Genomic DNA, 72,089 nt, shown 5'->3' on the forward strand with positions numbered 1-72,089 from the left:
GTGAGTACCGGATGACTTAGCAGCTGACAGAATTCCACCTATGAGTCATCCATCGCGTCAAGGTCTCAGGTTTACACAATGTTCTGTTTTCTATTGATAAAGGAACCGCTGCTCAGAGAACAAGTTAAATAGTTGATTACAGCCAAATGTGGCACGGAAAGATTAATAAATGCATAGCTAAGTTTAAATTCGTGCTCCGATTTGTTATTTTGTCTTTGATAAGAGCTGCCCCCCTCCCTCGCCCGCCTCTCCCCCCCCCCCCTCGGCCACACCATCGGTCCGGCCCACTCATCATACATGCGAATGAAATACTTTAATTGCTTGCAAGGTTGGTAAGGCGCAAGTATTTGCAGAAGAAACGCCGGAGAGAATTCATATACTTAGTCGCGGATGTTATCCAGAGACCACCTCACTTCACGGATGTTTCGCCACTGCTCCGGTCGGTTTCTTAATCCGCGATGCGTGTGTGTTACACCACCCGGGACAGTGATTACAGCGGCTTTGGAAATCAGATGCGTCGCGGCTTTAATTACGGCGACGGGGGACGTGTTATTAGTCAGCTCGCCCGCTAATTGCAGAGCGAGACCTGGTCGGCCGCAGGTCGGTGGCGAGGAAACCCATGTCGGCGCTCGTTATTTTAATTCGACGGTAATTGCGTAAACGAGGCTCGCCGCCTGTCATAATTACCGGCGGCGCCTGCGCGCGCAGGGGCAGAACGCAGCCTGCCCCGCGGCCGTCCCGACCAATCAGCTCGCAATTAGCCGTAATGGCGCCGTGCTGGCAGAGGACCGCGGCCGGCAACCGGACAAGCCAAGCCGACGCGCGTTCCGCTAATGAGGATTGCGTAATCCGCCGCCGCTGTCCACGGGGTGCCCCCCCTCCCCCCGGATCTGAACTCACTCCCGTTACAATTCGTTCACACATTACAACAAGAAAGTCGTATGACACGTTTGTCATATTTGAAGTCTAGTGTGTCCGGCTTAAACATATAATAATATATTCTACTGGCCATTAAAACTGGTACACCAAGAAGAAATGCAGATGATAAACAGGTATTCATTGGACAAATATATTATACTAGAGCTGACATGTGATTTCATTTTCACGCAATTTGGGTGCATAGATCCTGAGAAATCAGTACCCAGAACAACCACCTCTGGCCGTAATAACGGCTTTCATACGCCTGGGCATTACGTCAAACAGAGTTCGGATGGCGTGTACAGGTACAGATGCCCATGCAGCTGCAGCACGATACCACAGTTCATCAAGAGTAGTAACTGGCGTATTGTGACGAGCCAGCTGCTCGGCCACCAGTGACCAGACGTTTGCAGTTAGCGAGAGATCTGGAGAATGTGCTATCCAGGGCAGCAGTCGAACATTTTCTGTATCCAGAAAGGCCCGTAAAGGACCTGCAACATGCGGTCGTGCATTATCCTGCTGAAATGTAGGGATTCGCAGGGATCGAATGAGGGGCTGAGCCACGGGTCGTAACACATCTCAAATGTAAAGTCCACTGTTCAACGTGCCGTCAATGCGAACAAGAGGTGACCGAGATGTGTAACCAATGGCACCCCAAACCATCACGCCGGGTGATACGCCACTATGGCGATGAAGAATACACACTTTCAATTTGCGTTCACCGCGACGTCACCAAACACGGATGCGACATTCATGATGCTGTAAACAGAACCTGGATTCATCCGAAAAAATTACGTTTTGCCATTCGTGCACCCACGTTCGTCGTTGAGTACACCATCGCAGGCGCTCCTGTCTGTGATGCACCGTCAAGGGTCTCCGAGCTGATAGTCCATGCTGCTGCAAACGTCGTCGAACTGTTCGTACAGATGGTTGTTGTTTTGCAAACGTCCCCATCTGTTGACTCAGGGATCGAGATGTGGCTGCACGATCCGTTACAGCCATGCGGATAAGATGCCTGTCATCTCGACTGCTAGTGATACGAGGCCGTTGGGATCCAGCACGGCGTTCCGTATTACCCTCCTGAACCCACCGATTCCATAATATGCTAACAGTCATTGGATCTCGACCAACGCGAGCAGCAATGTCGCGATACGATAAACCGCAATCGCGATAGGCTATAATCCGACCTTTATCAAAGTCGGAAACGAGATGGTACGCATTTCTCCTCCTTACACGAGGCATCACAACAACGTTTCACCAGGCAACACCGGTCATTTGCTGTTTGTGTATGAGAAAGCGGTTGCAATCTTTTCTCATGTCAGCACGTCGTAGGTGTCACCACCGGCGCGAACCTTGTGTGAATGCTCTGAAAAGCTAATCATTTGCATATCACAGCGTCTTCTTCTTGTCGGTTAAATTTCTCGTCTGTAGCATGTGATCTTCGTCCTGTAGCAATTTTAATGGCCAGTACTGTAATATGTAATAACTTGAGACGTAATGAAGATATTTATTGCCAGTTTGCTTCTACAAGTGTGGTAATTAAAAATGTTTTCTGCGTTTGCTTGCAGCAATTGGTACCACTTGTGGAGGCATCGTAACTGCTTTGTTCATCTAAGTGTGCGCCAGTAGCCTTTTGGACGTGGCCTACGATGCATACAGAGCAGAGCCACGTCTGTGTGACGTAAGCATTTTAGTGTTCGCGGCTAACGATAAAAACTTATCAAAGACTTTATACCAAATCTTCGACAGTGAAGTAGGGAAGCTTTAGCAAAGATCTTTGACAAAAGTTAGAACGGACGCCGTTGTTAACGTATCACTTCGCCCGCGTTAGTGCATTTCAGCTGTAAGATGCCGAAATACGAGCCCTGTTCGGAAAGTAACGATAGGTCACAAAATAGAAACCACAGTGAAAGTCAAAACTCTTTTATCTACAACAGTTAGCTACAACTTCCAGCTACTTATCTCCATAGTCGCCGATCCGATTTTGTCGTATCGTTGTACCACCTTCCTTATACCCTTGTTATAGAAGCCGTCAGTGCTTTTCGTCACTTCTCTACGCCGGCCTACAGCTCCTTGTCTGTGCCAAAATGTTGTCTTCATAACCAGCGGTTCATGTGAGCAAAGATGAAACTCAGAGGGGGACAATTACGGGGTGTACGCCGGGTAATCAAACATTTCCAATTGAAAACGATGCAGGAGCAACTTCATTGTCCCTACAGAATGCGGCTGAGAATTGTCTCGAAGATGAAAACGCACAACAGTTATGTAATGTTGGCTGCATAGCATCAGGAAAAATTTCTCACCAGGCCCTCGTACTTGGTGGGAGACACGATTGTTCTAGATATCATTATGTGCTCCCTGTGTGCTCAAAAGTAAAACGAACGACGTAACGCTATCGACGTAAAATGACACACTGTGGCATTAGAGTACTATAGTCTCCGTTGCGAACAAACTTAACCTAATCGTGAGATATACCTTTAGCAGAAATACCATTCACGATTAAAATAATGAAACACTGCACCAATTACGTATTTTGTAAGTTTTCCGCTACGTTTCACGAGAATTTATTCTCATTATCAAGTACAAATACTTATGTAAGCATTTATGTCCTGTTTCAGAAAATTTAACAAAAGAAAACTCTTGGATTGCAGCTAAGCATAAATACACAACTATACGACAAGAAGGAGTACAGCGTACAAAAACCACATAAACTATGTATGTAAAAATTTTCTCTTGATAATGAGAATAAATTCTTGAAATGCGTCTTGTTAAACCTGAAAAAATACGTACCAGTAATTAGTGTAGAGTTTCATTATTTAATTCATAAATGAGTCACTTGAATGCTTTCCAAAATACGATTATGATGAATGAAATTAAGAAATGGCATTTCTGAAATGAGTATATTGTATGCAGATGTGAGGGATCACTTTCATGAGGGCAAACTGAAATGTTTGTTTGCCCATTCTCAAATAATTTTCGTTTTTCTTTATATCATAGCACTGTAGCAAATTCTAGGGAACACTTCGAGATTCTCTTCTCGCTGTCCACGCTTTCACCCACAATTCTTTCCATTTCTCTTTCTTTTCAAGCAATGCACTAGCCACCAACACACACTGTTGTACGGGTGATTAACTGTTTACTGTCCATTCCCAAACAACTACGGGATGACGAAAAAGTTACTATCGAGTAATACATTCAGTGAAGTAGTTTGATCAAAGTAGTTTGATCATAGTAGTTTCACGAAGTCTTTGACAAAGATCTTTTTCAAATACACACATAAAAAAGTGTTGCGTCACCTCGGTTACGAGACTTCCGGAACCTGTGCAGAAAATTGGAATAGAGATCAACATAAACATCATTTCCGCCTATTTACTGCTCATGAAAATCACACATTGGTTGTTGTACCACCATACATCGGGACCTTCAGAGGTACAGATTCCCGTACACACTAGTACCCTTAATCCCAATAGCACGTTCTCTTGCATTGATGCATGCCTGTATTCGTCGTGGCATACCATCCATAAATTCATCAAGGCACTGTTGGTCCAGATTGTCCCACTCCTGCACAGAAAGATCAGATCTCACGAATATCAGCACTGTGGGACTTAAAACCTCCTAGTTCCACTGAGCGGAGATAAAGGAAGAATGTTTTTTCCCAGCCAGTGTATTTAGGGCGTCCTGCATGACAGGCATGTTGTGTGGGAACGGTATTGGTCTGCCAAATAAAGCTGATTTACGGGACAGCCTACATCTTAGGCCCAAGAAATGGCTTTTTGGGCCCTAATATGCGACCTGCTTTGTGTGGCATCCTTTACACTAGGGGCAAATAAACAATTTTCTAGCCCCTGGTGTGTAGCCTGTCCACATGACAGGTGTATTGTGGGAGTAGTATCAGCCTGCTTTATTGAACTCTATTGTGGAGGTGATATGTGCTAATAAGTGTAGCTGGTGACAGATTGAGATGGATAGAGGAGAGGATGGATGTAGAGAGTGGATGAGAGGGAGATGCATGAGGCAGGTGGATGCGTAGATGAGTGGTGGGCAGATGGAAAAGGAAGAGAGGGAGGTAGAGATGGAAGGAGAGAGAGGTAAAATGGTATGGTCAAAGGGAGGCGGAAGGAAGTTACAGTAAGTGGGAGAGGTTGGAGAAAACGGATAAAGAGAGGATAGGAGGAGATGAAGAGATAGAGAGAATGAGGAGGAGGTGATAGACAGAGGTGGGAGGATAAAGTGGACACACTAGAAGAGGAGGACGCAGAGAGGGGAGGGAGGAGATTTGTTCAATATATGTGTCAAATGCATACACAGGCCAAGCCTAGGAGAAAAGCCACTTACACACATATACTGAAGTTCTCTGTCATGGTTCTGTCTGTATGTGCAGCCCAGTTTCTGGAATTAATGTAGGGGTTTTGTTACAGTTGTCACTAACAATGAATGTCTATATTGTCACTAACAATGAATGTCTATATAATTCATAAATATTTTATGCAAATTGGCTGAACTCAGACTAACGAAATTCCCTTCCGCTGTGGATACGATGCCATTACCATGTAGCCGCAAATCGCTGAAATCAGAATTGCGGTAGCTAATGCTTCTTGGTGCTTCAATCAGATGGCCTTAATGGCATATCTCCTGTGCCCATAAAGCGTCCCAGCCAGTGCCAGCTATATTTCACTGCCAACACTATTTCACCAGTGTCACACGGAAGAGGGTGCGTCCTACTGATGTTGTGTAACAGAGGGTACTGAGTACCTATGTAGCGTGGCAGAAGTTACTTGTTTGGCAGAGGGTATGTATCGCTGATTGTATATGAATGAGGGTTATCGTACCGCTGTTGCTTGGCTGAGGGTGCTCTGCGGCGATGTTGCATGACACAGTGCCTCATACCGATGTAGGAAAGCAGCGGACGTTATTTACCATGTTGTGTAGCAGAGGTTACTTTGTACCAATGTTGTGTAACAGAGGGTTCTCAATACCGGTGTTACATAGCAGAAGGTACTTCATACCGTCCTGCATGACGGAGGGTGCTCTGTGCTAATGTTGTGTAGCTGAGGGTGAATCCTACTGATACTGTTTTGCGGAGGTTGCTTCGTACTGATGTAGCGTAACAGACAGTACTTTGTACCACTGTTGTATATAAGAGGTTGCTTCATATTAATGTTGTGTAGGATAGAGTGCTTTGTACCATGTTGTGGGGCAGGGGTGCTCTGTACCAACTGTCCATGACAGAGGGTACTTTGTACCCGCTCAGTACCGACAATGCGTGGCAAAAGGTGCTATGTATCATTGTTGTGTAGCAGAGTGTGCTTTATACCAAAATAGTGTGGTAGAGAGTGCTCCATGCCACTTTCATGTGCCAAAAGTTGCTTTGTATCAAAGTTGGATAGCAGAGGGTACTTCAGTCTGATGTGTGACAGAGGGTGCTTCACACTAACGATATGTTACAGAGGGTGGGTACTCCATACTAATGTTGCATGGTAGAGTGTCCTTCATACTAATATTATGTGGCAGATAGTGGATTGTACTGAATATACTTGGCCGAGGATCTATCCTACCAGTTTGGAGTGGTAGAAGCCTCTTTGTAATGATTTTACGTTTGGAATTGTGGGAAAGAGTAACAGACAAAATGTAGCTTGCAATGGACTGTCACAGGAGTCAGTTGGCCAGCAGATGACTGTAGCTCTCGCCAGACCCCATTGCAGTAGGATGGACCATGCCGTATTGTCACTACTATCAGGCATCTGGCAAGCTGCTGTAGCTTGCTCCAAAATGACGCTGCATTCCGTTCAAAATAGTTCAAATGGCTCTGAGCACTATGGGACTTAACATCATAGGTCATCAGTCCCCTACAAATTAGAACTACATAAACCAAACTAACCTAAGGACATCACACACATCCATGTCCGAGGCAGGATTCGAACCTGCGATCGTAGCAGTCCCGCGGTTCCGGACTGCAGCGCCTAGAACCGCTCGGTCACCGCGGCCGGCGCTGCAATGTCAGAACAGGGAGCACAGTACCTCAGATCTCCTACTATTGGCGCAATATGTCACTCCAAAGCACAATTAATGATGGAACAAATAATTTTTATACCCCCTGAGAACTCTCCTGGCGTGCACCACTTACGTTGTTTAAGATACATGAAAGCTGGTGGTATTCGGTTACCTACAATTGTTCACTGAATTTTAATCCGAATTCTATGAGTAGCTCATACAGAAACATACACTATGCCAAACAAGTCGTCTAGCCATAGGCATTTCGTGCTACTAGTGTGAAACTGGACTGAATCGCTAGTATAATCATAAAATGAAATACTATGAGACTGGTATCGTAGGGCAAACGCCAAGCTTCTGCGACAGAGTAATTAAGGAGTGTGTCGAAATAAAGCAATCGGAAAAACTAATAAACAGGAACAGAGATTTCAGTTCAAACAGTGCTCAGTGCTCAACACTCAATCAATTAAGATCTTGCCGGCAATCATATTCACCAGAGCGCGACAGCGCTGAGAGAATGTGAATTCCATGGTATACCAGTGCAGGCTGCGAAAAACGAAAGTGCATCAAAGGAGGTAATGGGCATCAGGAGTTACACTCACAATCAGCTTCAAATACCGGTGCGAGGCTAACAATAAGTCACAATGTGATTGGACTCCAGACAGCGAGGACACATAACTGCACTACTCGCAGCGCCTGCAGAACGCAAACGTGTCCGTCGTAGAAGTATCGCGTATTAAAATGAAGCAAAGGCTCAGCCGTATAGCCGCAAATTCAGCATTAATGAAATTCATGTTTGGAGCTGGCAGAATGTAGTGTCTGCTCATCGGAACAATAGTAAATAGAAAGGTTTCACCATAAGCGTCATCCTAGTTGGAAGAAATTTTTCGTAGAGGATGAAAGCTTGCGGTAAACTAGGACTTTCCATTTCCAGAGACCCTAATGTTCTTGAGGAAGATATTGCCCTCTTCTGAGGAGACAGTGCTACAACAAGGGCAAGAAGATCAATTAATACACACTCATCCACTCGTCAGTCAAATGTACACGTCGACATCGCAAAACAATATACAGGATGTCTCAGAATGAATAGTCAGTATTCAGGGTTATGACAGGAACGATTATCTGAAGAAAAAACTTTCAAACGGACGTATGCTCTATTCCGAATGTTTTACGAGGCAGAAGACTTTTAATGTTCATTATATTTATTTACTGCATTATTCGACACATGGTCAACTTTACACAAGTACAACAGTTAGTAAACATTACAAGATGCGTTTTACAAAGTATCTGTTGAAAAATGCGCCTTTTTTAACATATTCATCTCTAAGCATTATCGTACAACTAATATTACAGCTGTTATACTGTCCACTATAAATGTTCTGCTATCCCATGCTCAACTTCATTCCATTTGTGCACTCTTGGGAGGACATATTCCGTTGCTTGTCCGAGTGCCAGCAGTATCCATGATGAGACCCAGCACTTCATCTCAAGTATTGACCTTTCGTTGGTATACCTCAGAATTCATCCAGCCTCGTAAATTTAATGGCGTAACGTCCAGCGATATTGGTAGCCAGTTAATTGTACTACCACGACTAATCCAGCGATTAGGGTAAGTGCGGTTGACACGTTTGGTAAAATGTAGAAGTGCTCCGTCAACCTGGAAGAAAGTAAGAGTACGCGTGGCCATAGGAACGTCCTCAAAAATGTGTCCAACAAACGGATTTTCCACGATATACATGTAACTCTTCTAAAATGACTGGATCTATCAACATGTTACCGATTATACCCCACCAAACACTAATTGGAAAACGAACTTGGAAATTAGTTCCCATTGTAGCGTGTAGATTGTCTTACGACCATCGATGGTTATGACATGTGTTGTTGAATTCATGTGGAGTAAAAATCACTTCATCAGTTGAACGGTATTAGTGGAAGCAAATGGCGATTGTCATTTAACCAAATCGTGGACACGCATTATGTGGAATGGATACAAGATTTCCGCAAGTAGTGTATGCCATACAAGTGTTCGGCGGACATATACGTGCAGAAAGTCGCCGTGTGCTGGCATTAGGACCACGCTGCACCACCTCAGTAATGAGTTGCTATTCCTGTTGTTGAACAACACGTTCAGAAGAAAAATGGGAATTTGGAAGAATACCTGTTTCAAACAATGTGCTTGAAACTCTAGTAAGCACTCCACAATCAAAAATTAGGCGCGCTCAACGACGAGGTTATTACTGCTCACACGAAATTAGGAGAAACTAATGTGGTTGAAACGGAGAAAATACTAGAAAACAGATAAAATCGACGGTATTCACTGACAGCAGCAGGTGCACTAGCGTCGCAGAAGCCGTAAACATAGATCATGTCTGCATATTCATCACATCTGCGTGATCATATGATAAAAGAACAGTGTACTAAAGTGTGTCAACCAAAGTAAGTTCTTTCGTTAAGTCATCGCCAGTAGATACTTGGGGCGAAATTTCTGACATGGTATCAACATCAGGTAGCAGTCGGTTGTTGTGAGCCGTACCATTGTGAATCAGACAACAGCGACAGATAACATGCAAATTACGCACTAATCTACAGTAATTGTAGCATACAAATTTCCAGTACAGTGTAGTAAAGCCTTCCGTTTTTGAAGGATTGAAGTTACGTATACGTGCATCTGTGTGTAAAGAAAGCTCGTTTATTGTTTTGAAAATGTATTGTGACTTTAGTTTGTTTAATCCTATTTTTCATTATAGTGATAACACTGCATTAATTGCTTTTAAATTATATATACTGTATAATTTTTCGCGTAATACTACAATTCATATAGCTTTTATTTTACCATTACTTAATTGTATGTTGTATTCCTATTTTGAGAAAGTTTCTATAATTCGGACTTTCAATGTTTCCTGCTGGTATTCGCCCCATTTAGTCCGAATTAGTGAGATTTCTTTACTCTCATTGTAGGCTTCCACTCCTTCAAGAGCTTTGTCAGTACCTCTCACAACAGCAATTGTTAAATATGCATTGCCACTAACTACTTCTGTTGTAGTACAAGAAAATTGTTGTAGTAAGACTCGTATTCCAGGACTATATGTCCTTGAAATCACTGAGAAAGATTAACTGATTTTCATCTAATATTTTGTCTGGTATTTTGTAGAGGTGTGGTCTTTTAGCCAGCACGTCGACAAACAGTTAACCGATGCTTCTTTGTGATACTCTGAATCCCTCGCACTAGGTTAAGATTCGAACAAAGAGGTTGAAAATAATGAAGTAGGTTGGGCTAGAATAAAACATCGAAAAGGTTGGATGGGTAAGAAACGTAAGTCTACGCCACTAGCTCACCAAATGTACATTACAAACCATTCAGAATAGGGCATTTAATAAAGTGACGTTTTATGCTTCAAATGAGGGTTCCTGTCATATCCTTGAATACTGATCAATCCTCTTGGGACACTATGTAGAAAGTACTAGTAGAACAAGAAGTACTTCTCTGTCACAAACAACTTGGGGAAGGGAGGAGCCAAATGATATTGTACTACAACTTCAATTCTGTCAGTAGGTCATCCGGCCCAGTAAGACAGTGACGAACCATTTACAGTTCGTAGGGTTTCCGAAAGAATCTACTTTCAACCAGCTATGACCGAGTGATGTGGTGTAGTGATTAGCACACAGGACTCGCATTCGGGAGGACGACAGTTCAAACCCGCGTCACGCCATCCAGACTAAGGTTTCCCGGGATTTCCCTAAATCGCTCCAGGCGAACACCGGGATGGTTCCTTTGAAAGGGCACGACCAATTTCTTTCCCTATCCTTGACAAAATCAGATCTTGTGCCCCATCTCTAAAGATGTCGATGTCGACGATACGATAAACCCAGTCATCCTTCCTTTCTTCCCAGTTATCGACTGATGAATATCCGCCCTGCCAACCTTGTCATGAGACCCAGAAAATATTAGATACAGGCTCCCAGGTAGATGCTATTTTCCTTGACTTCCGGAAGGCGTTCGATACAGTTCCGCACTGTCGCCTGATAAACAAAGTAAGAGCCTACGGAATATCAGACCAGCTGTGTGGCTGGATTGAAGAGTTTTTAGCAAACAGAACACAGCATGTTGTTATCAATGGAGAGACGTCTACAGACGTTAAAGTAACCTCTGGCGTGCCACAGGGGAGTGTTATGGGACCATTGCTTTTCACAATATATATAAATGACCTAGTAGATAGTGTCGGAAGTTCCATGCGGCTTTTCGCGGATGATGCTGTAGTATACAGAGAAGTTGCAGCGTTAGAAAATTGTAGCGAAATGCAGGAAGATCTGCAGCGGATAGGCACTTGGTGCAGTGAGTGGCAACTGACCCTTAACATAGACAAATGTAATGTATTGCGAATACATAGAAAGAAGGATCCTTTATTGTATGATTATATGATAGCGGAACAAGCACTGGTAGCAGTTACTTCTGTAAAATATCTGGGAGTATGCGTGCGGAACGATTTGAAGTGGAATGATCATATAAAATTAATTGTTGGTAAGGCGGGTACCAGGTTGAGATTCATTGGGAGAGTGCTTAGAAAATGTAGTCCATCAACAAAGGAGGTGGCTTACAAAACACTCGTTCGACCTATACTTGAGTATTGCTCTTCAGTGTGGGATCCGTACCAGATCGGTTTGACGGAGGAGATAGAGAAGATCCAAAGAAGAGCGGCGCGTTTCGTCACAGGGTTATTTGGTAACTGTGATAGCGTTACGGAGATGTTTAATAAACTCAAGTGGCAGACTCTGCAAGAGAGGCGCTCTGCATTGCGGTGTAGATTGCTCGCCAGGTTTCGAGAGGGTGCGTTTCTGGATGAGGTATCGAATATATTGCTTCCCTCTACTTATACCTCCCGAGGAGATCACGAATGTAAAATTAGAGAGATTAGAGCGCGCACGGAGGCTTTCAGACAGTCGTTCTTCCCGCGAACCATACGCGACTGGAACAGGAAAGGGAGGTAATGACAGTGGCACGTAAAGTGCCCTCCGCCACACATCGTTGGGTGGCTTGCGGAGTATAAATGTAGATGTAGAATGTAGATGTAGATACCAGCAATTGCAGTGTCAAGCCAAAAAATTATGACCACTGCCCAACGCGACGTTGTATGTTGCCTGTTGGTGTTGCGGGTACGTGACGCGGTAAGAAAAGTATGTAAGTGGAGCAGACGGAGATGGGAGGTCACGGAGCTCTATCAAAGATATGGGCTGCAAATGTGGAAATCAGTTCAGATAAGCGACTTTGGCAAAGGGCAGATTATTGTTAAGCAGAGCTTATGAACGCATATCTCGAAAACGGCGAAGTTGGTCGAATGTTCACGTGCTGCTGTCGTGAGCATCTACAGAGATGGGTGGAAGGACAATGAAACTACCACTAGGTGCAGAATGGTTGGACGTCAACGACTCTTCGCAGGACAAGGGTTTCGAAGGTTTGTCTGCTCTGTAAAATAGGGTAGATGGTGATCTGTTGCATCTCCACCGAAAGAGGACAAAGCTGGGGCACACACAAGTGTTTTGGAGCACAGCGTTCATCCTACATTGTTGAAGATGGAACTTTGTAGCAGACGACCTCTACCTGTTCACATATTGACCCTAGATTATCGTTAGTGACGATTGCAATGGACACAGGACCCTCAGTATTCGGCCGTCGATCAATGTAAACGTGTTATCTCTTCGCGTGAATCACATTTTTGCCATACTAGGTCGATGGTCGTCTCCTCAAACGCCGTCATCGAGGTGAACGGCGACTCGAAATGTGGAGCGCGCCACGGACGCAGGCCGGTGGGAGCAGTACTATGCTGTCTGAGATATTTTCGTGCGCTTACATGGGGCCTGTGGTAGTAATCGAAGACACGCTGATAGCTGCAGCCACCCGAATCCCTTCATGCCTGCTGTATTCCCAGACGGCGATGTCATTATTTAGCAGTATAACTGTCCGTGTCTCGAAGACAGAACTGTGCTACAGTGGTCAGAGGAGCGTTATAGTAATCTCACGCTGATGTCTTGGCGACCAAGTTCGCCTAACGTAAATCCTATGGAATCCATGTGGGGCACTATCGGGTGCCTTCATCGCATACGCTAATCAGGGCCCGTTATTTACGCGATTTACATGACCTGTGCGTATAGACATCTAGTGCCACATGCCTCCAAAACCCTACCGACGCAGAATCAGTGATATATTTCGTTCCAGAGATGGACAAACACGCTATGGAACAGTTGGTTCAAATGGCTCTGAGCTCTATGAGACTTAACTTCTGATGTCATCAGTCCCCTAGAACTTAGAACTACTTAAACCTAACCAACCTAAAGGCATCACACACATCCATGCCCGAGGCAGGATTTGAACCTGCGACCGTAGCGATAGCGCGGTTCCAAACTGTAGCGCCTAGAACCGCTCGGCCACCCGGGGAATCAGTGTATTCTCTCTCAATAACCCAGAAGAAGGAACTTTCGTTCAGCACCGGAGTGAGCGCTGATAAGAAACTTCTGGAAAAATTAGAAACTGTGTGTTCGACCGGGACTCGAACCTGGAACTTTAGCCTTTTTCTGGCAACTGCTGTGCTAGTTGAACTCCCCAAGCACAGCTCACGAAGCGTCCTCACAGCCGTACTTGCGCCAGCACCTTATACCCTACCTTCCAGATTTCGCAGAAGTTCTCCTGCGAAACGTACGGGAGTAGCACTCTTGGAAGAAAGGATGTAGCGGAGACATAGCTTAGCCACAGCCTGGGCGACTGTTTCCAGCATGAATTGTCACTCTGCAGCGGAGCATGATCCGATATGAGACTTCCTGCCAGATTGAGTTTCTCTCTCAATTTGTTGGCAGGTTTTTAACTAATACGATTTTATAACATACTGCCACTCCGTTTGAATGCTGAATAGTACCTGTATATCTCTCACGATTTGCTACCATAGTTTAGGGGACTATAACTTAATGTTTAGTGCTCCGTTATTACTGTGTTGTGATGTATTTGCAGAGCTGTAGTTTACAATAGTGTGATGCCAGAAACAGGGTCAATGAAATAGCTCTTAACAGAAGTGCTGGATGAAATGACATTTTCCCAGTCAACCTGCAAATAATAAGAAAAATCAAATTTAGATGTACAAGCGTGAGGTTTAAAGTCATTTCTCGCGATGCGCGTCCAACGCCTCACCTACTACACGAGATCATTCGGCGCTGTATGCTTCAGTCACGAACTGCGCATGTTTCTAAATAACACTTACAACGAAAGCATGACGCAAAACAAATGTCACAGTTTCCTGAACATCTCATAAGTTCATTAACATGGCGATGGATAATGTGATAAAATATGAAAATCCACGAAAAATTAACGAACAAAACTCACATTGACATGTTTATACACTTGCTGAAGTTCTTGGTCAGACAACTGCAGAAGCTAACAGCAGATGCGCTTTTGTCAATGTTCGTTAGCGAAGTAAGTAAAATTCCGAAATATCGGGAATAAATTATTTGATGGCCACTAAATTCCAACAGAGATAAAGTAGAACAACTTCTCTAAATACCGAACCTGTTGCCTCTTCCGTTTGTCTTTAGCACCAATCTTTTATTAACTCGGCAATCAGAAAATAATTGAGTGAACCACTTTACGCTACGTTTCATCTTGACGGAATGAAGAACTGGAGAAAAGCGGAGCTGGCAAGTGTGAGTTCCCAGGCTTAGCAATGAATTTGACATTTAAAGACTCTTTGAACGGAGTGAGAATAAATGAGAGCACTGTTGTTACACGAAATCAATAATGCAGCCTGTCCCAATCACGGCGCTTTTATAAAGATTCCGCACGCGAAATTGAATGGTCATAGTTGTCGACAAATAGTTTCCTTTTACCGTATATTTAATTGCGAATTTAAATTTCTTCGTAAATTCAAGAAGCAGTAAGCGCAGTTATGTGGCAAACCATACTTGGATCGCCGGCCGGGCTGGCCGAGCGGTTCTAGGCGCTACAGTCTGGAACCGCGCGACCGCTACTGTCGCAGGTTCATGGATGTGTGTGATGTCCTTAGGTTAGTTATGTTTAAGTAGTTCTAAGTTATAGGGGACTGATGACCTCAGAAGTTAAGTCCCATAGCGCTCAGAGCCATTTGAACCATACTTGGATCATTTTACGTTTATCAACATATCATATTAATGGATTCTTAAGGCCCTCTTGGCTACAACAATTTTGTTAGGAGATTATCGATGACATTTCGCTCCTTCTTACTTCTTTGCAAGAGCAGAACTTATGTGCATCAGTATTACATATTTTTTACTGGTTCCTCACTATCGTACTCTAATAATAGTTCAGCACTTCATAAACAGGTAGTTCATCGTTCTGTACTATACGTTACGTTTTCTTCTAGGTTATAATTGCTCAGTTATAATAATAATAATATGACCCCAGCCCCAAGAGCTTCTAACATTTTATTGAGTCGCTATAACTACGTTATTAAAGAGCTACGGCAGCATCGTTATAACGTTCAACAGTTATCTACGATAATGATCGAAGCAGAAGAAATGAGTTAAAAGTTGTTCTGCGCCCGGGATTTGAACCCGCGTTTTCCTGCTTGTTAGGCAGAAATGCTAACCATTTCACCACCATAATACAATTTTCAACAGAGCTGCACGAGCTACACAAGTTGAGTGCCCTCCCCAACACAAACCTCAAATCACATCCTCAACTTATTCTCCCTTACATTGTCACCATTGTATAATGATTAGCATTTCTGCCTGGCAAGCAAAAACATCCGGGTTAGAGTCCCGGCCGCAGTCCAAATTTTAATTCATTTCTTCTGCTTCTATCATCATCGTAGATAACGAAGATACGTAAATGTCTCAGGGAAACATTTAATTATAAGGTCTATCAGTTCAACAGTTAGATAAAAAGGGTTGCTCATTTTAAGGAAGTGTACAGTTACTAAACTTTATATTTATTACTTGCTCCTAGTCACAGTGTGTGTATCGCCTGCATCGGTGAAAAAAAATCTATAATTTGTTGATAACGTCGTGAATGAAGATTCCTAAGTTCTGTATAGGCTGAAGTCGGTAGAGGTCGGTCGACTTCAGGCCACGAAGAGTGTTACGTCTGGTTGCTGCCAACAATTGCCATCTAACAGTATACGACCTGTGTGCACCGTAGGCGTTGTGACGTGAAGTTATTGTCGTAGAGACCCGTATACCGCCAGAACTGCGTGAGAAAAGCTCAGCACGATTCCCACGCACTACCACACTCACCGTCGTCGTCTCTATGTGTTGGGTTTCGGTTAGGCGGAGCTTGCTTCCTCCGCTCCACTGAAAACACCCTTAGGCCGTTGTGAACGAACAATAATACCACACTCACACTTCAAGAAATTTGTTCACTAATGCATTTCATCACTAGAATACAAACTTACCTACAGCCTATTGTTTCTGAATGCACATGCTCTAACAGGGATTCTACACTGAAGAGCCAAAGAAAGTGGTACACCTGCCTAATATCCTGTAGGGCCCCCGAGAGCACGCAGAAGTGTTTCAATACGACGTGGAATGGACTCAACTAATCTCTGAAGTAGAGCTGGAAGGAACTGAAACCATGAATCCTACAGGGTTGTCCATAAACGCGTGAGAGTACGAGGGGATGGACATCTCTTTTGAACAGCACGTTGCAAGACATCCCACATATGCTCAATAACGTTCACGTCTGGGGAGTTTGGTGACCAGCTGAAGTGTTTAAACTCAGAAGAATGTTCCTCGAGCCACTCTGTAGCAATTGTGGACGTGAGAAGTGTCGCATTGTCCTACTGGAATTACCCAAGTCAGTTGAAATGCACGATTGACATGAATGGACGCAGGAGATCAGACAGGATGCTTACGTACGTGTCACTTGGCAGAGTCGTATCTAGACGTATCAGAGGCTTCATATCACTCCAACTGCACACGCCCCACACCATTACAGAGCCACCGCCAGCACCACCAGATTTAACAGTCCCTTGTTGACATGCAGGGTCCATGAATTGATGAGGTTGTTTCCATACCCGAACACGTCCATCCGCTCGATACAATTTGAAACGTGACTCATCCGACCTGGCGACGTGTTTCCAGTCATAAACAGTCCAATGTCGGTGTTGACAGACCCAGGCGAGGCGTAAAGCTTCGTGTCGTGCAGTCATAAAGGGTACACGACTGAGCCTTCGGCTCCGAAATCCCATATCGGTGATGTTTCGTTGAATGGTTCGAACGCTGACACTTGTTGGTGGCCCAGCATTGAAATTTGCAATAATTTTCCGAAGCGTGGCACTTGTGTCACGTTCAACGATTCTCTTCAGTCGTCGTTGGTCCCGTTCTTGCAGGATCTTCTTCCGGCCGCAGCGATGTGGGAGATTTGATGTTTTACCGGATTCCTGATATTCACGGTACACTCGTGATATAGTCGTCCGGGAAAATCCCCAGTTCATCGCGAGATGCTGTGTCCCATCGCTCGTGCGCCGACTGTAATACCACGTCTAAATTCACGTAAAGCTTGAAAATCTGACACTGTCGCAACAGTAACCGATCTAATGACACTTTCTGTCTTATATAGGCGTTGCCGACCCAGCGCCGTATTTTCCCTGTTTACATATTCCTGTCTTTGAATACGCATGCCTATACCAGTTTCTTTGGCGCTTCGGTGTAGGAATGAAAGTTGTCGTATGTACTAATAGAATCTAAGAGCTTCTGAACATGTCCCTCCTCCCATCTCACCCCCCCACCATCAGTGCTTCTCCTCAGCCTCTTCCCTTCCGTAGGATCTGCCACACCCCTGCAGCAACAGTAATTTGTTCTTTTACAAACTGTAATTTATGTTAGTGCATCTGTTTGCGTAAGATTATATACATGATTATTTCAGAATTTTCTTACACATATATCTTAAGTATGAAAAACTGGGAACAGTTTGTCGGTACATAACAATGACAAATTTCTTGAAATATGAATACAATTGAGAAAGTTTTTCATGTTCGACGAAGATATACATTTTGTGACACAGCAGTCACAGCAGAAACCAATTTGCATGTAAAATGTCATCTGATACTTAATCTTATAAAATCAACAACGTCTTTGTTTCTACACTACTGGATGATAAACTGAAACAGCTGAAGCTATCAAACGCATCAGTGAGGTCTTCAAAAAGATGTAGTTATAAGCGCGAAACGGGCTGGACTAACGTGGATGAACAAAACACGGTGATGCAATAGAGATTATAATTATTAATACATATCTAACCTTCGGTCACCTGTGGTTTGGAACGGACAAGTCACTTGTATAAAGAAGCAACTACAGTTTTGGTTTGTTAGAAGCACTTTTACGCGATATCTTGCACATTTAACTAACCTTTCTGAGAAACCATATGTAATCTCCTAACCTCATTTTCAAGACGATAGGGGGAGTACTTGAGTTAGAATCGTACACGCATATGCTTGTAGCTGCACTTACGGAAGTTTTCTGTGATTTCTTGAAAGCACATCATCACACTGGTAAACCATTTTTTGGTCTTTTTACATCTATATCTGTTCAAATAAAGTTGTGTTATATTTGAATGAGGATACATGTTGTTCTGGTTCCATATTCATCCTTCAAATTCACATGATGCCCTAGGGGAACGACTCTTACGTGAGTCTCTAGAAGTCCGAATTTTCCCAGTTTTATTATTGCGGCCATTACGTGAAGTATTACTAGGGAGAAACAATACACTCCTTAATGAGATTTTCACTCTGCAGCGGAGTATGCGCTGATATGAAACTTCCTGGCAGATTAAAACTGTGTGCCCGACCGAGACTCGAACTCGGGACCTTTGCCTTTCGCGGGCAAGTGCTCTACCACTCTAGCACTTGCCCGCGAAAGGCAAAGGTCCCGAGTTCGAGTCTCGGTCTGGCACACAGTTTTAATCTCCCAGGAAGTTTCATATCAGCGCACACTCCGCTGCAGAGTGAAAATCTCATTCTGGAAACATCCCCCAGGCTGTGGCTAAGCCATGTCTCCGCGATATCCTTTCTTTCAGGAGTGCTAGATCTGCAAGGTTCGCAGGAGAGCTTCTGTAAAGTTTGGAAGGTAGGAGATGAGGTACTGGCAGAAGTAAAGCTGTGAGTACCGGGCGTGAGTCGTGCTTCGGTAGCTCAGTTCAGTCTGCCTTCGGCAGGGCAACGGAGCGGACGCGTACGTGTTGACTTCGTGCGGCGCGCGAGCTCGCCTTGTTTACTTTCTGACGGCCGTTGCTTAAGTGCCGGCTTACCTTGTACGATCCATGGCGAACCGTTACCGTAAATCAACACTCCGATTTACTTTCTGCAACGATTATGCCCGACCCAAAGCTCTTGAGGTGGAGCGTTTTCTGCGAGAGGAAGTGAAGATCCCGGCGACCGATATTATCGGCATACATTTGTCCATCGTGAGCAGCACGGTCTATGTGAAAATCATTAACGACGCGGCGTGCGAACGCATACTACGTGAGACCAGACAGGGGCTCCGCTTCTGTCACGCTGATGGCAATGTGGGGGAGGTAACCGTCGACCACGTAGGCTTAGGTATGCGAACGATACGCATTTTCGAATTGCCATTCGAACTTCCAGCTGAGGAAGTCGTCGCGGCACTACGCCCATACGGCACAGTCCACGGCCACACTGCGGAGAAGTGGACACAGTTTCGGACGTATCCTGTCCTAAACGGGGTCCGAAAGGTCACCATTGATCTCCGAAGCCACGTCCCGTCCTACTTACAGATCGGCGGATGCCGTGCAATAATTATATAAGACGGCCAGCCTCGGACCTGTTCCGGGTGCGGCAAAGAAGGGTACCTTAGATCCGAATGCCTACAACGGCGTATTACGCAACTTCCAGCTGCCGAAAAACCACCCACGTCGCAACCTACAGTGCTACCGGTGACCTATGCCGCTGCTCTGGCTTCTCCTACCACTTTGCAACGTCGCCCGGTCACCACAAACGACGCCACCAACGAGCCCGACCAGACACTGACGGAGAGCGCCTCGGACGACCCGCCGCCTCGGCCGGCCTTTGACGCCGCTCCGAAGATGCCGACGCAACCAGACGCTGACCCTGATCTCGGAAACACGATGGAGATCGACTCGCTCATCGTTCCTACAGCGGCCTTTCTGCCAGAACGACGCGACTCCCTTCCGTCGTCGGACACGGAGGGTCGCACAAGGAAACAACGTTCCCCGAAACGTCGGAACCGAAGACGTCGCACCGTTTCCGGCCAAGAGGAGACGTTACAAGTCGAGGAGGACGTACCCGTCGACCAGCACGAGGCCTCAGAACCCGCTACTGCTGACGAAGACGTAATGAGCGCGGAGACATCTATCGGTGTGCCTGTGCCCCGTGCTGACGCTGAACTACATCATGAACGTCTCACAGGCGACACTACACCACGCACAATTACGACATCTTCTGCAGACAAAATGGACGATACACCAGTTTCCGCTTCCACGGCGTGGCACGAGGAGGAGGTCACGGAGCAGGAACCGTTACGGGACCCTGCGCCGTCACGGCCGCTCCACTAATCATACTCTCCCCAGACTCCCCTGCGGGCCAGCGGGATAACGTTCCGCTGCGACGCCCACACCCTTGCGCGGACGGCGGAGTGGACCAGCCTCCAGCAATCCGACGCCAGGCCTACCGGATAGCAACCATCAACACCAACAACATCCGTTCCAGGGTGAAAATCCGCCTTATGCAGGAGATGTTCTGGGCTTCGGATATTGATTTCGCCCTTCTGCAGGAAGTTCACTTGGCTAGTCTCCCGGATATCAATGGCTATACCGCCCACGCCTCCGCGAGTGATCCTATGGGCCGCGGGGTGGCCATCTACGTCCGCCACGGGATTTCTGTGACCGATGTCGCCTTCCTTCCATCAGCTCGGGGCATGGCACTCACTGCCATGGGGACACGCATCATTAATGTCTACGCTCCCTCAGGCACCGACCGACGGCATGAAAGAGCCCAGTTTTATTCCGAGGAAATCGCTCCCCTGTTTTTAGGGCGTTATGACCATTGCCTACTAGGAGGTGTCTTTAACAGCGTTCTGCATCCTAAAGATCAGATTCCCCACTACACTACATGCCAGGAGCTACGTATAGTGGTGCGAGACCTCCTGCTTCACGGTACCTGGGAAGTACAACACGGCGACCTTTCTGGCCATACCTTTCTTACAAGTCATTCCGCAAGCTGACTAGACAGGATATATGTCTCACAAACTCTTAGATCTGCGATACGGGGCGCCGAACGCTGGCCGCTGGCCTTTTCCGACCATTGCGCTTACATCTGTACGGTCCTCCTTCCGCCGCAATCAGTATGGCGCAGCCGTGCGCCATGGAAACTCAATACCTCACACTTGCATGACCTGGCGTGTCGCCAACAAGTCACTGAAACGTGGACAGCCTGCGAACGACGCCTTCCCCGCTACCACTCGACATTGACATGGTGGTTGGACTGCGCCAAGCCGGCGATCCGGAGGACACTGATGAGATACGGGAAGGACATGGCCGACTGGCATCGCACCACTGTTGACTTCTATTACGCGATTCTCCGAGATCTGGATGCTCAACCGCCAACCCCGGACAACCAGTTGGAACGGCAAAGAACTAAGGCGAAGATAATTGCGCTGGCACGCCGGAAATTGCAAGGGGTCGTGATACGGACGCGGCGCCACGATCACGCGGATTTAGAAATTCCATCCATGCATGATATAGTGTCCGACAAACGAAGGCGTCGTCGGCAGATCATCAGCACTCTGACCACGCCTCATGGAACGCAGGTGACCACTCAGAATGACATCGTCCGCGCATTCGTCGAGCACTACCGTCGTACTTATAGTGATGACGACGCTCTAACTGCAGCAGACGACTCCATTTTGAATTACGTCACGCGTACCCTCCCCCACACGGAGGCGGATGCTTTGACAGTGGCGGTCACGCTAGACGAAGTCAACAACGCAATCGCCAAGGGTGCAGTCAACAGATCGCCCGGCATTGACGGCTTACCGATTGAGTTTTATCGTACCTTTCGAGACCTCATGGCCCCACGGTGGACGACTATGTATCAAGAACTGATAACATCTGACCAAGCAATCCCACCCGCCTTTGCTGAGGGCATCATTATACCAGTCCACAAACCAGCCCGTGGTTCGATGGTCACGAGTTACAGACCGCTCACCCTCCTGAATGCCGATTACAAGATTTTCGCGCGCTTACTGGCAACGCGGCTCCGAACTACACTCCCTCACATCCTCTCGCCAGAACAAACGACGCCTGGCGGACAGATTAACATACAGACTGCCACAGGGGAATGCCGCGACTTAATTGCGATAGCGGCGGCCTGCAGGCTCCGGGCGGCGGTCGTCGCTATAGACTTCGACAGCGCCTTCGATAAAGTGCGTCATCGTTTCCTGTTTTCGGTGGCAGCCCGAATGGGCATCCCTCCTCCGTTTCTCGACGTCATCCGGCGTCTTTACGACAGTGCCAGTTCACGTGTCCAAGTCAATGGACGTATAGCAGGGCCGGTACCTATCTGCCGTTCGATACGGCAGGGGTGCCCCCTCTCTACCCTCCTGTATGCTATTGCCCTTGAGCCCCTTATTGGGGGCTTGACGACCAAGCTCTCTGGCCTCACCCTACGCCAACACACTTTTCGCTGTCGGGCATATGCTGATGACCTCCTCCTCCTCATTCGCTCCGGCTCTGAGATTCGGGATGTCCTCGAATTGATTACCCGTTATGGGGCTGCCGCTGGCAGTGCCATGAATGTCGCCAAATCTTCTGCAATGCACATTGGACGAGGCCTCCAGGAGGGTGAAGTGGCACCACTGTCGCTTGTGCGGATTTTCCGGTACCTGGGCATTACCTTTACCCCCACGGTCACACGCTCGGCGGCAACGAATTTCCGTCGCCTGTTACACGTCATCCGCAACGACGTCCGCCAGAACCTCTTCCGCCGCCAGGACACACTTCAACGGGTTGCGTTTATTAATCTTTATGTGGCATCCAAATTGGTTCACATCGCGCAAGTTCTCCCTCTGCCAACTGCAATTGGGTGCAACCTTCAGGCGGCTTTTGGCTATTATCTCACGGCTGGTTCAATGTTTTAAAGTCCGTTATGAGACACTTACCCTGCCCCCACGGTGTGGTGGCGTCGGGCTCGTCAATGTCCGTATGCGAGCTGCAGCCTTGTACATGAGTACCATGAGAAAACAGTGGATGGGCCAGGGTACATCTCTAACAGGCAGCTCGCTTGAGGTCCTCCTACCTGCTTCCACCTCACCACCAGTGTCTGTCGGCCATATCGTGCCGCATTTGTCCCATATTTCGACCTTTTTCGTCGACTACAGTTACATACATACCAGTCTCCCAGATACACGCCCACCTAGGACTAAGGATTTTTACAGCCTGTTGCTGCGCTGTGTTCCCCGGAATGTGATGGAGACCAAACACCCCTCCATCCAGTGGCCCATAGTGTGGACTACCGTCCACCAGCCCTTTCTCCCTACGAACGTCCGGGCACTGTGATATCACATAGTCAACAGGAAATTTGACACGAAGCAGCGCCTGCACAACATTGGCTTGTCAGAATCCCCTCTTTGTCTCCTTTGCCAGCAACTGGACACTGATGAACACCGTCTGACATGCGCCTCATCGCAAGATGTATGGCGCTTCGTGCAGCAAATCATTTCCTGCTATCTCCGGGTGCCACCAGACACAGTCGAGCCTCGAATGTTTCTATACCCGGAGGACCGACATTTTCCCGCCGCCAAATGTCATGCTATTACGTGGGTCAAAGGGTGGGCGGTCGCTTATCTCTTTAATGAGGGACCTAAATCCCGCCTCGACTTCTGGACCTATTTACGAACAGCCCATGCAGCTCTCGAAAACACGCCACGTTACCGAACACTATTTGTTAACTATCTTCGAGCGGTCTTTGTTAGACCTCCACTGAGTTGGGGGGTGCCTGGCACAGAGGGCACCCACCCCTCCTCCCCCGGCGGTGTCTGAGTTTCAACCGCCTACGATCTATTCTACTTCTGACCTCCGCGGATGGGAGAGCGCGTCACAGATTGCGCGGATTTTATTTCTTTTTGCTTTTCCTTTTTCCTTTCTTTTTCTTTACCTAGAATTTATATTTCTTTTCTCTTTCGCATATGTGTTCCCATAATTTCATGCTATTAGTGAATATTACAAAAACACATGCAAATAACTAACTAACAATGCCTTCCACTACTGTTGATTCCTGTTTCTCCCACTCCCCTAAGTACCACAGGCTCGGTGGTGGTGAGAGGGACACTGTGGCCAGGCCTCAGGTTTCGACCCCTGCCCACTTTGCCCCCCGAGCCCCCACTGGTCCAATTATATATATATATATATATATATATATATACAAAAAAAAGCGGTCTAAGGCGCTGCGTTCAGGTCGCAGACCACTTCTGTGGGCGTGGGTTCGAATCCCACTTCTGACAATAAATTTTTCTTTCATGTATCGGTAACCACTTTTGGGTCCATTCTGAAATGCTTCCTTCATGTCACACAATGTATGGGAACAGGGATATACGATTTTCTGTGATTTTCCTAGCTCGTTTCAGGTGAATGTTGACCACGATAGATGGTATAATCAGGTCTTGGCTGATACCTTTCCCCTTACTGTAAATCGAACAAGAGTTTCATTCTTAATGTCGATTCGCCGTTAAACTTTAACCTCCTTCAGTTGTAATAAGTCTCTTTCTTAGACAGTTATGTGAGTGGAAGCTGAAGAACTTCCGTGTTCATTACCAGGAGCTACCCACCAGGTTCAAAGTGACTGAACTCAACCTTTTTTTATACGTCAGAAACAAATGGGAATATACAATACGTTTGAATATGCTGTCACAGACAAACGACATGATTTTTCAGTATGTATTTACCCCCGAATGAGTCATCTGACAAAGAAGTCACAGGGAAGTGATTGTTAAGAAATTTTGCACAGGGTGTCCCAGGAGAAATGGCGAGTATTCAGGGGACAGAAACAATCATTCAAAGTTAAAAGGTCTAGTAAACATTGACCCTGGGGTGCATACCGTGGGCGCTATGAGCACATGTTCATCTTTGGTGCAATGAAACACATCTATTCTACTGAACAAGTGCTGATAGCTCTTAGGGTGCGCACTTTGGAGCCCACGTTTACTGTACAATCACCGACTGATCGTTCCTGTCGTATCCCTGTGTGCTCGCCGTTCCTCCTGGGACATCCTGTATTCTTTATCTTTGTTCTGAGTGCTTTTCACCGGTAATTGAAAAAAGAAAAAAGAAAAAAAAAGTTGGTAGAGCACTTGCCCGCGAAAGGCAAAGGTCCCGAGTTCGAGTCTCGGTCGGGCACACAGTTTTAATCTGCCAGGAAGTTTCAATACGCTCCTTGATTCGATGTCGAACGTCCAAATTAATTTTTTTTAGATTGTCACATTCTATGACGCCATTCTTATAGTTTCTCCCATGTGAGTTTTCCATTAGTTTCTGTGACGCTCTTGTGTTGATGAATCGACAGGTCTCTAAATTTTCTCGAGCTTTTCCGTTACACCAAACTGGTAATATTTATTCGGCCTTTTCATATAATTCATCCGTGCTAGGTAACAAGTAACTACGGTAAACCTTCGTCAATACCGGACTCTCGTTAATTCGGACTGGCTCTTTACTGCAAATAGAAACGCTGCCCTAGTGCACCGGGAATCCACTTATTGCGATCATTTGAACGCATACCCTCCATTGCTATTCGTGTCAATCATGGCCCTTAACGAGTTAAAAATGGTTCAAATGGCTCTGAGCACTATGGGACTCAACTGCTGAGGTCATTAGTCCCCTAGAACTTAGAACTAGTTAAACCTATCTAACCTAAGGACATCACAAACATCCATGCCCGAGGCAGGATTCGAACCTGCGACCGTAGCGGTCTTGCGGTTCCAGACTGCAGCGCCTTTAACCGCACGGCCACTTCGGCCGGCCTTAACGAGTTACGTATGTGATCTCAAAAATATTATTCACCGTATTCAAGTCATATATAAAGCTAACTAAATCACTTGGGTTTTCTCATGGCTATTCTCCGGCAGGCTCAAGAACAGTTTCGTATCTGAATTCGAATTATTCCAGAGTGAAACATAAAATTGAAAGCCGAGAAGCCGAGAAAGCGAAGTGTAATTAACATAATTAACATTCCGTTGATCTATATAGTGACGGTGGACTGATTGAGTGTATGTGTCCCCCCCCCCCCCCCCTCCAAAGACAAATTCGCTTATCCGTCCGCTGGATCAAGAAGAGATCCTTACTTGAAACCGCCTTTATAGATGCAAGTAAGTAGATACTTTTCCGGTGTTCAGCAATGCTGAATAAAATGGAAAAGACGATACAGGCGAACAGACTCTAGTGATACTGAAAACTATTTTCAGCGGACTCAGCAGCTGAAGTGAAGTTAAACAGACGGTTCTTCAAAGCGCAAGGACTAATCTTCTGTGCAACAGAAAAACAGAATTAGGTTTCTATGGAACAGAAAACTCAGATTCTAAGGTGCATTTTGAGTCACAATCAAACAGGACGTTCATGACTGACCGTATGAAGGCGAAGAAGATTTTGACACCTAAATCCTGACTGAGGAGTAACTAATGGCTAGGCACAAAAAGTTTCCAGAGAGGAAGAGGAAGGCTCAGATGTCGATGATCGTACAGACTGCAAATCATTATTTAAGCTGTCAAACGTAAGGGAAAGAACGGTGCACTAAAGAGTCTGAAACAGAGTCAGTTTCTTCTTTAAGCCGTGGTATCAACACAGATAGTAGTTGCTTGTTTTCGGCCGTACCACTGAGGATAGGCGACAGCAGCAAATAACTTGCAAATTAGGTATCGTTCTACAGTACGTGTGGCACGTAAATTTTCGTTTTCGAAGGATAGAAGTTACGTATGGGCGCATGTGTGTATAAATAAAGTTTGTTTACTGTAACCATTGAATAAGTAATGTCACTTTAATTTGTTTAATGTATTTTTCCTTATAATGATACTATTACATTAGTAGCTCCCCGATTAGATTTACTGTATAATTTTTCACATAATATTACAGTACATCTTTCTGCTATTTTACCATTTCTTAACTCATATTCATATTTTAGAGAACTTTTCTACAACTCGGACTTTCAATAATTCAGACTGGAACTCGCCCCAAGTTAATACGAATTAGTGAGGTTTCATTGTACATATGGAATTCCAGGACGATATGTCCTTGAAAACACTGAGAATGATTAACACATTTTCGTTCAACGTTTTGTCTTAGCTTTTTATCAAGTTGACTTCAGTCGTTGATGTCACAGTATAAGTAATTAAAATTGACGTTTTCCAAAAAAAAACAAAAAAAAAGATCTCTTTTCTATTTTGCCAGATATTTTCTTATTCCACTAGCCAGACTGCATCCGATTCTTAGTTTCCATTCGCCTACTTCATTCACAGAAAAATAATTGTTGTTCAATGAACTTTAACTGTTACGCAGCAAATCTTTTTACATCAGTACTAAGAGTTCATTCTGGTAGCGTTTCATCTCCCTCTTCTCTCCAAGTCATGGGATATGAAAACAAAAATAGATTAATTATGAGGCTGTTTGGCGATAATTATGTCGTTCGCGCTGTATGAAAATTACTTTCCTCGTTACCTGTGTTGGAAATCTAGAAGAAAATGAATGTTTTTTGAGGAATCGTTTACTTGCGCTTAAAAGACGCGACAATATTTACTTTTATCTCATTAAGATTTTTCTCTTTGAATAAAATGACTGGCAACTGCCCTGACATTCATAAAAATTTTAAGTGTCCTTAAACTATTTTAGATTAAACCGTTTTAGATGACCGAAATACAAAATCGCAACTGAAAAATCGCATAAAAAAATAGGATGGGAATAGAATTGAATAGGGAGGGACCGAAATGATGGTCTTTTATTTGTTTGGTCTTTATCGAAAAAGCTAAACGTCACGTACACTGGAAGGAAAGGGTTTGGCACATAGTTTGTAACTACTTATTAAACTAAACGTCTAGAAGAATTTGCGGCTGTATCTGAAATACAGTACGATAAATATCTTTCTAATTCGTATTATGTTTCGTGACGTCTACCTCAGCTGTAAAGTTTTTTTATACGGTATTCGGCTAGTTTTCGTTACGATAAACAGTTATAGTTCTTCTTGTGAAAATCATTGTGATACATTACTGATACATACATACATTTGTGAATGCGTATCGCGGTCTTCGCTTGAGCTCTATGATCAGTGTACACTTTGCAATATTAACTTCAGTTTTTGTGTGTGTACACCTGTGTAAAGGTGTTCATTCGCACGGTTTGAAATCCGATTGTTAACTTAAGGGGTCGATGTTTTCATTTTAGTACTATTCTAAGACGTTGTGTGTATGGTTTTTTATACTATTCAACATGCAATTGAAGGCTTTTTTACTTTATAAAACGTTGTATGTTTGGACTAGCTGTATGCGTGCAACCGAAAGCGGATATACAAACGTTAGTTCCTTTGTGCTTTTTTGTGTTTCATTATGCGTATCGCGGTCTCCACTAGGACTCTAAAGAGATTTTTTTTTTGTACACTTAGCGCGTTTCCTTTGCGATAAATATTTATCCTATCAGTCTGCTGCTGAGAATCGTAGTTGTAACTCAAAATATTTCTTTCCCAGATGCATAAAATTTTCATAATCAAAACTGACTGCTTTATTCGCGGTTCAAAACATGGCCAAGGATGTGGCATTACAGTCGTCATGTTGTTTATAACGTATGTTTATTACGTCACTAGTCAAAGCCGACCATTCGTATCGCGATTTGCACTTTATCTGAAGTTTCAGTCAATAATTCTCATGATGAAATGTGTAGGATTATTTGGGGTATCGCTTGTGCAGTGTATGGCAAACCAAATGCAATAAAGGTGGAAATTGGATTCACACACAAATACAGGGAAGCGGCAAGCGATTGTGTTTCCCTTCGTTCGTATGTAGGTTTCACATCGTAACACTGATGAGATAGTGTCCAGTTTCGACTACCACAAACTATGGGATGATTTTGAGTATACATACAACGAGAAATACGAGTATATCTATCATCTGCAGATATAAGGAATCGCGCTGCAGATCTGGAATTGAAGCCGACTTACCTGTCAGTGACAGTCCTTGATCGCCCGAGGGACGCGGCGCGGCAGATGCGATAATTTGCACTCACTCGGTAACCGCTGGAGGGAACGGATTTCGCGCGTGCTTCGCCAGCCCGTGAGCAGAGAACGCACCTCTCTGGTACACCCACGTGACGGCTGCTCGGCAACGACACACAATCCCAGCGACAATGATCCGTGGCGCCCGGCCAATGGCAGACGTGTGCATAGATGACGTCACCCTTGAATAAGTAACGAGGCGCGCTGCGGCCGCAACTCGGTGATGAGTGCAGAGGCAAATCCCACATTGGAATCAGATCGATCAAATGGCTCTGAGCACTATGGGGCTTAACATCTGAGGTCATCAGTCCCCTAGAGCCTAGAACTACTTAAACCTAACTAACCTAAGGACATCACACACATCCATGCCCGAGGCAGGATTCGAACCTGCGACCGTAGCGGTCGCGCGGTTGCAGACTGAACCGCCAAGAACCGCTCGGGCACAGCGGCCGGCTGGCGGTGTTCTTTCCGGGAAATACTATTAAGAAAATTTAGAGAACCGACATTTGTAACTGATTGCCGAACAATTATCCTCCCGCCAACATACTTGGTGCTTAAGGACCACGAATATAAGATACGAGAAATTAGGGGTCATACGGAAGCGTACAGACAGTCGTTTTTCCCTCGCTCTATCTGCGAGTAGAACAGGAGGGAAAATGAGAAGTAGTGGTACAGAATACCCTCCGCCACGCAACTTGGTGGCTTTCGGAGTATCTATGTAGATGTAGATGTAAATAGTGTAATGACCCAGAGACCACATTTACCTCCGGTAAACACGTGTACCTCGTCCAGGGCCCTGAAGTACGATTGTGCTAGAGTGCTCGATTAGAAAGATGCGATGTCTAATTTTGGTGCTACAATGCAATTACATCTGCATAACAGAAATCAAGAGATGCTAGCCCATGAGACTACAAATGCCCAGTAATTAAATGTGACACTCGTGAGATGATAAGATAACCGTATGAAGACATTACACTCGGCGATGTAGTGACGTTACATTCCGCAGTCCCGTTAACATTATTTGTGAGAAATATGGGCACTTAGCTGTAATAGGTTTTCCTATCTTATTTCTCTCTCTCCGCCCCGAGTATCACAATGGTGACAGTACAACCGCACTGTGAAGATATCTGAGAGTGTCATTGTTCCATCAAAAATGCGTGTTTTTCTCACCAGACGCGTTTCGCTTTACTGAAGTAAAGGATTATCAGTGTTAGTAATTTCTGCTTGGCTTTTCGCCTACATCGGGAAATTCCGTCTGCTAGCATGTTTTGGTTTCTTTCTTCGGCAGACAGTGATAATTGTGTTCTAATTTTACGCTGGTTTGAAGAACTGTGCATTTTTGATGTTTAGCACAGCACAATTTCGTACACTACTGTTAACTATTTATTTGTATACTTTTAAGACTTAGACGTTCTGCAAAGCAACGTGAAACTAGACCACAATTATCAGTGCCTAACGAAGGAAAACACGAAAAGCTTGCAAGCACTCGGCATTTCCTGAAGTACGCGAAATACCAAGCAGAATTACCACCACTGATGATGCTTTACTTCAATAACGCGAAACGCTTCTGGTGAGCAAAACACGCATTTTCTTATAGCTGCAACGTCGGAACAAAAATACCCTCAGATATTCCAAACACTCGAGCAGTGCTCTAGAATGGCTCGCACCAGACTTCAGATGTTTCAAATGGGTCTAAGCACTATGGGACTTAACATCTGAGGTCATCGGTCCCCTAGACTTAGAAGTACTTAAACCTAACTAACCTAAGGACATCGCACACATCCATTCCCGAGGCAGGATTAGAACCTGCGACCGTAGCAGCCGCGTGGTTCCGGACCGAAGTGCCTAGAAGCGCTCGGTCACAGCGGCCGGCGCACCAGAGTTCCACACGTCGTTTCGTTCATACACAGTCCAGTCACATTAACGTGACCACCACCTAGGTTCGACATCAACGTGCAATAAACACTAACAGACGACAGGTGGCAGCACTGTAGTAGAAGCGCATCGTGGGGACATCGAGGGGACGTGCGAAGAAGAGCAGTCGTTGTCGCAGTGCTGAAACAGAGTGATTTATCTGACGTCTAAAACGGTATGATTATTGGCTTTCGGGACAAGGATGGAAGCATTTACAAAACGGCAGATTTTGTAAACTGTCATGTGTCATCGCAGTTAAAGTATTCCGAGCATGGGAAGATGGCGCAGTCCAGAACACCCACCGAGTCAACTGCGGTGCACCATGGGGCATAGATGACAGGGGTGGACGACGGCTACGGAGATGTGTACAGGAGAATAGACCTTCAAATACCGACTGAATGACCACCCAGACGAACTGAGAGGCTACCAACAGTGTCTCCTCAACGACCGTTCAGCGAACGATGCTGCGCATAGGCCTCCACAGCAGGTGCCTGGTTAATGCACCTGTGTCAACTGCTCTTCGTCAGCGACCAAGGCTGGAATCTGCACGCCAGTACTGCAACTGAATGTCCACTGAGTGGCACCAGGTGCTCTTTTCGTATGAATCACGTTTTATGCTACACTACTGGCCATTAAAACTCCTACACTAAGAAAACTGGAGATGATAAACGGGTATTCATTGGACAAATATATTATACTAGAACTGACATGTGATTACATTTTCACGCAATTTGGCTGTAATAACGGCCTTGATACGCCTGGGCATTGAGTCAAAGAGAGCTTGGATGGCGTGTACAGGTACAGCTGCCCATGCAGCTTCAACACGATACCACAGTTCATCAAGAGTAGTGACTGGCGTATTGTGACGAGCCAGTTGCTCGGCCACCATTGACCAGACGTTTTCAGCTGGTGAGAGATCTGGAGAATGTGCTGGCCAGGGCAGCAGTCGAACATTTTCTGTATCCACGAAGGCCCGTACAGGACCTACAAAATGCGGTCGTGCATTATACTGCTGAAATGTAGGGTTTCGAAGGGATCGAATGAAGGGTAGAGACACGGGTCGTAACACATCTGAAATGTAACGTCCACTGTTCACAGTGCTGTCAATGTGAACAAGAGGTGACCGAGACGTGTAACCAATGGCACCCCATGCAATCACGCTGGGTGATACGCCAGCATGGTGATGACGAATACACGCTTCCAATGTGCGTTCTCCGCGATGTCGCCAAGTACGGATGCGATCATCATGATGCTGTAAACAGAACCTAGGTTCATCCGAAAAAATGACGTTTTGCCATTGGTGCACCCAGATTCGTCGATGACTACACCATCGCAAACGCTCCTGTCTGTGATGCAGCGTCATGGGTAACCGCAGCCGTGGCCTCCGAACTGATAGTCCATGCTGCTGTAAACCTCTTCGAACTGTTCGTGAAGATGGTTGTTGTCTTGCAAACGTCCCCATCTGTTCACTCAGGGATCGAGACGTGACTGCACGATCCGTTACAGCCATGCGGATAAGATGCCTGTCATCTCGACTGCTAGTGATACGAGATCGTTGGGATCCAGCACGGCTTTCTGTATTACCCTCCTGAACCCACCGATTCCATATTCTTGTAATAGTCATTGGATGTCGACCAACGCGAGCAGCAATGTCGCGATACGATAAACTGCAACCGCGATAGGCTACAATCCGACCTTTATCAAAGTCGGAAGCGTGATGGTACGCATTTCTCCTCCTTACACGAGGCATCACAACAACGTTTCACCAGGCAACGCCGGTCAACTGCTGTTTGTGTATGAGAAATCGATTGGAAACTTGCCTCATGTCAGCACGTTGTAGGTGTCGCCACCGGCGCCAACCTTGTGTGAATGCTCTGAAATGCTAATCATTTGCATATCACAGCATCTTCTTCCTGTCGATTAAATTTTGCGTCTGTAGCACGTCATCTTCGTGGTGTAGCAGTTTTAATGGCCAGTAGTGTACATTGAATCGTCTGAAATCGAAGAAGAAGCGAGCGTTATGGCCTGGGGAATATCTTCGTGGCATTCCCTGGGTGATCTCGTCGTTCTGGTAGGCAAAATGGATCCACAGAAGCATGCATCTATCCTTGCGGACCATGTTCACACCAGATGACGCTTGTTTTTCCTTAATACAATGGCCTCTACCCGCAGAGCAATTGGACGTGTCACGCAGCTCGCATTGCCTCCCAACTCCTCGAACTGAAACTGAATCGGGAATCTACGGGACCATCTGCATCCGGTTGTTGGCACCATGGATTCTCAACCTAGAAACGTGGTGGAGTTGGCCACTGCGCTGGTGTCGGCATGGCTCCACACCGCTGACGGTTCCTTACAGAACCTCAGTGAGCCTCTTCCTGTACTTCTAGCAGCGGTCTGCGCTGCTAAAGGTGTTTATGTAAGCTTTCGTGAGGCATTCATTTTAATGTGACTAGAAAATTTAGATGAGCTACACTTTCCCAAAATTCTCCCATTAAAACGAAGTCGACCATTCACCTTTTTCACTTCCATCCTTACGTGCTCGTTCCACTTCATATAGCGTTGCAACGTTACGTCTAGATATATATAATCGATGTGACACTGTCAAGGAGCACACTATCAATTTACTCGAATGTTACACAATTGTTATTTGTACTCATCCGCATCAACTTACATTTTTATACATTCAGAGGAATCTGCCATGCATCACACCAACTAGAAATTCTGTCGAAGTCATCACTTCTGTTGTATTTCCTCGATGCGCTGCTACCACTTGAATGATGAATGCGTCTATCGTTGTGACATCCTACACCATAAGAGCTTGGTACATGTCTTATGCGATTCCTTTCATCAGGTGTCAGATTTTGTCGACTTCTGTCACATTCAGACTCACAATGTCGCATAGGTCCAGGACATCCTGTATCTAAGACTGCGCCTTTTCCTTATGACGTTCGGCCCTGTTCTGAAATCTTTCTTGCGCTAAGCGGAGTTGCTACTTACTGTCACCAAATTATCGGCCTGGAGTTGGTCCCAGCTATGGAGATTTTCTTGTTTTCTCTCGAATCTCTGCTGAGCTGTCCCGTCCAAACAAAATATGCCTGGCGTATCATTTCATACCAGCTGTTGTATTTCGCGACTCGGTTGAATACTTTCACCCATTTCATTAGGGCTCGAGCAGCGTCTATGGAAAACACTGATGGATGAATCATTGTCAGCTTACTCGGAATCCATTGGTTTCCTGAGTATATCCTGTAGCAGCATTTACACAAAAAAGTGTCCCATCTTAACCAGAATGTAATCGATATCCGAAATCGAGTTCATGAATTACGTACAACATTTAGCAGTGAAAGCACGCTTATTACGAACATCAACTAACAGACAGAAGTCAACTGACTCGTCGGCAGAGAGTGCAGTTATTTTTACAAACATCGAAGATTCTAGAATATGCAAACATTACAAACATAATAAATTTCTCGACAATACTGTGCTCTACAACATCTTTGCAGACTTTAAGCAGACCTGTGTTAGATTTAACAGGATGTACATTGTAAACGATATCTTATTATTGAGAACACCAGTGATGCATATGTCACTCGTTAAAACACATCTGGTTGCTGTGAATAAAGAATCGTCCAACACTAAGCGACTCAGACACAGAGACGCCCTTCCTACAGATTTCAGCCGGCCTCTATTCGGAACTACAAATCCCTGCTTATACAGGCACAAAGTCTTCTCAAATATGTGCGTATGCCGACGATGTACCCAAAATTAGTAGATTAAAGGGTCACGAGAGAGAACAATGAGTGGCCCGAAAAGGAGCTTCACATCCTCGACGCCATGCTACGAATGAAGTGAAGATGAGGTAGTTTATGTTCACTAGGAAACAAGAAAATAAAAATGGTTGATAAAAGTAGCCTGTCTTGGACATATTCTCAATATGGATGTTGGAAGAACGACAAGAAATTGTTACGCATGGAGGCCAAGTGGACGAAAACACGGCAAGTTATATTATGAAAGTGGTGTATAGACGATGTGGAAGAAGAAATAAAAAACTTCTTGACTTACAGAATGACGAAGAATAGCTGCGAGGAAGGTAGACTTGAAGAAGTAAGTTAAAAAAAGCGAGTGCAGGAAAGTGAAATAGACTCCGCTACCAGGGTCGAAAGATCACACGAAGCCCCTTGCCGCAGTGTCATCCTCTGACATATGGTGTCATTTAGATACGGTAGGGAGCGGCATAGGGTCAGCACACCACCGCTCTCTTGGCCATTGTCGCCTTTCTCGACCCGGGAGACACTACTTCTTATTACAGCAGCTCTTCAAGTAGATTCATGATGAGGCTGAGCGATCAGTGTCACAGACCCACTGCCAAGGAAAAATTCCTGCCCGTGCCAACGTTTTTCAATTTACTTTTCAGTTATTTTACCTGTTAATATTAAGGTCTTCAGCCTCTCTGTTACATCAGACAAGACAGCCTTACTAAATTAAAACTACGATATGCGTTGCAACGCCGGCCGCTGTGGTCGAGGGGTTCTAGGCGCTTCAGTCTGGAACCGGGTGACCGCTACGGTCGCAGGTTCGAATCCTGCCTCGGGCATGGATGTGTGTGATGTCCTTAGGTTAGTTAAGTGTAAGTAGTTCTAAGTCTAGGAGACTAATGACCTCAGATGTTAAGCCCCATAGTGCTTAGAGCCATGTATGTGCGTTGCAACTGAGTAGCACATAATAACAACAATGATAATAAATATAGTAATGAATATATGGAATTTAAGAAATGTCAGCTGTGTTAAACAATGTCCTCATTATGTTCTTGTCACATGAGTGTAATGACATTTAAGAGAAATGTTTGGCACCAGTACAGAAGGAAACAAATGTGGATAAGGAGTAGACAGGTCAGAGGAAGAGATAGAAACAACTGGAAGAGATTAGCAGAAGCGAAACAAGGAGAAAAAATTAGCTATATTGGGACGAGAAATACACGGACATTGTTGACGATGTGAGACAGATATTGCTTCACGTTGGACAGAAGAGGGAAACTATGCCGATGACAACAGATAAAGCTTTAATGTCCTCTCGAGTGCTGGGTGGTTTAGCATAAGAAGCAGGTTACAGGACAACTTCTTCCAGAGCCGTGTAGCTAAAATTAAGAAAGAGATAGGGAGAGCTTTAGTCTTATGCAGCGTTAAAGGCAGGATGTTGGACTATACGATCTGATATTATAGCTATGGAATTTTCTTCATTGTCGTCTACTATTTTCTTCCCAGCGCCGTCCCTTTGGAACAGAACCACTTTTTGTAGCGGTGTACGCCATCTCTTATGATCAAATGCTTCCCGTCAATTTAGGCTTCTCGAAAAAGATACAAGTTTGTAGCATCCAGTCACCATAATTTAGGTGTGTCGGACATACAACAGTGAGAGGATACGGTTATGATGATGACTGAAGAGAAGATGCCCCCATACGATGCGTTCGTGCCAAGGAAATCTCCAGCCGTGCATGTTGTCATTTACTGCAGCCACACCAGCTAGTTTTCGAATCGTTGTGTTGTTGACGTGGTCCACAGGAGAAATGTCTAATGCTCTCCTCAGAATCCGCGTCTGCATGACGTCTAGTAAGTGTCCACCACTTCTAGGTGTAGGCCAACACCTCGTATCCCTCACCATTGTGCGGGACATCTTTTATTTTAGGCGGATAGGCATCTTATCACAAAGAACACCAGTGACATTTCTGAATCGCGTTCAGATCGCTTTGATTTCCGTTCGTACATCCTCAGTCACACAGCTATCTCTCTGTAGTCGAGAACCTAGTTACTGGAATGTATCCGTCTTCGTGAGAGGAGCTCCACGAATTTGTATAGTTCCGGGAAATGATATCGTTTTGAGGTATTCAGTCATGTAAATATTTAAATGGAGGCCTAATCTTTGCAGACTGCCATGTTTCAAGATCCTTCCCAGAATCCGACGCAAGCCTCACATCATCAGCGTGATGTGATATTTCCGACAGATACCAGGGAACATCTTGAAACTCTAGTCATTGCAGGTATGCAACTATAACAGGTAAGTATTTGATTTACGGGGTGTTTAACAATACTTAGCACAGTCTTCTAGGTGTTGTAGAGAGACTTCAAAAATGATTCAAATGGCTCTGAGCACTATGGGACATCTAGGATCGTCAGTCCCCTAGACTCAGAACATCTTAAACCTAACTAACCTAAGAACATCACACATATCCATGCCCGAGGCAGGATTCGAACCTGCGACCGTAGCAGCAGCGCATTTCCGTACTGAAGCGCCTAGAACCACTCGGCCACAGCGGCCGGCGTAGAGGGACTGGAAAACCATTTCCAGAAATGCCCCGTTTGGATATAAACTAAGTCTAAAGATCGGATCACTTTCAAATCTCCCTATTCGCGTACGCACAAAATCTGAGAAGAGGACGCTGTCGTCTATCACTGTTACAATTATGACGTCACGTACCATTTTCGTTCGATTACAGCAAGGGCAGCGAGAAAGTGTCACGTTCGCAACTAGGAGAGTTGAGTGTGTCCCACGGGCGCAGCGCACTCTTTATAGTGAAGAGGATGTCTTTCATCACGTAGAAGTTGGAAGTTGGACGTTAATATTTCTTTGGAAAGTTGGGCACTGATTCAGCTGTGGTGTAGATGCACAAACTCTGAGTCTTAGATATTATTATCGCGAGTAGTGGCGAGCGAACAGTTGTTGAGAGGATTTGGAAGGCGTCGGACGCAGCCTGTGGTGCAGAGATGTCCCACAACATGGGAGGTCGCAGTCTACAGTGACCGTGCTAGTAGCACCGGAGGACACTTTGGTAGTAATTGAGGATTTTTGTTAATCTTCTTTTTTTGCTGCTCGTAGTTGTTGCGCAGTTGCGCACTGCAGGGATTTTCTCAGATTTGTGTATGCATACTTTGAGAGTAATATTCGTATATTTGTTGTGGCCAGATATGGATTATTGTCTAGAGACATAGTGGAATAATTAAAGTTGTTGCTAATCATACAGTCGAACAAAAGGAAAGGTCTGTGTAAAGTTTGTCAGTGTTTAAATTATCAATTTTGCGAATATGGTAAATTAAAGTTTTTATTGGTTTCTTTCATTTTTACACCTTTTAAGGCTTGTTGACCAAAGCCCTCCTGATCACTCAGTTTCTATATAAAAAGTATGGCAGTAGCTGTGACCATGCATTGCACTCTGAATGGATCGCAAATGGTTCAAATGGCTCCGAGCACTATGGGACTGAGCATCTGAGGTCATCAGACCCCTAGAACTACATAAACCTAACTAACCTAAGGACATCACACGCATCCATTCCCGAGCAGGAGTCGAAGTTGTGACCGTAGCGGTCGCGTGGTTCCAGACTGAAGGGCCTAGAACCGCTCGGGTAAACCGGCAGGCTGGATCGCAGTATTTATTTTAGCATGTTGCTAGTGACGCAGTTGCAGCGGCAGGACGAGGTAAGTTGTCTCTTGCGCACAGGAGCTGTGCAGTATAGTTGGGGGTTGATTGGGGAAGGAGACCAGACAGAGAGGTCATCGGTCTCATTGGATTATGGAAGGACGGGGAAGGAAGTCGGCCGTGCCCTTTCAAAGGAACCATCCCGGCATTTGCCTGGAACGATTTAGGGAAATCACGAAAAACCTAAATTAGGATGGCCGGACGCGGGATTGAACCTTCGTCCTCTCGAATGCGAGTCCAGTGTCTAATGCAGTATAGTTGTTACGAGACGTTGGAGAATATCTTAAAACCCAATATCAAATGCTACAGAATTGATTTATTTATACTCGATCACAATAGTATCATTCTCGGAGATGGGACACATTTCCGTACATATTTCCCCAGAATAAATAATAATTATAAAGATCCAGGAGTTTAAATAGATACGGACCCATTTGAAAGTGAACACGACGACATGTACTGGAAACATTGCCCATGCCAAGGGCCCCGGTACACATGTCAGAGGGTCATTGTCCCCGCTGTGCGACTACCGTGCGCTGGAGCTCTTAAAGTGATCAGATCCTTAAACTTATCTTACATCCAAACGGTACATTTTCAGACATTTGTTTCTAATAAGAACTTTATCTACCGAGTTCCATCTTTCCCAGAAACTTGTAATAGAATTGTCAAACAGCCTGTATAAGGAGACTGTAGTATTTCTGGCTTTGCAGCCGTCATATTCGGCTACAAGATTTTCTTAGAGCAGTTGAGAAGGGAGCAGTGCCAAGATGTAATGTGGTATGAGGTACCGATGACAGATGGTTTGTTCGGTACTGGTATCATGAGAAACACCGCCTAAATTGTGGTCCTTCTGTGGGATTGGCTGCTACCTTCGGAAGTATCGAGCCAAAATGATAAACTTTCTTTATTAGTTTTAGAAAAACTAAACACTGTATTTATTTGCAGTTCACAAAAAGAGCATCTCTCATTCGCAGACTATCACTCCATTATTTCAAAAGTGTTGATTACCAGCAGAATAGTAAAAAGTTGCTAAAGGAAAAGGCAGACGAAGCACTTCGGAGATCTTCGGATAGCGCCTAACTTGGATGGCGGGCGAAGTGGTTCAGCTGTAAGAGAAGAGCTGATTCGGCAGTCCAGCAGGAGAGACATGTTATCTGCCGCGTTCGGTATCAGTTAAGACTTAATGAGCAATGTTTAGTTTGTAAATCATAGCCGGTTACGCAGTCTCGGAAGACAGACATGTGGTCTGCCTTGGTCGGTAACGGATGAGAATTCAGCAATCTCTCGCTATGTGGTCATGTAACTGAGAACAATTTGATAGTAATTAATCAAATATCTAGTTCATTATTATTAAAGTGTGAAGATTGGAAATTATTTGTGATTCATAAAGTGGAATACTTCTGTACAGTTTCTCGTATTCTGCTAATAAAAAGCGAGTGGCATCGCTTGTAAGCAAACTAATTGAAAATTTTGTTACTCATACAAAATTAGTTCCTCGCAAAGAGTTTCTTACAGCCTCAAGATAACGGATTCACGACCTAAATGCTGTTTTCTGCGCAGGGGCAACAACTGTAGAAGACTGCAGGCTGGTGAACGTTAATTATAGCTTCCGCAGGCCACACAGGGCGGTGCAAGCTAATAGGCACCTCGCGTGTACTGCCGTCTTAGTACAAATGGGATCAGTGACACGTAATCTGTGGTAACATAGAGGAGAGAAATTTTCGAGGGAAAGGTTTTATCAAACGTACGTACAAATCTCCAGCTCTCCCTCTCTCTCTCTTTTGAAATTTGCCGTAAGGCTTGGAGGATACACTAGTGACTAGTCAACCGACAAAGGGTGGAGAGAGTGAGAAAATCACGTCGTCTATCCGGTAATATCCGCTCTAAGGCCGTCCTCTCACGGTCCGTGAAAACTTACACGGACGAGGACCTAGTGACGTCACAGCGTGGGGTTCCACCATTCCACTATACTGGAGAGTGTGAAATGAGGAATCTCGTATCGTGGAGAGCAACGTGGCCAGCGAGACGGAGACGTCCGGTGTACGTCACAAGGAGCGCCTAGGAGCTGCCATATTGTTTGGAGATAAACTGTATTTAGTAGGTCTTTGTGCTATAGGGTAAGAGGTATGAATATAAACTGTTTCAAAACAACAGTATATTGAAGGTCTGTCTAAAACGAATCGTCTTAGATACAATTTTTTTATAATAAAATGGGCGGAAACTACGTGTGGGTAGTTAAAGTTTTCCGTATTTGATGCTGTTAGTTTTCTTTGAAAGTATACCGTTTCAGCGTTACGGCACAATGATGATCTATCGAAAGCGCGTCGTTTTGGGTACAGTTTCTCATATTTGAATATTAGATACAAGTATTTATAGATGCAACTGTTACACAATGTATACCATGTAAATGAGGCTCTGCAGGCATGTTGAGGTATTGTGTAGTTGGCAGCGTCCTGAACTCAAAACTCAAAGGTAGCAGGTTCACATCTAGCTCCTGCAATTTTTTTCACCTCCTGTTTTTTAAAATATCCTGTGTCTCTTTTATTGATTTAACGGAAGTATTATCTGGACTAGTAAATATTATTTAGCATAATTAATGTATTTGCCACAATTCTTGTTGCGTAGGCCGACAACTGAATGTTTCCCCAGTGCCCAGATACGGTTAACGTGGCTGTCGGTCCATGCCAGAAAGTAAATATAAATTACACACTGGAAGTTTTTGCTAGTATGAAACTTTGTGTAAAATATGTATAGATATCTATTGGTTTCATAGACAGCGTCATGTTTGTAAATTGCTGGTAAACACATTTCTCAGTGATGGTGAGCACCTTCGAAAAAATCTCCCCTTCCATTCGAATGAAGTTACGAAACGAGCCCCGATCTTCAAACTCATATGAAGTACATTATTTAAGAGGATCGAGAATACGGATATCATGGATGCGAGAACTGACTTTATACACCGTATGTTGAGGTAACAGAAGTCATGGAGTAACGATATGCACATATACAGATGGCAGTAGTGTCGCGTACACAAGGTATAAAAGCACAGTGCATTGACGGAGCTGTCATTTGTACTCGGGTGATTCATGTGAAAAGGTGTGCGATATGATTATGGCCGTACGACGGGAATTAACAGACTTTGAACGCGGATGGTTGTTGCAGCTAGACGTGAGGGACTTTTCACTTCGTAAATTGCTAGGGAATTCAATATTCCTAGATCCACTGTGTCAAGAGTGTGCCGGGAATATCACATTTCGCACATCACCTCTCACCGCGGACAACGCAATGGCTGACAGCCTTCACTTAACGACCGGGAGCAGCAGCGTTTGCGTAGAGTTGTCAGTACTAACGGACAAGCACAGCTCATGAAAAAACCGCAAAAATCAATGTGTGACGTACGACGAACGTATCCGTTAGGACAGAGCGGCGAAATTTGGCGTTAATGTGCTATGGCAGCAGACGACCGACGCGAGTGCCTTTGCTAACAGCACGACATCACCTGCAGCGCATTTCCTGGGCTCTTGACCATATCGGTTAGACCGCAGTCGACAGGAAAACCTTCCCGGGTTCGATATCCGGCAGGGTCAGGTATTTTCTCTGCCTCGTGATGACTGGGTGTTGTGTGATGTCCTTAGGTTAGTTAGGTTTACGTAGTTCTAAGTTCTAGGGGACTGATGACCATAGATGTTAAGTCCCATAGTGCTCAGAGCCATGTTTCTTTTTGACAGGAAAACCGTGGCCTTGTAAGGCGGGCATCGATTCAGTTGGTAAGAGGTAATGGTCGGATTGGAGTGTGGCGCAGAAGCCACGAAGCCATTGCCCCAAGTTGGCAACAAGTCACTGTGCAAGCCGGTGGTGGCCCCATAATGGTGTGGTGTGGTGCGAACCGATCGTTGACTAAAAATTGTTGTATTCGGCTACTTCGAGACCATTTTCGGCCCCTCGTGGACATTATGTTCCCAAACAACGATGGAATTTTTGTGGATCACAGTGCCCCATGTCACTGGGCCACAATTGTCCGCAATTGGTTTGAAAAACATTCTGGTCATTCGAGCGAATGACTGGTCCAGCCGCATCGCCGGTATGAATCGCATCGAAGATTTATAGGACGTAATCTAGGGGCAGTTCGTGCACAAGACCCTGCACCGGCAACACTTTGGCAATTATGGACGGCTATAGAGGCACCATGGCTCAATGTTTATGAAGGGACTTGCAACGACTTGCTGGATCCATGCCACGTCGAACTGCTGCACTACGCTGGGCAAAAGGACGACAGACATGATATTGGGAGGTACCGCATGATTTTTGTCACCTTAGTGTACTTTAATTATATTCAGTTTAAAATGAAAAATGAGATGGAGATTGCGTTGATGTAGGGTGTAACTTTTACTAGTATGTATCTCAGAGCGTTGTATACCATTACGTAGGGTTCCTACACCAGCAATTCACAGTTGAAGCCATCGATGAGACCAGAATCCTCTTCATAATTTTCAGCACTGCTCCTCAACGATCACTAACAGAGTAAACGGAGCTATTTTACGTGGTTCCATTTTCGCAAAGAAAGTGTGTGATCTGCGCTGCATATGTAGCCAAGGTATTGTGTACATAGTTCCGCGTTGTCAGCGCGTACACAACTTTCCCAATACAGCGCGCCCCACTAAGCACAACTGCGCAGGCGCAGCGCTCATCCGTCTCCGCACTACGAAATGGCGCTGTCTTAGAGACGGACCAAATTCTGCTTCCGCCGATCCGCGTATTAATATGTAACGCAGCCAATGAGATTGCTGCTAACGTAGAACCTTTTCTCCTCGCGGATCACACTTGCGCAGTGATACATGAACGCGCGAGGTATTACAACGAGTGTACAGACCTCCGATTAGAGTCTGCATCAGTCTGACTTAGTCTACATTGGTCTATAGTCAAGTTTCAGTCTGGGCCTAATAAGATTACCATATTCCTGTACATAGCCATGAAGATAAATGTATAGACACTTTGTCAAGTGTCATAGAAATGTGAGAATAAGATTAACATACGAAGACCAAAGGAACTTCAGATTGTCAATTGTAAACAGCATCCAGAATCAAGTTACGTAATGTCTATGATTTTTATTATTTTAATAAATGTGTGTGAAAATTAATCAAGTTCTGTTTATAGTTGGTCACCATCAGTCGGCTGCTCTAAGCGTGCAAGTGGCATTTCTATCGTCTGACCTAACGGCAGAAGATAAACGCGCCACGATAAGACAACGACACATATTGCTGACACACGCCTACTTCGTTAGAGAGACAAGTCAAATAATCTGATGGTGTGTGTACCGAAGGTCTTACAGTACGCACACCACACAAGGACTGCCGGTGGAGAGCACTGCGCTTGCGAATGTAATGTTCCGAGACGGGCAGTTTGGCCGAGTGGTTCTAGGCGCTTCAGTCTGGAACCGCCGACCACTACGGTTGCAGATTCGAATCCTGCCTCGGGCATGGATGTGTTTGCTGTCCTTAGATTATGGTTCACATGGCTCCGAGCACTATGGGACGTAACTTCTGAGGAAATCATCAGTCCCCTAGAACGTAGAACTACTTAAACCTAACTAACCTAAGGACATCACACAGATCCATGCCCGAGGCACGATTCTTACCTGCGACTGTAGCGGTCACGTGGTTCCAGACTATAGCGCCTAGAACCGCTCGGCCGCCCCGGCCGGCCCTTAGGTTAGTTAGGTTTAAGTAGTTCTAAGATCTAGGGGACTGATGACCTCAGATGTTAAGTCCCATAGTGATTAGATACATTTGAACTTTTTTTTTTTGTGATGTTCCGCGAGTTTTAGCAGAACGTGCAGCAGCCACGACGGACAGCACGTCTGACGTGCTTCACGATTAGCAACACGTCCCGTGTGAGGACTGTTTAACTGAAACTAGGAAAACTCGCGTGATGAAACGGGCGTAACAATCTGATACAGCTGTCGATGCGGACAGAAGAAGAAGGAGCAAGAGGAGGAGGAGGCAGAGAGTGTGTGTAACCAAATTCCGGGGGCCTTGTTTAGCCAGAGCGATTGCCTTAGATGGACAGACGAGTGCTCCGGCGCCTGGGATTGTGCGGCGGCGGCAGCGCCGGGGGTCCCCGGGAGACGGATGGCGGGCGCGCGCGACTCGCCGATGGCGGCGATAGGGCTCCGGCCGGCGGTCATTACGCGCAATGCAACAAATGGGCAGCCTGCGCCCCGGCCGCATTCCCAGGGCGGCCGGCTGACGTGTCCATTACCGGGGGCAGCGTCGCCGCCGCAGCCACCAACGTCGCGACCTCGCCGCCCGCGCAGCGCACCGTGGCGCGGCAAGTGGAGGCGGCGCGGCGGTCCGATTCCAGTTCGACACGATACTACTATCTAATACTGTATCGACAACTTGACACCGTGCACACTGAAGCGTCGCAACGTACTGAGTCTGTTGGCGTGAAAACTTCTATTGGCTCGTCGGTTGTACTTTCTTGAGTGACAAAATGTTGTCAGATTTGAATCGCTAATAACTACAAGACCAATGCTGCGTAAACAAAGGTTTATCTCACAACGGACAGTTCGTGTCTATAAGTGTACGTCGCGAAGCATTTGTTTTGCCTATGCTCTCCGTCTTCAGGCCACGAGTGGCCAACCGGGACCATCCGACCGCCGTGTCATCCTCAATGGAGGATGCGGATAGGAGGGGCGTGGGGTCAGCACACCGCTCTCCAGGTCGTTATGCTGGTATTCTTGACCGAAGCCGCTACTATTCGGTCGGGTAGCTCCTCAATTAGCATCACGAGGCTGAGTGCACCCCGAAAAATGGCAACAGTACATGGCGGCCTGGAGGGTCACCGATCCAAGTGCCGAGCACGCCCGACAGCGCATAACTTCGGTGATCTCACGGGAACCGGTGTATCCACTGCGTGTTTTGCCTATAACTTCATCGTATCTGTGTCGAGGTGCCACGAACTTGTGACGTCACATCAGTAGCCACTTCCAGAACGCTCGACTCTATGCAAGGACTAAGGGAAGTCATTATGTCAATGAAAGGTACCCAGTAAGGCTCTTTTCTGCGTCGTGTGTGCCGGCCGCGGTGGTCTAGCGGTTCTAGGCGCACAGTCCGGAACAGCGCGACTGCTACGATCGCAGGTTCGAATCCTGCCTCGGGCATGGATGTGTGTGATGTCCTTAGGTTAGTTAGGTTTAAGTAGTTCTAAATTCTAGGGGACTGATGACCACAGATGTTAAGTCCCATAGTGCTCAGAGCCATTTGAGCCATGTTTTGCGGCGTGTGTAATCGAGGTCTTCCATGCATTTAAACGCCCAGTTATGAATTATTAAACTTATCTTAAATAATTACTCGGTCCACCCTTGAGACGGCTGCTGGCACTCGTAAGACCTGTAGTGTCAGTTGGTGTGCCGCGGCTTCTCTTTCTCGTGGGCCTCAAAGAGCAGGTGGTGCAGTTATTAGAACAAACGGCTCAAACCCGCGTCCTGCCATCCTGATATAGGTTTTCCGTGATATCTGTAGGTCGCTTCGGGCAAATGCCGGGATGGTTCCTTTTTAAGGAACCCGATGAGACCGACGGCCTCGCTGTGTGGTCCCGTCACCCAAACCAACCAACCAACCAACCAATTTCGTGGGGCTCGACCTGTATAGGTGCATGAGCATGGTTGTAGCGAATTACCTTTGTGTGAATATACAAAGTGGTGTAGGGTGGAGATGCGTTTAGCTAGGACACAGAGTCGGGTGTCACTGTGAAAAGCTTGCGAAGCACTAGTGGGATACAAAGTGAGATAACAAAAATCTGTGCAGGAATATAAGTGAAAATCGAAATTAAAATGAAAATTTAAAAAAGTAATAAAAATGTTGTCTTATATGTCTGTCAAATATGCTCGGAGTTATACAAGATTTTCGGAAATTGTCTTTGCAGACTTCTGCGACTTCTAGATGAGTCTCAGGAGATAATATTTTGAATTTGAAACCACGTCCGAAAACGTCACGTTTACGTGCTACAACCATTTGAAAACACGCTGGTAACGAGACCATTTCTACAAGTAATTTATTAGGTGGGATCCAGTACATAACTTTTTCTACAGTTCCACTCATTAATAACCAAAGAAACAAAATCTAAAGTTAATTAGTTTGCACAAACACTGTGGTTTAAATTACGGTCTCTTGCAATTCATGTGTGCGGCGTTTCCTTGGGGCATCACAGCCACACCTTCTTCTAATCTATTGCGTAGTTTTTGAGAAAATGGTGTGCCACACAGTCGGGCGTTGTGAATAACGATCTTGATAAAGACGACGAGAGGGTCTTCCATTACCGTGAGCCATACAGAAGGATTATGTCGGCGTATTCTGCAAATATGTACTCAACCGTGTTGCTCTAACGCTCAAACACACGTGAATGAGGCAAGAACTGTATCAGAGAGATAGGACAGACCTCAAATGACATCACGCGATCCGTCGTAAGCACCCTCCACCTTAACTATCCCACTTAGCAAACATGTTTTCAAACGGTACGTTTCCGGACATGGGTTCCAATTCAAAATATTGTCTATTCAGCCCCTCTACAAGTCCTAGAAGTTTGTAACTGGAATCTCCGAACACCATGTAGAAAACTCAAGTTAGAGGAAAGTCCGCGTCGAAAGGAATCCAAAAGAGGCTAATAAGTCCAGTGTCGAGGCAATGCGAGAATTGTGGCAGCGTCGAAAAGGAAATGAGAGAACGGCGCAAAAGGATTATGTAGTTGGCCCGTCGGGCTTACAAAGACAAATGATATTCCGAACTTGTGATTTGTTTGTTCTGTAACCATTATTCAACTCCATGTTACCACTGAATTAATGAGATTGATAATTAAATTATATATTAATACGAAACACTTGTTATGATTTTATCCTAAGTTTTTCCTGAAAAATCTACGGTGCGGGTACAAACTAAGCAAATACAATTTCTTTTACATGTGCTTTTCAAACGATACCCAACCTGGGTAACTATTTCCGACAAATAGTTAATGTGCTCTGGGGTGTGACCCGTCCGTCAGACCTGATGACGATGGGACAGGCTGTGAATGATTTCGAAGTCTCATGTTGAGGCAGTAACGCCCATTCCTGCAGAGCTGCTCGCAGTCTTGGAGAGTGGCTGGTGGAAGCTGACGTGATGCAAGCAATCTCCCTAGGGCATCCCAAACAGGCTCTGTGCGATTCAAATCGGAAGAGCGAGCAGGCTGCTCTATGCATGCAATATCTTCCGTTTCCAACAAAACATCAACCACCTGTGCTCTATGTGGTTGAGCATTATCGTCCATCAGTACAAGGTATGGACCCACAGCACATAGCAACAATCGCAAATGAGATCCCAAAATCTCGTCACGATGCCTAAACCTTGCAGATTCACACATGCAACTTCGAGTGGTAAAAATGATCCCTGCCCCCACCATTAGAGGTCCTCCTCAATATCGGTCTCTGTCCACAGTGTTTGGGTCCAGAAATCGTGTTTCCCGTTCCCTCCAGATGCGAGTCCATCGAGAATCACTCTTCAGACTAAATCGGAACTCATCTGTGGAAAAAAAACAATGGCCCATTGTTCGACCGCCCAGGTGGCATGTTGTTGACTCCACTCTACACTTTCCCTTCTGTGAAGACGCGTCAATGGTACACATACAACAGGGCTCCCACAATAAAGGCCACTCTGCCGAAGCCATCTGCGTATCGCTTGGCTCGATGCAACACGTCCAGTGAATGCTGCGAGCTCAGATGCCAGTTGCCGTGCAGTACTAAGGCAGTACCCTCGTGTCCTTACGGCCAACTGACGGTCCTCTCTTCTAAAGTCGCACGGGGTCGACCCTGCCCTGGTCTTCGGGATACGGTTTCGGTCTCCATAAACTGTCGCCTCATCCGAAAAACAACACAATGGTTCACACTAAGCCATCGGGACACGCCATTTCCTGACTGTCCTGGTTCCGTTCTTTCTCTGGCCATCCGCCACAGAAAGCCTGGTAGGCATGTTCTCTGTGCAGTACTGCACCGTCTGTGACTCCGTACACAGCGATTATGGATGTGGAACTACTCGGCAAACACTACGTCGTTTCATAGGTATCCTGACGTCATCGTTGGCGTGGTTGTCCGTTGACCGGAATGCCATCTTCCGTGCGGAGCAACATCATCTGCATTTAATCAAGAATGTGAGAATTTTATGAGGTCTAATCCCCACCAGAAAATAATTCCTTACGACATTTGTCCTATCTTTAGCAAAGCCTTCATGAGGATTGCTAATATTGAGAAGAGTATCTCTGGCTTTAGCAAAACAGGAATTTTCTCTAAATCCTACCACATTTAATAACGAAGATTTCATGCGTGTGCACCCAGACGAAGAAATAGACCTAGCTTTAGCAGTTGTTGGGGATTTCAGCACTAATAATGATGAAAGTAATGACACAGTTGTGCTCTGTTCTTCAGAGACAGTGACTGGCGTCACCGATGATAGAGACAAAGCCTTAGGCCTACACGATCAGCCCGAAGTTGGGCTGCAATTCAAAGATATTTCTCCCTTACTAGGACCTCTTAAACTGAAGAAAACTGCCAGACAACATCATTCCTTAATTTTTACTTTGACTCCTAACAAAGCTAGTTTACAAAAAACAGCAGAGAGAAAAAAAAGCAAAATTAATAAATAGAGAAAGAAAATTAGTGCTAAAGTCTAACGGAGAAAGCAAGTTCAGAAAGTCTGCTTCAAAGATAAGACCTCAAAAATTTGAAACAAAGAGATGTTGACGGGATCTTTCCTTTGATTCTTCATCGGATGATGATTTGGACCTACCATTCCACAAACTTTGTAGTGACGATGAGATGGATGACGTTGACCCTTTCGGAGAAACTAGTGTTAGGCCTACGAGCAAGAATGGAACTCTTAGGGACGACGAGTCTGTTTGCATGCTTTGCGGAGAGTTTGGGAAAAACGGGGAGCTGTGATTTCGATGTGAGATTTGCAGTGGATGGGTTCATTCAGAGTGTAGTGCATGCGACACAGCTGAAAACTATATTTGCGGCTACTGCCATTAAAACAGGGGATAAATGTGTTGAGAGACAAGTTGACACCATATTCCAGTAATTTTGTTTTACCAGTAAAAGGATTTTCTGTCTTTAGAAACTTTAGTAAGTTGTAAAGTTTATGTTTTTCAATTCTAAATAAATTCTGAATTTCGAATTTCTTAATTTGATTTATTTTTACAGAGTTTTTGTCTTTTTATGTGCTATGCTGTATCATAAGATATATTGCGCCGTATTACGCCACCCCTCGGGGTAATACCTTGCAACGTAACGCCACCCGAAGTGGCCGAGCGGTTCTAGGCGCTACAGTCTGGAACTGCGCGACCGCTACGGTCGCACGTTCGAATCCTGCCTTGGGCATGGATGTGTGTGATGTCCTTAGGTTAGTTAGGTTTAAGTAGTTCTAAGTTCTAGGGGACTGATGACCTCAGAAGTTAAGTCCCATAGTCCTCAGAGCCATTTGAACCATTTTTTCGTGCAATGTAACACTTTTGTAAAACAGCTGTAGGAACGTAAATTGATTTAATATAGCAAATATGAAGTCATAAACGTGTGAGGCATTGATTTCTTGCCCAAGAAAAGGTGTTCGGCATTTCAACTGAGTTCGAAAAATACGAAATATTTGAAAAATGGCTTACGTGCACGGTATTTCCCCGCTCTCCCCTACAGAAATCACCAAAAACTCCAGTCCTTTTTAAAATGCGGTAATTAACGCGCGAGACAGTATAGTGGAGATTGTAATTTATGAACCGAATATATAAACATCATCTTTCTGACATACTCTCACTCCACCTGCTACAAAATACTTTGTAATTCGTACTTTGCACGTACGAGAGTAAAACTGACACGCGGACATCAGATATGCTTAAATATCTCATGAAAAAAGCTTTATTTGAGTCGTAGATAGTTTCCACAACTAACCAGAAGTTGTTTCAGTCTTAGCTTGGCAACAATAAAGGAACTAACGGAGAGCACAACACAGCAGCAACTACGAAGTGGTTATTATACTGCTGTAAACCCTACACAGAGCGAGATAACGCAGCGTACTTTTTTATTCTTTAGTTATTGGCTTTCGGAAGATGCCTACACAACCATCTCAACATCAGAAAGTCATTTACGACGATACGAACGTAGGAACACTACAACTGCCAGACAGCAAGTGTAGAAAATCTCCGACTCGGCCGGGAATCGAAACCGGGCCCCTTTGCTTAGCAATCCAGCGTGCTACGGCGCAGCTTACCTACGGAGGCGGACGGCGCAGTTGTTAGCACACTGGACTCGCGTTCGGGAGGACGACGATTCAAACCGGCGTCCGGAAATCCTGATTTAGCTTTTCCGTGATTTTCCTAAATCGTTTCGAGGCGAATGTCAGAAAGGTTCTCTTGAAAGAGCACGACCGATCTCCTTCCCCATCTTTGCATATTCCGAGCTTTTCTCATTCTCTAATGACCACGATGTTGCATGGCACTAAACCCTAACCTTCCTTTCTTACTGTAAGGCCTACGCTACATATTATTATTATTATTATTGTCATTATTTGTGGCAGTGGTCAGACGCAGGGCATTTGCATACTGAAGTCTTCCAATTTCTGCCACTTCAGAAGTAAGGACTCTAGAAATCAAGTGATTTACTAACAATAGGCCTAAGTATAGTGCGCACAAGTTAATTAAGTTGATTCTGAATTGGGATGTAGGATTTGGATGATGCTTGTACCACTGGGGAGATGACTTGTGTAGAAGAAGCATGTTCTGTAACAAGTGTCCAGTCTACTCTCAATGTGGACAGTTAGTTTTGCTTTCTGAGGAGGAGTTTTAGGTAGCATTCGCATACCACTGAAAATTGCTCCATCATTCTAAAAAAGGAAAGACTGCTAAATTAATGAGTACCAATTCTCGAATGCACTCAATAGTTCGTGTTTCAGTAACACCTACAAATAATAAATATCTTTTATCTTTCGTTATCTCAAAAACTAAATTATTCAAAGAAAATTCTTTTTTATCCTAAAGTTTAGTCAAGTGTTAATGCTGATGACTGTAGGACCGAGGGTGAAAGGAGGGGGGCGGGGGGGGGGGGGAGAACTAGGAAGAGGGTACAAGTTAGTATCTGATCGTACTCAGAGGCAATGGTCTCAGAAGGGCTGGTAATAAACGCTGTAAAAGTGTGCAGGACTATGCGAAAATCGAAAAGATAGATGAAGCGTATAGAAAAGCTAGCGAGACCATTGGAGGAAAGAGAAGCAGCTCTATGAATATTAGGAGCTCAGATTGTAACCCGTGCTAGCGACAGAAGGGAAAGCTGGAAGTCGGAAGAATACACTGATTACCCAGATCATTATGACCATCTACCTAATTGCCGGTGTGTCCACCTTTCACACGGGTAACAGCGGCAACACGCCGTGTCATGGAAGCAATGAGGCCTTGGTAGGTCGCTGAACAGAGCTGTCACCACCTCTGGACACACAAGTCACCTAATTCCCATAAATTCCAGTGAGGTAGGCGACGAGCTCTGACGCCACGTTCAGCCACATCCCAGATGGATTCTATCGGGTTCAGATGTGGCGAGCTGGAGAGCCAGCACATCAGTTGGAACTCGCCACTGTGTTCCGCTAATCACTTCTGGCTTTGTGACATGGCGCATTACCTTGTTGAAAAATGTCACTCCCGTCGGCAAACGTGATCGGCATGAAGGAGTGTACGTGATATGCAACCGGTGTACGATACTCCTTGGCCGTCATGGTGCCTTGCTCGAGTTCCACTGGACCCATGAATTTCGACGTGAATGGTACCCGGAGCATAATGGAGCGGCCGCCAGCTTGTCTCCATCCCACGTACAGCTGTCAGGGAGCTGTTCCCCTGGAAGACGACGGATTCGCGCCCTCCCATCGGCATGATGAAGAAGTTATCGGGGTATCAGACCAAGTAACTTTCTACCACTGCCCCAACGTCCAATCGCGATGGTCACGCGCCCATTTCAGTCATAGTTGCCAATGTCGTGGTGTTAACATTGGCACGTGCATTGTATGGAGACAATAACACGTGAATATAGCAAGCAAGTTCAAATGTAGGTCGGTAGCAGTATCTAAGCAGAGCTGAAGACTCTTGCACAGAATTATGTAGCATGGAGAGCTCCAGTGGTCGGAAGACAACAACAACAGTAACCACAACAAGCTTTTCTTTAATTCTCAAAGGGACTTCAAAAAAAGTCATTGTCCCACCGGGCTGCGTGGTTAAATGTTTTGACAGGAAAGTAAATTCTTATTCCATGAACACATTGACTGAAAACTACCAAAGTGATTCTCCAGTGTTTGCACAATTTTGGGATATGCTGATTAAAATTTCATCCTTATACATGATTATTCTCAGTAAAGGTAAATCCCGTTCTTGCAGGTGAATAGTGAGGGTATACGTTTGTTATTGGTGTTCCTAAAGTTACTTGAACTTTTTTTCAGGAGGAGAGCGGAACACAGCATGGCCACAGTGCGTAGACGTGCAGCTTATCTGCATCTTTCGGCCTTTGAGAAAGGTCAGATCATTGGCATGGGGAACGTGTGAATAGCATACCTTCTGATCACACAGACAATTGGCTGCAGTGGAATTACTGCAGAAACAGTGGTGAGGGCATGGAAACAGGACTACTGAGACGCAAGAAGAGTTGACACGGTGCTTCCAGAGCGCCTACACCACGATAAAATCACAGGATTTTTCGACTGGCTCTGACACACAGACGGATGATCTCAGCTGCAGTCCAGGCGGCGGTAACAGGTAGAGCACCGTTTCTAACAGTTGGGAACAGTTTATTGGAAACTGGATTGGGATCTTAAGTTCCCAGTTGTCAGGGACAATTATTCTAAAACACACGCGACACTACACCTTGAAGACTTCTTGGTGTTGTGCCAAATTTCCAACACCCTTGTCACAGAAGGCAGTCTGTATGCTGGTCTGCAGCTCGCTGTCTGTGCCAGAATAGTGTCCTCATAGCCTGCGGTCCATGTGCGAAAAGACGTGAAAATCAAGGGGTGCCAAGTTCGGGCTGTGTGGTGGGTGACCAAAGACTTCCCATGGAAAACGCTGCAGGATCAACTATGTTGCAACCGCAGTGTGCTGCGGAGCATTGCCGTGAAGAAGGTCAATGCCTCATGAACACATCCTCTCCGTTTGTTCTGAACTGTCTCTCGTAGAAAGTTTTCTCTATTCGCCTGATCCACTCGCTGATCATTGACTGATATTGGCCTCCTTCCCTGACAGCGTCCATCATGAACATCTGTCTGTACTTCCTGCTTCATATTACCTGTGCCATTGCCGCACTAAGTTGTCACACATGACAGTAAGATTAGGTGAGATGCATGAAATCAGGCGGAAGCCCTCAACATGAAGAAATCGAATGCCGACATGCGCTTCACACTTGACACGAGACTCTCCTGTTGTAGGCATCACTATATTGTCACTGTGCGCTCGTAAGTGAAAGGTGTGACATGACACGATCGACGGGTCTACTAGAGACACTGCGCAACAATCTGCCCAAAGCTTAGTCGGATTTTAACTTTGATTTAATTTCGCGACCGATCGGACCTTAGTGGGGGGAAGGGGGAGGGGGGGGGGAGGGCGAGGTTATCGTCGTAAAGTGAATCTTTGCAGTCGAAAATGTGTGTGATGCACTTCATCGTTGGCCAAGGTCCTTTCTAGCGTTCCTATAGAAAATGAAAAATATTGCTTTGCAAGTGAACTTGTCACGATATTGTAACACCAGGGCACATGAAGTTCAAGTCCAACAGGGATGGACAGATCCCCCTGGGAGCTTACAGAGGCAAACGCGAGCGGATAAGATGAGCTAGGCCGCACAGGGTAGGTAGCGGACGAGCGTTGTTGGTAATGGCGTCACACATTCTTCATCTACATCTACATTTATACTCCACAAGCCACCGAACGGTGTGTGGTGGAGGGCACTTTACGTGCCACTATTATTACCTCCCTTTCCTGTTCCAGTCGCGTATGGTTCGCGGGTAGAATGACTGCCGGAAAGCCTCTGTGCGCACTCGAATCTCTCTAATTTTACATTCGTAATCTCCTCGGGAGGTGTAAGTAGGGGGAAGCAATATATTCGATACCTCATCCAGAAACGCACCCTCTCGAAACCTGGACAGCAAGCTGCACCGCTATGCAGAGCGCCTCTCTTGCAGAGTCTGCCACTTGAGTTTGCTAAACATCTCTGTAACGCTGTCACGATTACCAAATAACCCTGTGACGAAAAGCGCCGCTCTTCATTGGATCTTCTCTATCTCCTCTGTCAACTCGACCTGGTACGGATCCCACACTGATGAGCAATACTGAAGTATAGGTCGAATGAGTGTTTTGTAAGCCACCTTCTTTGTTGATGGACTACATTTTCTAAGGACTCTCCCAATGAATCTGAACCTGGCACCCGCCTTACCAACAATTAATTTTATATGATCATTCCACTTCAAATCGTTCCGTACGCATACTCCCAGATATTTCACAGAAGTAACTGCTATCAGCGTTTGTTCCGCTATCATATGATCATACAATAAAGGATCCTTCTTTCTATGTATTCGCAATACATTACATTTGTCTATGTTAAGGGTCAGTTGCCACTCCCTGCACCAAGTGCCTATCCGCTGCAAATCTTCCTGCATTTCGGTGCAATTTTCTAATGCTGCAACTTCTCTGTATACTACAACATCATCCGCGAAAATCGGCATGGAACTTCCGACACTATCTGCTAGGTCATTTATATATATTGTGAAAAGCAATGGTCCCATACAACTCCCCTGTGGCACGCCAGAGGTTACTTTAACGTCTGTAGACGTCTCTCCATTGAGAACAACTTGCTATGTTCTGTTTGCTAAAAACTCTTCAGTCCAGTCACACAGAGTGGTCTGATATTCCTTACGCTCTTACTTTGTTTATCAGGCGACAGTGCGGAACTGTATCGAGCGCCTTCCGGAAATCAAGGAAAATGGCATCTACCTGGGAGCCTGTGTCTAATGTTTTCTGGGTCTCATGAACAAATAAAGCGAGTTGGGTCTCACACGATCGCTGTTTCCGGAATCCATGTTGATTCCTACAGAGTAGTTTCTGGGTTTCCAGAAATGACATGATGCCGAGCAAAAAACATGTTCTAAAATTCTACAACAGATCGATGTCAGAGATATAGGCCTATAGTTTTGCACATCTGATCGACGACCCTTCTTGAAAACTGGGACTATCTGTGCTCTTTTCCAATCATTTGGAACCTTCCCTTCCTCTAGAAACGTACGGTACACGGCTGTTAGAAGGGGGCAAAGTTCTTTCGGGTACTATGTGTAGAATCGAACTGGTATCCCGTCAGGTCCAGTAGACTTTCCTCTGTTGAGTGATTTCAGTTGCTTTTCGATTCCTTGGACACTTATTTCGATGTCAGCCATTTTTTCGTTCATGCGAGGATTTAGAGAAGGAACTGCAGTGCGGTCTTCCTCTGTGAAACAGCTTTGGAAAAAGGTGTTTAGTGTTTCAGCTTTACGGGTGTCATCCTCATTCCTGCAGATGTTCGCATAAAGTATCATCGTGTTATGTGGCCCACGGCTACATTCACAGAAAACATGTAACATAGCATGAACAATGCCTGCACTCGCAATGACTGTCAGATTTTGCAAGCACTGCCATCTGGACAAAACACAATATTGAAACGAAATTTGTTTTGTGGAGACACTGTGTTTCCGATGCAGGATTTTGTGCACAAACTTACTTCTCGATTACGTGCCATAAATAGTCGATGGGTGGCCAGTTCTTTCGCTCGATTTGCCCAAAACGTTCGTCAAACCAGTAGCGAACAATTGTGGCCGAGTGACACGGCGCATTGTCATCCATAAAAATTCCATCGTTGTTTGGAAACATAATGTCCATGAATGGCTGCAAATGGTTTAAAAGTAGCCGAAGGTATCCATTTTCGCCAATTATGGGTTCAGTTGAACCAGGGAACGCAGTACATTCCATATAAACACAGCCCATACCATTATGGAACCACCACCATCGTGCACATTGCCTTGTTAGCAACTTGGGTCCACGGCCTCATTTGGTCTGTGACACAAAAGAACCGTACTATCAGCTCTTACCAACTAAAATCGGGAGTCATCTGAGCAGGGCAGGGTTTTCCAGTCGACTAGGATCCAACCGACATGGTCACAAGCCTAGAAGAAGCGCTGCACGCGATGTCGTGCTATTAGCAATGGCACTCGCGTCAGTCGTCTCCTGTCAGAACCAATTTTCGACAAATTTCAAGTCACTGACGGACGCGTTCGTCATCAGTCCCACACTGATCTCTGCGGTTATTTCACACAGCGTTTCTTGTCTGTCAGCACTGACAGCTACATGCAAACGCCGCTACTCTCGGTCGTTAAGTAAAGGCTGTCGGCCACTACGTTGTCCGTGGTAGGACGTAATGCCCGAAATTCGCTATTATTCACACACTATTGTCACTGTGGATCTCAGACTACTGATTTCCTAAATGAAATATCCATTGCATTTAGCTGTAACTACCATTCCATGTTCAGAGTCTATTAAAGTGCGCATCATTTATGTTGGCGGCCGAGTTTAGGTTCGTTCTGCGCATCTGACATCACAAAACACAGTCAGCCAATGAAGAGAGAACGACGTTGCCAGATCTCGACTGCAGTGCAGAGCACGGACGAGTGTCTTCAGTTTTAGAAATGTTCAGTCATAAATAAAGTAATAGAACAAAAGCAATGCCTTTACAGCAGGCTTTCTTTTATAGAAAGTTTGGAAAAAGTATTCTTTATACCAGTTGCTTCATATTCTATTAATTAATTAAACCAAACAAGAAATAAGACTCCTAATTCAGGCGGTAGCAAGGAAAGGTGTTTGTATCAATCTCACGAACCGCTTTTTCGCAATAAAGAACAGCGGTAATTGTTTATTTCCTATTGTACTTCGACGAAGCGTGAGTAATTCATAGTCATACCAAGTGTTTGTCAGTATATTGCGTGACATGTTATAGGCCTCATGGCTGTCCATGCTCGGACAAGTTGCGGTAGTGTAATGGGTAAGGTGTTGGTCTTCTACGCAAAAGGTTATGAGTTCAAACCTTGTCCAGTGCTTAATATTTCCATTCTTTAAAAAAATATCGAAGTGAATTTCTTCACGAATTATATTCGTCTGAATGCAATTTTTTGAAATGTCTAGTGCTTTGTCTCTTCATTAACCCTTTCGCTGCTGCAGACACGTGCTCTCCGCATTCCGCGCTGTACGCGATTTTGTCATCACTGCACTGCTCGCCTGTGCAGACACATGATGTTCTCACTGCTTTGACACACTTATCATTCGATTTCACAAAAACTATTTGTCCCAAAATTTTGATTTTTACAGGTCTTCTTGACTGATACCTTTCCCCCATAAATGACTTAATTTTGTTTCGATGTTCAACGCAGTTATTATGCAGCAACAAATGTAGTAAACCACTGCACGAAATTTTGAAGAGTTTGCAGAGGTATAAGTCCATAGCGTATACTTTACGTATGGCCGATTTTAGTTGCCACAATATTGAGAATGAAATGTGGACAAGATACCTAAATTTCATATAAAATTTACTGTATAACAATATCTTAGACCATTAGCTTGACATACCTGTTAATGCAGTCCAAAGCAAGACTGGCTTAACAGATATGACTTTTAATGGTCTAAGGACTTAACAGCATTGTACTTGATAATGCCATGAAAGCCGAAATATAGATAGTGCAAAAGACAAATACAGCAAATGAGTGGTGAATACGGTGATACGTTGCAGCTTGGTTGAACAGAATCTGTGAGTTACTGTTCGTTTGTAGGCACTTTGTTAGAATGAGGTACATTTCGTGAATATAATAGTTTTCCCAGGTTAATGAGGCTCGGTCATGACTCGATCAGCAACGTTATTTCCATGTGGTAGTTTCTTATTCTTTTGACGGATTCGGACAATCACTGGGTGTCAACAGCAGATTTATCTTCCTATGATTTATATGTCGAGTTTGATTTGACTCCACCCACCTATTCTATTCAGTCTTTGGCAGGACATTCAAATGCTACATTAGTACTGGTACATGTCAATAATTGTTAATTTTCTTACTCTCTATATTACTTGTGATTGAACATATTTCATAATACTTTGTTATTGAGATACGTTAGTGGGGAACTTTGTAATAAAAGAGGGATTCATCTGGAACACTGGTTCATTTGAGTTAGTTAATCACTCTGTTTATTAACCTTCATGTGGCGCAACACCAATGTCTCACGTTTGCTAGGGCTGCTCCTGTCCTATTGGTTAAACCTGGGGTGACACCATTTATTAACTTGCGACGAGCATATAGGGAGTGATCTGACCACCGGCCAGCCCAACCAATGTGGATGATTCCGACTTCCATAGGGGTATGTCGAAAACTCTTGTACAGAGCAACAGTGTTCTGGCTAATGCCCACCCAAGTTCTCCTAGCGATCGTTCAGACTTGGATAATAGTGGACAACGGGACTATGGTTTACACGGAACTGACGCACGTGGATAGTTTGACCGCACAGCGAGGCTGAACTCCTGTGACGCTGACGGATCCAATGTCCCATGTCTCGATGGTTGTTTTGTGCGCAAACAATGAGGCATATCCGCTCCGACCATCTAGGAGCTGTTCAAAGCTTCACATTTTCACAGTGTGGAATCTTACTCCTCCACCACAATTAAAGATTGATTGGGACACTCATTACTGCTACGCTTCTAGACTGGTGACCGCTCCTCATCGCCTGCTCATTACATACACTGCCTGGTCAAAAATATCCGGCCACCTCTTAGTGGATATTAATATGGCGTGTGTCCAACCTTCGCTTTATAACGGCTTGAGCTCTGCAGGGAACACTTACACTAAGGCGTCTGACTGTCTGTGGAGGAAAGGCAGCGTGTTGTTCCTCAAGAGCCGAAATAAGAGTAGGTGGTGATTTCGGACGCTGATGTCTGGTGTGAAGTCGACGTTCTGACTCATCCGTAAGATATTCCATTGGGTTCAGGTCTTCTGGTCGGGACTGTGGGCAGGACATTCCACGAACCATTGACCCCGAGGTGCTGCTTTATGGCAGAGTGCATTTCCATGCCGACAGGAACAATCATCGTCCCCAAGCTTTTTATTTACCGTACCCAGTACACAATGCTAAAGATATGTCCACATGCTACCACATTTAGCGTTATCTTCAGTGCAATATGGGGACTACATCCTAACCGTGGTTAACACCTACACACTGTAACATCACCTCCTCTGTAATTCACTTCTGGCACCACACATGATGACAGGGTACATTCCCCCTGAATTCGTCGAACCCAAACCCTTCCATCACGTTGCCACAGGGTATGGCATGATTCAACACTCCAACTTGTTTCCAGTCATCCACTTTGCACGACTTCAAGCACCGCTTAGCATTAGCTCAGAAATTTGTGACTTATGAGGAGCTGCTCAACCATTCTGCCACATTCATTTTAATTGGTCGCCTACAGTAATATGCCGTGGTGGACGGGTCCTGTCCGTCGGTATATGATGTCTGCCTTTACTTTCTTTGGTTGTGGTTGCCCCTTCGCGCTTCCACTCCACAATCTAATCACGAACAGTCGATTTGGCCAGCTTTGGGAGGGACGCAATGTCTCTGACGGATTTCTTTCTCAGGTGACATCCAGCCACTAGTCTACGTTTGAAGTCACTGAGCTCTCTCGACCAATTCATTCTGCTGTTACTGCCTCTTTACTGACAACACAATACTCCCAGCCTCCTTTTATACCGGCGGGTCCGTACCTTGTGGCATCTGGTGGTCAATTCCTTATTACATAGACGTGTCTTGAAACTCTGATCATAGAGTGTAATTTTGGCAGCTAATTGAATTAACAGGTATTCCCTCTTAAGGGTGTACGCTAATGAAAAACGCACACTATTTAAAAGATGCACCAAATCCACAGTTTTGAGGAAATGGCAAATAAATTTTATACCATACTTAACATTTACTGTTAAGTTCCTTGTACTATGTATATTAACTTTTGCGCTGGAATATGAAAGTTTTGTTTTAAAAAATAATATACATACCTTTTTACAAACTATTCAAGATATTTCTACATAATTTTCTCTGTTTAACCTCTTTGCGTATAGTAATCTTCCCTCAAAAGGGTTTTTTCAATGTGTCGAATAGGAGAATTTTAATAATTTTTTTGTTTTACTTCGGTAATTATAAAATTCATGCAACATTCTATGCACTTTGACTCATATCTCAGCTTACACTCAGAATTTAAAAATTTACTCTTGAGGTAACATTCATAAGGTTTGTAACAACAAGTGTACAAAACATCATAATTATAGCCTTCATAGATTCTGAAAAGAAGGTAAATAAATAAAGAAAAACATAACTTTCAGGAAATGCAATGTAACGTTCATCATAACGTTTTTTCTTATGTCATCTCTTCAGAAGCTCCCAGATTTGTACTCAGGGTCCTCTTTTCGTTCAAGCATTCTCTTCTAGTTTCTTGTTTCCTGACTTCTTTCCTTTATCAGGTCTTCACTTGACTTTTCAGTTGCAGAGAAAGGCTGTAGATCTCTTTTTTTCCGAGATGTCTTCACTGAAATTTCCTATCTTAAAGCCCATTCTCTCTAACATCTTCATCCTCCCTACATTACTGTCATTATCTACAAGAACTCCATCATAAGTTACAATTCTGACAACAGCAACAGATGAATATGTGGTGTTAGGGCGTCTTTCCCACATGAGAGAATTTAGAGACTCATCTGGATTCTGTGTTTTGCCATGAACACACTTTTTTACAAGATGCACAGCCTTCTAGATGTATGTAAATTGAAGGTGGACAAGGAGAGACGCGAAAGGGAAGGGATCATTGCTGTGAGATGCGTCGGGATATTACGCGAGATCAGCGGGCGACAAGTGAAAATGTATACCGGACCGAGATTCAAACTCAGGACCTCCTACTTACTAGGCATGCGGGTTAACCACTGCGCCTTCCGGAACGCAGGGTTATCGCAGCTGCGCGGACAATCTCGCCTCACAGCCGATCCGCAGTCCCATCTAGTGCCACCTACCCGGTGAACTTAGAGTCTAATTTGGATTCTGGGTTTTGCCATGAACACACGTTTCTAGATATTCAGGATTGACAGCCCTGTAGATGTAGCCTGTGCAAGTTTCCTTCAAATTAATCCACGGAATAGTTGTTTATCGAGCTACTATTGAACAGCTTCAAGAATGGTCGTGGCAGGACGTTCGCATCAGCCCTTTAAATATTTTTAGGCACTTCGGATGCTATTTCAGCACTGATACTTGGGAAATGTACTGACCATGAGTTCTGCTAATAAATAAAAAACGCGTTTCAAATTGACATTTTTGCTCAATTTCATGAACGTCCCCCCTTAAAGCGGAGTCAAAGATTTTTGTGTCAGTCTTATTCTATAACCTGTCGCGTCCCGGCACAGGTCCCGGATACCAATATAGCGCTGGTCGAGCTTGCGTGGCGCAATCGGGACGTTGACGACAATTGTGGGTTTGTGGTTCCCTTTAACTAGTCTTTATTACGGAGGTGAGAGGGAGTAGAATCTCCTGAACTGTCTAAGGGCGTGTAGGAAGTGTAGATACATTAGACAATACTTCCAATAGGTAGCGTGCACAATGGGGGAATTGGTAGCACTGAAAAACAGTAAGGTGAGATTTCTCCTTTAACGTAATTTATTAAACTAATATCACAAAGAACATGTGAGGTGTCAGACTCTTCCCCTTACTCTGTACACTTCTATAGATTCAGCCAGAATCTCCACTTTACTCTTCGTTTAAATAAAGGACCCTTGTCCTACCCACAGGAGACAATACCAGCCAGTGGCTTGTTCCTTCTATCGCTGAAACTAGCTGTAGAGGCTACTTGAGACAGAGACAAACTGTCCCTGTTCAAAAGTATTCCACAGTAAAACTTCTACTTAACTGACATTTGTAGTTGATTCCACCAGAGCATCACCGTCTTCTCGTAGTTGCAGTTACTATAGACTCATCAGTAGCGGATGCTACCTTCTCGATACTGCCGGGCCTTGGGCGCTGCTTGTGCCCTCTTCGACTTCTGCGACGATTCTGCTTCTTGCTGCTCGTGGATGCCCTTAAATACTCATTGTGAAGGTCTGCCCCGCTCGGACGCAGCCCTCGCATCCGCTTTCTCTACCTTATTTTTCGGTCTTCCCGGACATTTCGTCGCTGTAGACCTACATTGGTTTCGATATGTCCAGCAGAGTCCCGGGCGGAAAGATCCTTCTCATCCTCCAAGGTCCGAGAGACGCGCTGTTCGTATCCTCGACGTGTTTACTAGCTCAGGCTATTTGTACTGTGTGACACTTTCCCTTCCGTGTCTGCGGTACTGCGTGGCGTCCGCGTGAGAAATACTCGCTGAACCTTTACATTATGAATACCTATGTCATTTTATTAATTAAATCCTCTGGGGACCTGACAAACCATTGGCGCCACCCTGCACCGTGAGAACAGAGGGCCGGAGTGAGGAAGAACTGTGGCCTGCGGCATGGGTTCACATGTGGAGGCTAGGCGCAATGGACTCCGTAGCGTTGCGCGTTCAGCGTCAAGTTGACGTACGCGCCCCGCACCTATATGCCTCTGGCTGTCATTGTGATGCCAGCAGAGTGGCGGCCTTTCGGGTTTCCTGGGAGACGGCCGCGGGCGGCGTTCCCACTGCGGGCACGGCTGCGCCGCGCCTCTGAACCACTGTGCCGTGCTGTGCCGCCGACGCCCACGCCTCCGGCGCCACTGAGGTCGCGCTGAAAGAGAGCGACGCCGCATCCTGCCTTCACAATCATTACGCCGTAATTGTTTGCCGCGCCGACTCGCTTTGTAGCGCGCGCAGTACGCACATCCGTCCCGCCTCGTCCCACAAAACGGCAGCGGCGTCGGTGACTCACGGCACGCGAGCGCTTCGCCCAGGCTTCTCCGCGGCTACCTGCTGTCGGCCGTAATGGTGGGTGTCAACGAATGCTACACACGCGCAGTTACTCATCCAGACGTGGTCTATAGTGTACTGGAGTGAGAGAGCACATAACCAACACCCAATCCCGCCAATTAAGGTACGGCCACAAAAATAAACAAGAGCAACAAACAAAGCAGCCTACACGATACTTTACTTGCTGCATCCACGGTAGTTTCACATATACATTTCAGGATATTAAAAATGCAACACCGGGAAGAAAGCCGGCCGGAGTGGCTGAGCAGTTCTAGGCGCTACAGTCTGGAACCGCAAGACCCCTACGGTCGCAGGTTCGAATCCTGCCACGGGCATAGATGTGTGTGATGTCCTTAGGTTAGTTAGGTTTAAGTAGTTCTAAGTTCTAGGGGACTAATGACCTCAGATGTTAAGTCCCATGGTGCTCAGAGCCATTTGAACCATTAGAACCGGGAAGATAAACAAATGACAAAATTCTATGTTTAATAATTCCATCGTTACTGATCGTGCGAACGCAGTCGTATGAGTTGAGATTGGGAGATACAAGGCGTGTTTTATTTCATTTTATTATTTTTTAAGTAATCATCGTTTTTAAGTAAAATAAAACAAGGAAAATTTTCTTAGCTATTTTATTTTTAAGAGAAACCCTGTATTCTACTCAATTTTTCTACATGATTCTCACCAATATTAGTGCACTTATCGTATCGTGCAACCAGCTTTAAATACTATCATCGTAGAAAACTGCTGCCTGAGCATAATTTCCGTTAATTGAAACATCCTCTAACAATTGCATAAAGAACACTTTGCTTGACACTTTAGAAAACTTACCACATAACATCGAATTCGTAAAGCGTCTGTTCCCTCTTTTAGATCAGCTTTCTGCACTAAATCGTCACCCGCTTTGCTCCTCACAATGCTCATTCGTACCCCCATTTCAAAAGTTCTGTACCATCCCATCTTTCATAAGAACCGATCTACATCTACATCCATAATCCGCAAGCAACCTGACGGTGTGTAGCGGAGGGTACTTTGTGTACCTCTATCGGTTCTCCCTTCTATTGTTTGTGGAAACAAAGATTGTCGGTATGCCTGTGTGTGGGCTTAAATCTCTCTGATTTTATCCTCATAGTCTATTTGCGACATATACGTAGGAGGGAGCAATATACCGCTTGACTCCTCTGTGAAGGTATGTTCTCGAAACTTCAACAAAAGCCCGTACCGAGCTACTGAGCGTCTCTCCTGCAGAGTCTTCAACTGGTGTTTATCTATCATCTCCGTAACGCTTTTGCCATTATTAAATAATCCTGTAACGAAGCGCGCTGCTCTCCGTTGGATCTTCTCTATCTCTTCTATGAACCCTATCTGGTACGGATCCCACACCGGTGAGCAGTGTTCAAGCAGTGGGCGAACAAGTGTACTGTAAACTACTTCCTGGCAGGCCGGAGTGGCCGAGCGGTTCTAGGCGCTTCAGTCTGGAACCGCGCGACCGCTACTATCGCAGGTTCGAATCCTGCCTCGGGCATGGATGTGTGTGTTGTCCTTAGCTTAGTTAGGTTTAAGTAGTTCTAAGTTCTAGGGGACTGATGACCTCCGCTGTTAAGTCCCATAGTGCTCAGAGCCATTTGAACCATTTAACCTACTTCCTTTGTTTTCGTATTGCATTTCCTTAGGATTCTTCCAATGAATCTCAGTCTGGCATCTGCTTTACCGACGATTAATTTTATATGGTCATTTCATTTTAAATCACTCCTAATGCCTACTTCCAGATAATTTATGGAATTAACTGCTTCCAGTTGCTGACCAGCTATATTGTAGCTAAATGATACAGGATCTTTCTATGTATTCGCAGCACATTACGCTTGTCTACATTGAGATTCAGTTGCCATTCCCTGCATCAGGCGTCAATTCGCTGCAGATCCTCCTGCATTTAAGTACAACTTTCCATTGTTACAACCTCTCGAAATTCCACAGCATCATCCGCAAAAAGCCTCAGTGAACTTCCGATGTTATCCACAAGGTCATTTATGTATGTCGTGAATAGCAATAGTCCTACGACACTCCATTGCGGCACACCTGAAATCACTCTTACTTCGGAAGACTTCTCTCCATTGAGAATGACATGCTGCGTTCTGTTATCTAGGAACTCTTCAATCCAATCACACAATTGGTCTGATAGTCCATATGCTCTTACTTTGTTCATTAAACGGCTGTGGGGAACTGTATCGAACGCCTTGCGGAAGTAAAGAAACACTGCATCTACCTGGGAACCCGTGCCGATGGCCCTCTCAGTCTCGTGGACGAATAGCGCGAGCTGGGTTTCACACGATTGTCTTTTCCGAAAACCACGCTGATTCCTACAGAGTAGATTTCTAGTCTCCTGAAAAGTCATTATACTGGAACATAATACGTGTTCCAAAATTCTACAACTGTTCGACGTTAGAGATATAGGTCTATAGTTTTGCACATCTGTTCGACGTCCCTTCTTGAAAACGGGGATAACCTGTGCCCTTTTCCAATCCTTTGGAACGCTACGCTCTTCTAGAGACTTACGGTACACCGCTGCAAGAAGGGGGGCCAGTTCCTTCGCGTACTCTGTGTAAAATCGAACTGGTATCCCATCAGGTCCAGCGGCCTTTCCTCTTTTGAGCGATTTTAACTGTTTTTCCATCCCTCTGTCGTCTATTTCGATATCTACCATTTTGTCATCTGTCCGACACACTAGAGACGGAACTATAGTGCAGTCTTCCTCTGTGAAACAGCTTTGGAAAAAGACATTTAGGATGTCGGCTTTAGTCTGTCATCTTCTGTTTCAGTACCAGTTTGGTCACAGATCGTCTAGACATTTTGTTTTGATCCACCTACCGCTTTGACATAAGACCAAAATTTCTTAGTATTTTCTGCCAAGTCAGTACATAGAAATTTACTTTCGAATTCATTGAACACCTCTCGCATATCCCTCGTCACACTACATTTCGCTTCGCGTAATTTTTGTTTGTCTGCAAGTGCTTTATGCTATTGTTAAAGAACGTTTAAATTATCGAAGATTATGCTCATGTGGCAGATTTCTAAGATGAGAGATATTCATAGCGGGCTGTACGATTCGATAAGAATCTTAATATTGGTGACACTGATGTAGTAGACTAGAGTACAGTACAGAGTAACGTATGTCCTTCTGACTGCCAAAATAATTTTCAGTTTCCTTTTATTGTGGTACGATCGATTTCAGCACTACCAACTCCATCATACGCACCTGATGTATATACCGCTAAGCCATGCGAGGTGTGTTTCTCCTAGGATCACAGCTTGCTGTCATCACCAACCACTGAGGGAGTCATTTCAGGAGCTGTGCTGTGGACATAGGATTTACAGTCTACATTACTGCTGGACAATGATAAGAGAAATTTGTGACCTTAGGAAAAACACTCCTCGTATCCATTACACGTATATACGTGTACATTGTCGGAAAAATAGCAACACCAAGAAGGAGTTGCGCAGCATAAACAAAAGTTGAATAGGCGTGTTTCTACGTCTAAAAGATGATGTAAATTCAGATTTCGCAGCAGTCGCGTAAGAGGGGCGCTTGTAGCGCCACTATGAGGATGCAAATGAGGTTTGGTTCAAATGGCTCTGAGCATTATGGGATTTAACTTCTGAGGTCATCAGTCCCCTAGAACTTAGAACTACTTAAACCTAACTAACCTAAGGATATCACACACATCCATGCCCGAGGCAGGACTCGAACCTGCGACCGTAGCGGTCGCGCGGTCCCAGACTACCCAGAGTGAAGAGCGTCATGTTTGGCATAGGGCTCTGACGCATCGTACTGCATCTGCAGCAGTAATCTGAGCAGCAGTTGGCACCACAGTGACACAGACAACTGTTAGTGTCAGTATAAATGATGGACATGTGTTGGTTAGAAGGAGGTCTGTTGAGGGCCTGAAGCCAACCTATGTACACGCTATACACACTGGACCTACAACTGGAGTTATGGTCTGGGATGCGATATCGTACGACAGCAGGAGCACCCTCATGGTTATCTCAGACACCCTGACTGCAAATCTGTACGTCAGCCTGTTGATTCGATCTGTTGTGCTGCCGTTCATGAACAGCATTCCAGAGGGTCTTTTCCAAAAGTACAACGCTCACTCACATAGCGCTGTTGTGGCGCAACATGCTCTACATAGAGTGTCGACATGATGCCTTGGCCTACTCTATCACCAGATCTTTTTCCAGTAACACATATGACACGTCATCGGTCGCCAACTCCAGCGGAATTCACAAACAGCAATAACAGACACTCTATTGACCGACAAAAACTGTACCAACAAATCGTCCAGAAACTGTACAACACAATGGATATTTGCTTTCAACATTCTGGCGGTTACGCTGATTCTTAATGTACCAGAATTTCACATTTTCATTTGGCTTGTATAGTTCTTAGAGTAACCTCTGATACTGCTATTTTAATCACTGAAATATGTTACATAAACGGAAGTATTCCAGAAATTTAATTATCTACGTTAATTAATTTTTGGTGTTGCCATGTTTTTCCGTTGTTGTATACCAGGTGCATGTGATTATGCGTCCGGTAGTCCCGATATCCATCATAGCCCAATAAAGAGGAAATGGAAGGTAGTTTTGCAGACAGAAGGAATTTTGTTTCTAATCGGCTGAATCCTGCTACACATGGCAGAAACTAAATTGCAGAAATCTGTCGAAACAACAGAGAAAATGTGCCTGACGACTCGTAGAAGAAATACCCTGTGCGATTGGTTCAAATGGTTCAAATGGCTCTGAGCACTATGGGACTCAACATCTGAGGTCTTCAGTCCCCTAGACCTTAGAACTACTGAAACCTAACTAACCTAAGGACATCACACACATCCATGCCCGAGGCAGGATTCGAACCTGCGACCGTAGCAGTCACGCGGTTCCGGACTGAAGTGCCTAGAAGCGCACGGCCACCGTGGCCGGCCCCTGTGCGGTGTTGATGTTACTGTCACATATCGCTGTGTCATATTAATTAATTTTCTGTCTTTATTTCGTGTTTATTTTAGTTAGGGTATTGGAGCTGTGTCCTTGGAAAGATAACCTCGCAACATCAGTGCATGGGTGGTGTGTCGCCAGAAACGTCGCAATGACTTCTTTTGTTGGCAGAAGGCAGTATGTGAATCTTATTAGGAGAAGGGCACCTCCTTTGACGAGGTGGACAGTTTTTGCAGAAGTTGGGTAGTGACCATCCCCGCAGCATTTTAAAGCTGAGCTAGCCCCAGCGCTCCTTGTAGTGAATGAATGATGCAGACACCCTGCTATCCACAGAGAATAACTGAGCATGGCATTTCTACCTCTGTGCGTGTACATCGAAGAGTGAGACACCGAAGTACCATCCGAGCAGCGTGGGAGAGTCAGTTGCCCTCGCTCTAAAACTTCGATACCTCCAAAGCTTCACTGTAGATAGGGTTCTTGGCGAGCGAGGCTGACAGATATGTATATTGGTGCTTTGTTCTCCTTGCAGTATTCCAGATAAATTTGAGAATTCAGATAATTTTGCTCTGGGTCAATCTGTTGTAATTTCGTGAAACACACAAATGTTAATTTCATGAAACATATAGGCTATTGCTATACACACTTAAATTGAAAATTCTTTAACCTGTCCTACAACTTTCCCTGGTTAGGAGAGCCATTAAAAACAAATATAACCGGTGTATACCCAACTGGCTAACTTTACAATGACAACCTTGTCCTTGAGCTCGATAGCCAATTTACCTCTTGTGAGAGGTCCATGATTAAGGAATTTGTTGCTAGCGCACACGAGCAGATGTAATTTCGATTGATTGCTCACGCGCTGCCTGCGATATGTAAGGTATAAGAGAATCTCAGACGGAATCTCAGACCAGAGAGCAGTGTTGTCAGCAGTAGGAACTATGTATCAGTATCAGTAAGTAGTTGCTAGGAGTCTTGTGTGTGGAGTTGGCTGAGCCGGTCGTGGGGAGCGATGGCGGAGCCTGAGCGTTGTATTATAAGGTAAAAGCAGCTTTGTGCATATGTAGTATTGTTATATCAAGTCCCATGTAAATGTTTAAAAAAAACTCTCTTAATAATAATCTTTCTCATAAAAAGTAACTTTTGACAATCATTCATCTCAACTTAAAACAATTTACTAATATCTCCAATCCATGGTCATCCCGACTACTGTAAAGAAAAATCAGCTGTTTCTTTTTATACATGACAAATCTATCGGCCAGCATTGCACTGGGCTGTGCCAGAAAAATATCATATAGGAGCAGATATATATGCGTTATCCGGCGACCTTATTGAGGTAAGAGTTTTCAGTTTATTCCGAATGATCTTTCAGGGCCATGACGCAGCACTGCTAACGTCCAGAATTTACCAGTTTAAATTCACAGTCAATTATTGAAAGGTTATAAGTGAGCCACAATTTTATTGAAAAATTACTCACGTTATTATTGGTAGGTTACGGAATAATAAACTGTTGCTAGGTTACGCTAAATGTCAATGCTATACATATTTTTTCTGTTGGGAGGTTATTCAAAATGTGAATTACAGAATTATATTTTATCTGTTGGGAGGTTACATTTGGCGACCGGTGTAACCTCCCAACAGATAAAATATAATTCTATAATTCACATTTTGAATAACCTCCCAACAGAAAAAATATGTATAGCATTGACATTTAGCGTAACCTAGCAACAGTTTATTATTCCGTAACCTACCAATAATAACTTGAGTAATTTTTCAATAAAATTGTGGCTCACTTATAACCTTTCAATAATTGACTGTGAATTTAAACTGGTAAATTCTGGACGTTAGCAGTGCTGCGTCATGGCCCTGAAAGATCATTCGGAATAAACTGAAAATTCTTACCTCAATAAGGTCGCCGGATAACGCATATATATCTGCTCCTATATGATATTTTTCTGGCACAGCCCAGTGCAATGCTGGCCGATAGATTTGTCATGTATAAAAAGAAACAGCTGATTTTTCTTTACAGTAGTCGGGATGACCATGGATTGGAGATATTAGTAAATTTTTTTAAATTGGGATGAATGATTGTCAAAAGTTACTTTTTATGAGAAAGATTATTATTAAGAGATTTTTTAAACATTTACATGGGACTTGATATAACAATACTACATATGCACAAAGCTGCTTTTACCTTATAATACAACGCTCAGGCTCTGCCATCGTTCCCCACGACCGGCCCAGCCAACTCCACACACAAGACTCCTAGCAACTAGTTACTCCTCTTGATACACAGTTCCTACTGCTCACAACACTGCTCTCGGGTCTGAGACTCTCTTATACCTTACATATCACAGGCAGTGCTTGAGCAGTCCATCGAAATTACATCTGCTCGTGTGCGCTAGCAACAAATTCCTTAATCATGGACCTCGTACACTCTTATATAGAGAAACCGACAAGCAATGCATTTGTTCATTTTGTATTACTATGATTTCCTTGTATTAACTAGGGATCTGAGTTGACTTTCTCTGAAAGTAAAAGTTAGTCATGGCTTCGCGTTAATTCACAGTTTACCCACAGTTACGAATTTTCATGGCGACCCTGCCAGGATCACACTGTCTGTTTATCTGAGCTTCTCGCAGTGAGGACAGTACAGCAAAACACCTCTTGAGATACAAGAGAATTTGGTACCATTTATGCATGAACTAGCAGCTGCTGCATGTTATAGCACAGTGAATTCAAACATTTGTTGTGTGTTATGTTTTGTATGTAAATGTATTTTTGAGGTGGATTTTGTTGGGATTTTCTTGTATGTGTGAGGATTTTGTATTGCATGTGAAGACTTCATATTTTTGTGTGAAGGTATTCTCTTGTGTAGGTTTACTTGTTTGTGTTACAGTTTGTGGGATGATTTTCGATTTAAATTTTTCCATGCTTGGATACGAATGCTCATGGGAGATAAAGAGAAAGAAGGAACGGTTTTTGCCATTAGGATTCAGAGCAAACCGTATCAGAAATTTCTGTGTGAGAGGTACCATCAGCGGTTGCGTTGCCTGCACCCCAGGAAACCGTAGTGACAAGTCAAAAGAGAGAAGTTAGCGAGTTTTGTGAAACGGAATGAACAGTAGAGCAGAGCAATTCAGACTCTGGGGACAAGGGGTATATTTCATTATGGATACAGCGGATGCTAGAAAAACCAGTAACGGACAGGGACAGCACAGATGAAAGAGACAAAAAAACCGATTAAAGAGATACGAAAGCCAAAGCATGTAGGCAGCCTACAGAAGAAAACAGACAGAAAATCCGAGAAAGATAGGAAATAAGCTGAGGAAGTCCGAGAAAAAGAATAAGCAGACGGAAAAAGGGGCGAAGAAAAAAACAGAAAAGCCAAGGAAGACAGGAATCGAGGAGAGGCAGGCAGAGAAAACGCGGAAGCAGTCCCAAGAATATGAGGAAGCTATGGCAGAATTTCGATGGTTATATTAAATCGGTAGACAAAAAGGTGGTTGAGGTTTCTAAGATAGTCGAGAGCAGTGTGACCAGG

This window comes from Schistocerca serialis, chromosome 4 (genome assembly GCF_023864345.2).
Source record: "Schistocerca serialis cubense isolate TAMUIC-IGC-003099 chromosome 4, iqSchSeri2.2, whole genome shotgun sequence".
In the NCBI taxonomy this organism is placed as follows: domain Eukaryota; kingdom Metazoa; phylum Arthropoda; class Insecta; order Orthoptera; family Acrididae; genus Schistocerca; species Schistocerca serialis.